Source organism: Gastrolobium bilobum, unplaced genomic scaffold (assembly GCF_033153095.1).
Source record: "Gastrolobium bilobum isolate Gb01-03AN ecotype WA unplaced genomic scaffold, APGP_CSIRO_Gbil_v1 utg7242, whole genome shotgun sequence".
NCBI lineage: Eukaryota > Viridiplantae > Streptophyta > Magnoliopsida > Fabales > Fabaceae > Gastrolobium > Gastrolobium bilobum.
Genome location: NW_026898428.1, coordinates 364,353 through 436,441, shown reverse-complemented (window position 1 = coordinate 436,441; position 72,089 = coordinate 364,353). Strand labels below are relative to the sequence as shown.

Here is a 72,089-nt window from a genome sequence, read left to right as displayed (position 1 = left end):
TAGAAGAATGAATATTTGATATTTTAATTGAGGGGAGTGGAATAAAGGGAGTAGAATAGAATCATGCTGACTTGAACCCGAACACTGGTGTTTGAATTTGGCTTGAATTTATTTTATCAACTTGAATTCGACCATGAGGTATGATATAAAAATTAAATTTTATTTTTATATTTCGAAAAAATAATTTAAGTAAAAGTACTTTAACTCTCAATTTAATATTAAATGTTTTCTATAAATATAATAAACATTTTGAATAGTTGGAAGTTCATACATATGTCTCATGGAAGGTGAAATATGTCAATTTAGAGGTGTTCCTAGCAACCATGGTATGGATCAAGGCTCTATAGAAGCTTCTCATGTATGCATTAGGGGGGAGTGTGTATGAGAGACTTAGGTGACTCTACATTGTAGCAGAGTAACAACTCCTTCGGAGAATAGAAAAGAAAATCCCTCTTCCATGTACGAGGAGGGTATTTAGAGAGAAAAAATATCTTTGAGGCGTAAAAGAGAGAGTCATCATAGCTGTCACATAGCCTTATCTTGTTAAGGAGACAAGACATATCGACAGTGGGTAGTAATGTGAGATAAGGAAAAAACCGTAGTGATAAGCTTTTATGATTATCATAACTTTATAATTTATTATGGGTGTCTTTTAGAAAGTTCTAAACATGAGTTTTAAAGGTTAAACCGAATTAATGAGCTTGTAAAGTTAGTCTGCTAGAACACATTTGTATACCGAATCAAGCTTGGGCCGACTCTCTGAAGTTCATATGCCCAGTTTTGAAGTTCAATTCAATAATGTAATCGAACTTTTCATAGATTTAATATTATTATTATATCCCAAAAAATACTATTAAATTTTAAATTAATCGAATCAAATTTTTACTTATTTTAGTAGAGTTTTTTTTATTCAGTCAACCTTTTCGAATCCATCTTTTAACTCCGTTGTCTCCCTAAGATTCACATCCAAACTGTAACTTAATTTCAAAAAAAAGGTTAAAAAGAACAAAAATAATGGAATCAAAATTAGTTCGCTCTACCAAACATGTCAATTTCACTGTCATGTACCAATTAAACATGAAAGCAAAAACAGCGAAAGACTTTTACAGAGTTGGTTGTATATCGTATCAGATTAAATTTCTTTTCCTTTAATTTTTACAGAGCCGTGTGACTGGAGAAGAGGAGACAAGAATGGCAACAAGACAGTTTTTTTTCCCCTTTATACAATTGATTTTTTGCAGATTTATCAAAGAACCTTGTCCCTCCTTGAGTGGAAAAGTCCAATGTCACAATGTTAGCATGCCTTTCCCAACATCTCAAATTTCTTTTATTTGCACAAATTTAATGAAGTATATTGATAAATGTCCCTAAATTTGGCACTCATAGCAGAGAAGAGGTCCCAAAGACATGTTTTTTAAGGACACATGGACTTGTGATCTTCTGATTAGTTCTTTTCTTCGTTCAAAATGAAACAAAAAAAGTTACACTGCTGTTACTAGTCAATTTCAAAGCCTTAAGTTAAGAGTCCCAAAAGTTGCCATTTAAAACATGGTGTTAGGTTTTAATTGCTTTTGAATTTTAACCTCAACAAAGTATGAAATTAGCATTTTTATTTATTTTCATTTTTAGGTTGTATTGCTCCAGAATACACAAAGTGATGCAAGAAAATGTTTCTTTTTCTGTTTTTACACTTCAGAAGCAGATACCACTCCTGCCTATGCATGCAATGTATTCCACCTTTGAGCCCAATATAGCTAATGTCAGTTTCAGAAGGCACCATAAACTTCCATCATTCATTCAAAAGCAAAATGGTCAGAAAGCCCCAAAACAAAGGCAAGTACTTTCTTTCACTTTAACTTGCTTTTCATCCTCTTTGTTTATTGATTATATATTATTCATCTGATTATTATCTACAATCCACAAAGGCTATTCCGGACCGGTGTTCCCCCTCATTTACCTTTTTTCCCAGGACAATATTGTCCATAACTAGGAGGGAGTTTTGTCTTTTAGTTGTCTTATTTGGGACCCACAGTAGCCCAAAGGTCCTTGGGCTAATGAATCTCTTCTGTGGGGGCCATGGAATCCACATTCTGTATAGTAGTAATATGGGCTAGCACTGCCCAGTGTACCTCCCAGACCTCAAGGTGTTGATTGCTGCTTTGTTGGCAAATTTATATACTTTTATCCTGTAGTCCTATAGCTACAGTGTGAGCTTGAGCATATGACAATGGTATTTATAAAATAAAAATTGAATAAGAATAGAAACATCTAAATGATAAAAGAGAGAACTCGGGATGATGCAAGTGTTAAATGTTAGAATGTATATTTACTATATTTTGTGAAAATTATTAGTTTGAATTTGGCAGTTTGGTTTCAACGCAAATCATGGGCACGAGGTTTCTAGCTGGATTTAAATCCTTTGATGTTAAAAAGTAATTATATTATTTAATCATAATCAATTATTTAAAAATTACACATTTTTTCTCTCTTATTTCATCATTAATAATTAATTGTGATAAAATAACATGATAACTTTAAACACGAGAACATCAAATCCGTTTCTAACTACACCTTGTAACTTCGTTTTCATTAAAGTGCACGAAACTTTTGTAAGTGTTTTAGCATCCACTTTACACTTTTATCGGATATGACAAAAGGTTGTCGGTGGTGATGGGACCAATGAGGTGCATAGTGAAAGGTGGATCTCGTATTTGTGTGTGACACAGGAGAGAAAAGAGAGTAAGATTTAAAACACAACATGATTCTTTATCAAAAAGAAAAAAAAAAAAAAGAACCAAGATGATACTTTTGCTTTACTTTGACTGCAACTGTGCATTGCATGTATAAGCCAAACATTATCCATTGAATGAAGAGATTTTAATATATTTGTGATTTCAAAGAGTTGCAAAGATGAAATTTATAATACCTTGCTTGTCATTCAGATAATTGTTGACTAGAGATAAATTTCGAAAATACACAACCTTATATCTCCCAATTAGGGTAATATTGTTAGATACAGTGGTCATTTTTTGTGTGGAGAAATATTAGATAGAACACTAAAAATGAAATGCCAATAAACACACCCGTCTAAAAATCATTTGATTAATCAGCATTTGGTACTGATTTGACTCACACACACACAAATTCAACAAACTGAGAGGGTATATGGTGCCATAAAGCTGTCAGGGCCCTTTGGTATAAAGGATTTTTTCGGATTTTTGAGAAATTGAATTTTTTTTAAATTTTAAATTTTTAGATATTATCGTAAACTGAATATAAAAATTATATTTTTGAAAATTGAAATTTCCAGATAAAATTTGATTAAGAAATTGATAAGGGCAAAAGGCAATCATGGAGTTAAGTAATAAGAATAAATTGTGGGTGGACCGTATTGGAGTGTTTGGGTTGATTCCAAATAATAATGGTGGATTGGTGGGGAACCCTATTCGCCTAGGTTCAATCAAGGTCGAATGACAAACAATGGCCCAAATCCATGTTCCTAGTAGTAATATGGGCTAACACCTTTGAGCTCAAATCAATATTTTATGTTCAGCGTGACAAAATCATCGGAGTTTCCTTCCTACTCCAGTAAAATTTAAATGTTATTGCTTCTCGACTTTTTTAAATCTCAAGTGTATCAGGCCCAGTTTGGGAAAACAGGCTATGTCTGGTACAAAGAACAATGGGCCTAGTTCGATTAACACATGCTACTACATATGCTAGACTGCTAGTATTTGAGCCTTTGTAATTACATTGCATTAAGATTACAATAGCTTCCAAAACTTCAAATCTTTATTATATGAGAGAATCTTTCATATATAGCTCAAATTTGATTCCCTGATAATATCAAAATATCTTATTTAATGTTAATTCTTACAACAGATAATGAAATCAAAATTAGGAGTTTAATTGCTTATAATTGTTGTAGCATTGTCAACTGATGATAAATTAATGATTTTTATATATTATATTTGTATAACACGCATAAGAGCCGTGATCACTTAATTATATAGGTTCTTATATAATATAAATAATTAATTCAATTCAAAAATTTAACCCGTTAAATGATGGTAAATTAATAATTTATATATATTATATTTCTCAAAAAGATTTATAATTTTGTTGAACAATTTGTTGTAAAAGCGTTAAACTTAAAACAAAATAATTTTCTATGCAATTCCGAAAGCATATTTTTCAGATTAATTTTGACAAAGACCGAGTTGTGTATGTGGGATTAGTTCTTCTTGTAAGTTGTAACAATTGATTCCCCACTCCGCTATCTTTTGTTTCACTGACATTGCTTTTCCATTATATATAAAGGTAGTGTGTCATTAAATTCATTTTCTGGCGGAATATGAATATGCTTGCCGTTACGTTGTTTTCTTGCGGTCATGCCCCATATGCTCGTCGGATAAGCATTATTAATTAAGACCCTTTGATAGATATTCAATCGGATTATGGATTTCTCATATGAGAAGAGAATAATTTCTTCTTCCATTGACACAATAAATATATGAATCACTAAAAAAAAAAAAAACTCTTTTTTAGTGGGATCCACATATTTATTATGTCAAGTTGTCAACCTTAGAAGAATTTCTTGTCATGATATGAGAAATCTCTAACCTTATTCAGTCAGCAATAATTATTTATTTTACTGTTGCTTCTTTGTTGATGGTGGTGTTACTTTCCTAACTAGTGCATGTGCAACCACTACTAGCTAAAAGAAAATAAACATATCTTTGCCGACAAACCTGAACGAAGAAAAGAGAAAATCTAAGCATAGGCTGCACATGGCCACATGCACCAATTGTGTCTCCTCTAATCGTCTTAGGAATCACTGTTGTTGTGTCGTTCGTGAATTGCCACGTGAAAGTCGTGAGGTATTTTTTTACTAGAAAAAAAGTTTAGACCAGGAGTTCTTCCAAAGTTGGGGAAAACCGTCAATCTTAATAAGAGATTATATTTGACCAGATGTGTCAACACTGATTGATAAAAGATTCGTAATTTACTGTTTTCAAAAAAAATAAAAATTCGTAATTTACTGTTTTCAAAAAAAATAAAAAATTCGTAATTTACGTAATTTACTTTTTTTTTTTGGTAAAATCGTAATTTACTCTTTAAACATTCGTAATTTGACATAAATTTTAATTATTAATTTTCATTAAGGATTCATTTTTTCTGCCTAATAATGTAGATAAATTATCTGCATTGAGTCCAAAACACCGTTATTTTAGGGCAGAAATCAAAATATTTTTGTGATTTTAATTTATTTCAGGTTATAATAGTCTTTATAATTATAATTTTTTAATATTTCAACACTAAAATGATATCATTTTGGAAGTAAATACAGATAACTTATCTGCAGTAACTGCATAAATATTTTTCTGTTTCCCTAATCTAACAGTTATAATTTATTAAAAATTAATAATTAATTAATAAATATATACCAATAAATTATAGGAAAAGACTATACTTACTATTAGGGATGATAAACGAGCCAGGGGCCTTTGGCTCGGCTCGTGAAGGCCTGAGCTTACATACCTAATATTGGTTGTTGGAACCAGGTTTGGACTTGTATAAAACTCGTTTAGTAAAAAGGCCTCATGCTCCAATTCAAAAGCTCGGCCTTGGAGCCTCTCAAGCTGACCTAGTATATTAATTTTTATTTTTATTTTTATTTTTTATACTATTTGTAATAGCCCTCTCTCTCCTCTCAATCCATTTCACTCCTATTTTATTAGTTAAACAGACTTTTTGAATGATTTTGTTCTATATTATGTTGTTTGAATATACATTGAATTTATGAATATTTATGGAATTACTAGTGTTGTTGATTGTATATTCTGTTTGGATAAATTTTTGTTGTCTTATTTTTTCTAACAGGCTAAATCAGACTTTTATTTTTTGTAAATAAGGCAAACCACAGGTCGATAATTATATTCGTAACAGGTAACAGGCTTGGTAAGACCGACACATTTAAACACATGCTTAGCCTTTTAAGACCAAAGCTCGGCTCGGCTCGGCCCGTTAGCACCCCTACTTACTATCTATTTTATTACTACCTATTACTTCTAAATCTTAATCGTTGATTTCCATCAATGTTATAATTTACTTGAAATTAATAATTAATTAATAAGTATGACCCCATAAATTACAATTGTTAGATTGGCGGAAATCAATGGTTAATATTTAGTAGTAAGAGGTAGTAAGTATAACTTCTTCTAAATTATAACCGTTAGATTCACGAAATTAACGATTAAAATTTGGTGTCAAAAAATCCTATATATAAGGGAAGGATATTATAATAACCAATTAGTGTTACTACCAATCAATTTCACTGTTAGATCGATTATGTTGAGCCAACGGTTATATTTATTTCCATCTTTGTATGGTTATGATTCCCCACCTTTGTATAGTTATGATTTTCCATATTTAATGCTTTCACATCCAATATGGGGAATCATAATCATACAAAGATGGAAATAAATATAACTGTTAGATCAGCATAATCGATCTAACAGTGAAATTGATTTGTAGTAACATTGACAGTAACACTAGTTGATTGTTATAATATCCTACCCCATAATAGTATTGTTTCTAACGGTGAAATAAATATAACAGTTGGATCAACATAATCAATTTAACGGTGAAATTGATTGGTAGTAACACTAAACAATATCTCACCCCTTTTATTAAAAATAAAAATGATCGATCTATGTTAGATATGACAATATATAGACTGAAGAATTTTTTTGTTAATGATCTCAAATTTTCCCACTAATATTTTGAATCATAATTATCATACTAATTAATATTCCTATTAATTAGTGTTTATATTACTCGAAATTTATGTCCCACGTTTTAATATTGCAGTCAAGAAGATTATAATGTCATAGGATTTTTACTTCACATTATTTTTATTTTTTTATTATGTTCCATTTTTTTTGTTTTGATAATATAACTCTATCCCGTGGGAAGAATTAATGGAACCGACTGTTTATTTATTAAAAAGGAAAAAAATGAGAATCAAATTCAAAACATAGTTAACATGGACGAAAGATTCGACTAATTATATCAGCATTTGATTATAATCAAATCAATTTTATTTTTCACACGTTTATATTTTATTATATCACATATATTTAGATATAAGATGAAATATTTTTTTATAAATATGCAAAAAAAAATTTAAAAAAAAATCCGTATAATGCATTGAGTCCAAAAGTAAATATAAATATTCTGTAAAAAACAAATCATATATAACGTGAAGTTGAAAGAAGTGACACGTAACTGTTATTAGTACGAACAAGTTAGAGAATCCTCATAGAGTGCAAAATAGATAAGAATTAAGAAGAATGAAGAACACGACTAACATTAACATTTAACCCAAAAAAACAAAGATGACTATTCAAAGTTGTGTGGAATTAGAAAGTAGGGAAGAACCATTACAAAAAAACAAAACAAAAAAAAGTGGGAAGAATGAGAAGAAGTGGAAGTGTTTGTTTCACATTCGAACACTTGAAAAATGTATGAATTGGGACGTGAGAGAGGGCAGGTTCACTTTCTTGACAAGAGGTGTAGAATGAGCAAATGAATGAGGTCACTTTTTCTACCGGTATTGTCCCTGTCCCACAAATCAATATAGATGTTGTGTGCTTTTTTGAATCTTCAATTTCAAATAACGAAGATTCATGGTAACTACAAGCGGGACACTGTCTGCGCCATGTAAAATTTTCAGTCACAATTCTCATTCAATAACTTGTATAAAATTATGAAAAATATTTTTTTCTTTTAAAAGGAGAATTTTTTTCTCTAATCAGTGATTTATAATATAAATAAGGCCTACAAAATAGTAAAAAAAAAAAATTCAAAATGAGATCAGTTATGGTACGAGTCATTAATAGAAAAAAAAAATTCTATTTCTAAAGGAGAATATATTTTCTCTAAAATTATATAAGCGACTTTTATAAACCATTATCGTTTACATAAATATTATTTGTACACCATACCAAAAAAAAAGAAATATTATTTGTACAATTATAGGTAGGCCACGGGTGAAGCTGCTTCCATTTTATTTTATTTTTTTGCTTTGTATTTTACATTGGTTTAGGTACTTTTTCCTTTCATTTGTGCCCATTAAGCAGTGAGATGGAGGCATTGCATCAACTTTATTTATTTTTTAATTGATAATTCTTTCATTTAGAATTGAAAAGAACGTCAATAACTTTTTGACATTTATTGGGTTGATACACTGCAAATGCTCAAAAGGGCGTTTATGTTGTATAATATTTGGCATGATCAAAAAGACATTGATTGCACTCTGCATTATTTGCATTTTTTCAAAATTGATGTCCTTGAAATCCAATTAGATTGACTCTCTGCTTTGTTTCTCTTTATAATTGGATTCTCATGATGATGGTTGCAAAATAATTGAATGGGGCATTTTTGTCCTTTCGCTATTTGTTTGCTGCACTCCACTTAGGAAGATCGGAGGATGGTTCCATAAAAACATTCTTGTAATAACACGGTTATTATTAAAGAAGGGTTTTATAAGAGTTATGTTGTAGGAAAAATGATTGTGTTATGTTATAGAGATTCGTTTTGCGTGTCGAAGTTTTTTTTTTTTTTTTTGCTGCGGGTCCCACAAAATATTGTGTGTGTAGGAAATTTTTTGTAGTCATGTTAAATGATAGATGATAAACCCATTAAAAAATGCTTGAAATACATAACATTCTTAACATCATAATTTATGAACTACCTACACGTTCAATTCAACTAAATCAGAAGCTAAAGATTACTTCAAACCGTTGCAAGTGTCACGCTTTTTATTGTTGTCGAATTGTTTTAAAAAGTATACTTTTAAAATCATAAAACATTTTTTCTCACGAAACGGTTAATAAAATGTAAATTAAAAATAAAAACTTCCTGTTAAAGAGATACGTAACAAGAATATTTGAAATATGTGACTTGATTTGATTGTAGAGCTAAAGATTTATTTAAATAAAGCCATGATACAAGGGAAAACCAAAACAACCTAACTAAAATTTTATCATAATATTTAAACTATCCTAAAAATTATACAAAATATTTACAGTTATCAAGAATATTAGCTAACAACTCATATCAGCTAACAAACAAAAGAATAACAAATTAATCTATACAATCTTATCCCAATACTCCTCCTCATGTTGGATAATGGAGGGAGGAGATGCCCAACTTGGACATTAAAAATTCAAATTGCTTTTTACCAAGAGCCTTAGTAAGAATGTCAGCCGGTTGTAAGGAGGTCTTGATATAAGCTGTAGAAATTGTTTTTGACATGAGATGCTCACGAACAAAATGGCAGTCTAGCTCAATGTGTTTAGTGCGCTCATGGAAAATCGGGTTTGAAGCTATGTGAAGAGCAGATTGACTATCACAAAATAATTTCATGAATTGAGTATGATGAACACCAAGAGATTGAAGAAAAGATTTAAGCCATAGAAGCTCAGCTGTAGTACTTGCCATTGATCGGTATTCAGCTTCAACAGTATGTTGTTTCTTAGTTTTCCAGAAAATCGAAGAATTGCCAAGAATAACAAAATAACCTGTGACAGACCGTCTTGTAATAGGGCAAGTTGCCCAATCTGAATCACAAAAGGCTTTAAGTTGAAGGTCGCAATCTAATTGAAGAAGAATCCATTGTCCTAGATTTCTTTTAATATAACGAAGTACTCAGATGACTGCATCATAATGAGCTTGCTTCGGATGCTGCATGAATTGAGATAAAGAATGGACTGCATAGCTGAGCTCAGGACTGGTGATAGTAAGGTATATTAACCTTCCTACAAGTCTTCTATATCGTGTAGGGTCTGAAAAAGCAGGACCATCATCTAGTGCTAACTTGACATTCCGCTCCATAGGAATATCAACTGGTTTGCAACCAAGTAAACCACATTCTTTAAGAATATCCACCGCAAATTTTTGCTGGCATAAAAATAAACCAGTAGAGCTTCTTGCAAGTTCAATATCGAGGAAATATTTCAACTTACCAAGATCCTTGATTTTAACCCAAAGTGTGGAGATGTGATTTTACTTGAAGACAAATAGCAGAATTATTACTTGCTAAAATAATATCATCCACATAAACCAAAACTGCAACAAATTTATCACCGGTAGAATATGTAAAAAGTGTATAATCAGCTTTGGATTGTTGAAAACCAAAGGAAATAAGTGAGAGGCGAAGCTTGGCAAACCAGTTTCTATGTGATTGCTTTAAACCGTAGAGGGATTTTTGAAGTTTACAAGCCTGACCTGGAGAGCTATTAGTGAATCCTGGAGGGAATCTCATGTAGACTTCTTCATTGAGATCACCATGAAGAAAAGCATTTTGAACGTCAAGTTGATGTAACTCCCAACCCTTTGCAACAGCCACGGATAAAAAAGTATGCACACTAACCATTTTTGCTATAGGTGCTAATGTTTCTGTATAGTCTTCTCCTTCAATCTGATTATTGCCAGCAATGACTAAACGTGCTTTATAACGTTCAATGGAGCCATCAGATTTGTATTTTATGCGAAACACCCATTTGCAAGGAATAGCTTTCTTTCCAGGAGGCAAGTTAGTAATAACCCAATTTTTATTTGCTTCCAATGCATCAATTTCGAGTTGCATAGCTACTTGCCACATTTTATTTTGCATGGCCTCCTTGAACGTGGTAGGTTCAATATGTGCACTAACAGCTGCAATAAATCTCTGATGCTGCGTAGAAAATTTATTGTTAGACAAAAATTGATCTATAGGATACGATTTACCTGAGGCGACTGAAGGAGTGATGTTGGTAGAAGAGGGTGTAGTCGTGGAATTGCATTGATAGTCACTAAGATAGGCATGAGCTTTATGCTGTCTTCGCGCACGTTGATTCGGTGAAACCACTGGCAACATGGCAGATGGAGAGCTCCCCCTATCGTGAGAGGTAATCTATGAAGCACCGATACTTCAAAAACCCTGACGTGTCGTGTCCGACACTTTCCGACACTCTCCGACACTCCAACACTCCCCGACACGCCAACACACATTATAGAAATTCAAAAAAAGGTTCAAAGGTTGCGTTACGTTGAGTTTTTAGTTTTAACTATTAGATTTGTTGGATTATGATTACCATTTTATTGAGTTTAATATAAATATTTGAAATATCTTATGTTTCTTTGCAAAATTGATGAATATTATAAGTTTAGTTTCATTTTTTTGTTAAATTAATGAATATTAAATATTATATACACTACATAAATTAAAAATATTATTTAATATCAAAACGTGTCCTAACGTGTCAAAATCTAACATTTTTTAGAATTTACGTGTCGGAGTGTCGTGTCGTATCGTGTCACGTGTCCCGTGTCAGTATCGATGCTACATAGGAGGTAATAATAGGAGACAAATGAGAAGAATTAGCATCAATATTCTCGGAAGAGGAAGGCACATTCATTGCTTCGAAAACTGCTGGGGATACCACTACCGCGTCGGAAGCTGAAGTCACCGCGTTAGAAGCTGCTGAAGATGCAACCATCGCGTCGGAAGCTGCTGAAGTCGAACTCACCACGTCAGAAACTGGTTCGGGTAAATTGGCACATGGTGGTTCATAAATTTTTGAATTTGCATGCGGTATACCAATTTGAGAAGAAGAAAAACAACGTAGAGCAAAAGGAAATTTATCCTCATGAAAATTAACATCGCGGGAAATAAATACCTCATTTGATTCCAAGTCAAAAAGCTTCCAACCCTTCTTATTGAACGGATAACCAAGGAGAATGTAGCGTTTCGATCTAGCAGCAAATTTGTCTGATGGTTTAGGTACTACAATAGCATAACATAGACATCCAATAACTCGCAAGTGATCATATGATGGAGCTTTTCCATGAAGAACTTCAAAAGGAGTTTTGCCATCAAGGAGTTCGATATATGAGATGAGCAGCGTTGAGAATGCAATCACTCAAAAAATGAAGAGGCAGATTACCATCAAATCGCAGTGCACGAGCTACATTAAGAATGTGACGATGCTTTCTTTCCACATGTCCATTTTGTTGGGGTGTGTAGATACATGATTGCTTATGAAGAATACCAAAATCTGCCAATAAAGTTTGCATCATAGATGACATTAATTCACTTCCATTATCTGTTTGAATGCTTTTTACTGATGTTTGAAACTGAGTGGAAACCATGTTAACAAAAAATCGAAAAATGTGAATATGTTTCTCCTTTATTTTGCATTAAAAATACCCACACATTTTGACTGTAATCGTCCACAATAGTCAAAAAATATTTAGCACTAGTGAAGGAGACAGTAGCATAAGGACCCCAGAGATCACAGTGAATTAAATCAAAAGCATGCAAGCTGTGTTTTTTATTTATTGGAAATGGACCACGAGTCTGTTTAGCTCTAGAACATACATCACAAAAACCAGCATGCTTGAAATAAAAGGAAGCAGTGAAAGATAATGTCGAGAGGGATGACCAAGTCTTCTATGCCACAAAGAGGAAGAATCCGAAATTTGTTTTGCATTAGTGAAAATTGACGAATTCCTTAAGACATACACCCCTTCCTGTGCATCACCCCATCCAATCGTTGTCCTCAAGTGTTGGTCCTGTAAGATGCAATTTTGTAAAAATTACGTAGCATGTATTTGACTTTATTAACTGAGAGACTGAAATCAGGTTGCAGGTGAGAGATGGAACATATAGCACATTAGTTAGAACTAATGAAGAAGTTAATGAAACAGTGCCACTTTTTACTGCAGTTAGAGGTGGCAAAGTGGGCGACCCGTCCCGCCCCATCCCGCCAAAAAATGAGTCAGCCCGCCCTGCCCTTCTTTTGAAAGTAGGCTAAAAATCCTAGCCCGCCCCGCCCCGTTTGGCGGGTTGGGCGGGTTGGCCCACCAGCCTGAGCATATTTTACACTGACCCGCCTATGCCCGCCATCAATCCGCCAAAAAATGAGCCCGCCCCGCTTTTGAGATGAGTTGAAAAACTCGGCCCGCCCCACCCCGTTTGGCGGGTTGGCCCGCCGAGTCGAGCCCGTTTTGCCAACTCTAACTGTCATTGTTCGATTTCCATTAGGCAAACCCACGGTACAAGGGGATATGGATCGAATATCAGATAAAAAAGAAACTTTACCAGTCATGTGTTGGGATGCACCACTATCAATAAGCCATGAAATAGAAGTATGTGTGTTACCAGAAAGCTTGTCAGATGTCTGTTTAGAAGAATCAACCAGAGTCAGCAATTCTTGAAGCACTTCTGGTGTAAGGCACGGCAAAGAGGCAGTACTGGTTGTGGAATTTTCTGGTTGGGTAGTGATGGTGTGCGCGGCTTGGGCAGAAGAGGCAGCATGACCGCGTCCTCCGGTGTGACGTCCGCGACCACGACCGCGCGGTGCTGAACGGAAGTTGTTGCTGCCGTCGAGGTTTGGGTAACCGTGAAGCTGGTAACATTTTGAAACGTCATGATAAGGCTTTCCGCAATGAGTTCAGATCACCCTTGGCTTAGAAGAATCAGTGCCATCTTTGGACGAAATCTGAGTTTGCACCGCATACCCAAGAGCTTCTGATGGTTCAGCATGAGAAGAGACGATTAAGTTGTGAGTTTCTTCTTGTGAAAGCATTGCAAAAACTCGATTCATTGAAGGAATGGGATTGGTGTTGAGAATTTGAGTTCTGACATGAACATAAGAGGCATGATCAAGACCCATAAGAAATTGATAAACATGATCTCGTTCCGTTTCGTCAGCTACGAATTTTGCGAATTCACAAGCGTCTCTTGTGGAACATGGACGGAGAGTTCGACTAGTTTCTAGCTCATCCCAAATGGCGCACAATTTTGTGTAATAATCGCCCATGGAGGAGCTGTTTTTGCGAAGAGCAGAGAGGTTGCTCTTGAGTTTATAGGTGCGAGAACCATTGGAAATGGAGAACCGTTCCTTCAACTCATCCCATAAACCCTTAGCAGTATCAAAACATTTGATGAAAGGTTGCAGTTGAGGGTCAATGGTGTTATGAATCCAGCTATTTAGCATTGAATTGCATGTATTCCATCCAAAAAAATTCATCAGAAAGCTCACCTTTGGAGCGACTACGTCACTAGTGAGAAAGCCAACTTTGTTTTTGGCTTTGAGAGCAGAGGTGATTAATTTGGCCCAATTATCATAGTTGGACTGACCATGGAGGGGAACTGTAGTAAGAAGAATTCTGGGATTATCGGAAGGATGTGTGTAAAAGGGAGAACGGGGATCAGTAATTTTGAAATTTTTGCTTGAAGCAGCCATGGTTCTAGCTAGCAAAGCAAGGAAGAAGAAAGGCTTAGATCTTTTGGCTCATGATACCATAACAAGAATATTTGAAATGTGTAACTTGATTGATTGAACAGCTAAAGGCTTGTTTAAATAAAGCCATGATACAAAGGAAAACCAAAACAACCTAACTAAAATCTTGTCAGAATATTTAAACTATCCTAAAAATAACACAAAAGATTTACACTTATTAAGAATATTAGCTAACAACTTATATCAGCTGACAAACAAAAGAATAACAAATTATTCTAACAAATTAATCTATACAATCTTATCCCAATAATATGAAAGATGCAAAATAATTAATTAAATCTCACCTAACATCTTAAGATTTACATACTATCAAAGCAGGGAGATACCACCAACCATGAGCCAAATGAGCAGCAACATTAAGTGGCCTCGGAACACCATAATCAATCCCAAAACCTTAAGGCATTAGGTGCATGGGTCTTTTCACTTATATGATGCTTACTTAGTCCATTCTTAACCAATGTGGGATTTTTTTCACTCAATCGTTCACACTTGGATTCCTCAACATCTCTCCATCAAGTATGAGTCCAAGGCCCACATTCTTTCCCCCTCAAGGAGACGTTTCTTCGAGTATTCATGGGGTTCATCAATGCTTGGCTTCTCATCAAACTTTGGCTCTTTCGTCAAGGCTTGCATGGCTGCACTCATCAAGCCTTGGCTTCCCATAGCAAGACATACTCGGATCACCACAGGACAATCCACTATTAGCTCTGATATCAATTGTTGGGCCGTGCACGAGAAGCTCATGGCTGGGAGAGACCGCCAACCATGGGCCAAGTGAGCAGAAAATATTAAGTGGGCTCGGAACACCATAATCAAACCCAAAATCTTAAGGCATTAGGTGCATGGATCCTTCCACTTATATGGTGTTTACTTAGTCCATTATTAACCAATGTGAGACTTTTTTCACTCAATCATTCACACTTGAATTCCTCAACACTTGAATTCCTCAACACTTGAATTCCTCAACACTTTTATGAGAAATTAAGAAAAGTATAAAATAAACCAAAAAATGAATATGTGCAGCACAAAGTAGATTAAAAAATGGGCATGTGTTATATTCACGCTTCAAGTCCAGAGAATTTTTGTGCAAGAGAATATATTAAACAAATACAAAAGATATAAAAATGTATTATATTCACGCTTCAAGTCCAAAAAAAAATTGCGTAAGAAAATATATTAAACAAATACAAAAAATATAAAATAATTAATTAAGTCCCACCATCTAACGTCTTTTAACTTTTTAATTCTTGTCATTTCTTCACTCAAATGACTTTGCAGGTATGAAGTTATCAAATTTATTATTTTTTTTATTGAATTTCTAAATTAACTAGTTACGCGTGCATTGCGCAAAAGTAATCAAAAAGATCAATTCCAGCAGCAATTCCTTGATGAACTAAAAAATTAAGAAAAAACATAAAATAAATTAAAAAATAAACATGTGCAGCACAAAATAGACAAAAATAATAAGCATGTGTCACATTTACACTTCAAGCCAAAAAACTTTTGCACAAGAGAATATATAAACAAATACAAAAGATATAAAATAATTAATTAAATTTCACCTAACAAATTAAGGTGTTTTATTCTTGTCACTTCAAAGACTCAAATCACTCTGCAGGTATGAAGTTATCAAATTTATGACTTTCTTTTTATTGAATTTCTAAATGGGTTATAGAAGTATTATGTCACATGACCCTAGCTAATTTTCCTACATAAACAAAAATGAAGAGAGAGAAAATGATAGAAAAAAAGAGAAAAGAAAAATGGTGGACCCCACTTTTGCATTGTTTGTGTAGGAAAATAGTTTTGGGTTCCTGTTACATGATATTTATATTACCCTTTCTAAATTAACTAGTTAGGCGTGCATTGCGCAAACCTTTTAAATTGAATATGTATAATGATAGGTTTTTTTATTTAATAAGCAAATATGTAGATACTTTAATAGAAAGTTTAAGAAATTTTTATAATCTTTATCAAGAAAAAAAAAGGAATTTTTATACTCAAAATGTTGGCTTTTTAACCCCAGTAGTGTCATTTTTATAAGGTTTGACTGGAATAATTTTGTGATCAAACTTATTACCTATATAATGCATAACGTCGCGGTACTGAGAAGACCGCTTTAAGACGTGATACTTAAAGAGCCACGTCCTTTGTATCAGTTACTGACCAATCATGTGGGGTAATAATTACACTGAAACACGACATGCTCTCAGCCGCGTCCTTGCAAAAATTTTTGCACAGGACGCGGTACAATAACAACCACGTCCTATCTGACATAATGGTTTTGTAAAATTATGATCTGACACAATTTTAAACCATTTGCACCGAAAATTGGACCAGAGGCTAATGCCTGAACCTCACCGGGTACCATCTGAAGCTATGTTGATATCAAATTTAATTTGCACCCCATCAAATCTTGGATTTACAATTAATTTTTAAATTAGATATTTGTGAAAACATTAAAATCAACAAATAGAATAATAAAAATTAGCCTTTACAAAAGGTTATTTATTGAAGAAAATATGTATAAACATGTAATTGTACAGCTTTTATGTTATAAATAAAAGGATAGAATGTTTAAATATAGAAAATAAAACCCTTAAAATAAAGTCCCAACGAAAAAGCAAGATTTGTACCTATGATATGTTTACCCAAATAAAAAAATAAAAAATACAACTATTGAATTTTCTCTTTCCTTAAAAAGATTTACTATCATATTAAAATGGTGTTTTAAAACTCCACCCCGCCCCCCGGGTTAACCCGGGTCAACCCTGACCCTTCTCCTGTGAGGGTTGGGGTCACAAGTTGCACCTTATATGTATATCGACCCCTCCAACCCTCAAAACACGGCCGAGTTTCAGTGACTTCCGGGTTAGAGGGGTCAAAGGGGGTCACTGCATGTTTTTTTTTTAAAAAATTCCATGAAACAACATCGTTTTATTTTAAAAAATAAAAATGCTTGCAAACCTAAATCTAATCGTTCTCTTCTTTCCCAGCGACCTAGACGTCTTCAATCCTCACCTCGTGTCGTGAATCTTCTAGAAAGGGTAAGAATTTTACCCATTCAAATGAAATCCTTACGGTCATCGATGGAAAACAAAAACTCATTCTTACTTCCTTTAAATTTTCCTTTGCCAGAGACCTTCTCAAAAGAGGCAGAATCGGGTCAGCATAATGACCCCATTAGAATATGAGTTGTGTACTTTGGTATCTTGATACTTTAATTAGGTTGTGTAATATTGACTTGTGGTTGTAATTGGTGAATTATGTTAAGTATATTTTGAATCTTTGATGATGGGTGGTTTGTTTTTTAATATTTTTATATATGATATATATATATATATATTTATATTTATATTTTTTAATACATAAAACTGAGTCAGCGTAGTGATTCCGTGATCCCTCGGTTGAACCCGTGATTCCGTGACCCCCGATCTCGACCGGGTCGATGGCTGGGCCGAGTTTTTAAACACTTTAAAACATTCTATATTTTCTATTATCCATAAAAGATTATTGTATCTATAATACAGATTTTTATTTTATTTTAAGGGTTTTATTTTCTATATTTAAACAATCTATCCTTTTATTTATAACATAAAAGCTGTATAATTACACGTTTATACATACTTTCTTCAATAAATAACCTTTTGTAAAGGCTAATTTTTATTATTCTATTTGTTGATTTGAATGTTTTCACAAATATATAATTTAAAAATTATGTCAGACCATAATTTTACAGGTAGGACGTGGTTGTTATTCTACCGCGTCCTGTGCAAACTTTTTTGCAAAGGACGCGGCTGAGAGCATGTCGTGTTTCAATGTGATTATTATCCCTCATGATTGGTCAGTAACTGATACTAAGAACGCGGCTCTTTAAGTGTCACGTCTTGAAGCGATCTTCACAGTACCGCGTCGTTATGCATTATATAAGTAATAAGTTTAACCAAGAAATTATTCGGGTCAAAGCTTATAAAAATGACCCTACTGGGGTAAAAAAAACCCAAAATGTTAAAAAAAATCCTTGGTTGAAAAAAATCAATCCTAATAAGAAAAGATAAAGGAAAGGAAAGGAGATATTGAGGTAATGACACAAGTCAGCAATGCACACAAAGGTAGTAATTAATTATAATTAATTAGTAATGATAAATAAAATAAAACAAAAGCGGCCACATGAGGGAATAAAAAAAGTGTCCAGGTTCATCCTCCCGAACCAGTCCTTGTCAAATGGAGTCTTGTATAAATACTCAAACTCATCTCATTCTGAGCAACCCACTCATGTTGTCCCTTTAGGATCTCTTTCTATTCAATTTCATATTTTTTTGCATACTGGAATTACCCTTTTGTCCCTGCACCTCCACTAACTCCTCCTTTATAGTTTATATAGCAACATTACCGAGAGGGTCCCAAAAGCCATAAAAACACCAAGAAGCCTTCAATGGCGTCAATGGCTTCTCTTTTCACCAAAATCTCATTCCCTTCTCATTCTCTGTCCAAAACCTTCGATACCCATTTTTCCCCATCCTTCAAAGTCAACATATCTCTTGGCGCCAAGGCGAGGACCCACCTGGGTCTTCGAGTTTCGAGCGGTTTGATCGAACCGGATGGTGGGAAGCTTGTGGAGCTTGTGGTGGAGGATTCGCGGAGAGATTTGAAGAAGGGTGAAGCTTTTTCGCTTCCAAGGATCAAACTCTCTCGGATTGACGTGGAGTGGGTTCATGTGCTCAGCGAAGGCTGGGCTACCCCACTCCGTGGGTTCATGAGAGAAACTGAGTTCCTCCAAACGCTTCATTTCAACTCGCTCCGACTCGATGATGGGTCGGTGGTGAACATGTCCGTTCCAATCGTTCTGGCCATTGATGATGACCAGAAGCATCGGATCGGGGATTCCAAAAAGGTTGCTCTTTTCGATTCTCAGGGAAACCCTGTCGCTATTCTGAACGAGTAAGGATTTGCTTTGAAGTTCAATTAGCATGGTTTTATGTCTTTGTGCTTTGTGATTTTCTTCTTACTATTTCATTGCACCTCTGATTGAAAAGGAGGTTTTACTATTTTCTCTGAACTTGTGTTTTTGTTCATTAGAAAGGTATGCTTTTATGATCTTTCACATATGCTGGTGTGATTGGTTTCTTTAGTTATGTGTGAATTTTATACAGTCAATTATTGAGAGCTGAAATTTTTTTTTTTATGGGAAATTTTGTTGTATACTGGGAAAGGGGGAGGAGGAGGGTTGGAGGGTAGAGATGCGGAGATTTTGATCGAATATACTGGGTAATAGGTAATTTTTATACGTATTTTGGTGTGCTTGTTCAAGTCTTTTTCATATTTTATTGTAGTGCCTATAGTTGGTTGGACAGTCAACCACTCAAATAATGTTGTAATGGAAATTGAGATAGTTTCCACTACTGTCGTTGTTTTCTCCCTTTTTTTTTTTTTACTATTCATATTAATCCAATCTTATTGAGGCATACTAGGTTCTGTTTTCTTTTTTCCTTTCTATGGTCCTAGAATACACGACAACGATTGTATTTTGAAATTCTCGTTGCAAATATATCACCAGATTAACAACTTTGATCATGCTTCTTAGGCTGAAATATATGTTGGTATAGCTGCTTGGAAAATGAAGTTTCCATATCCATATTGACGTGTATAAACACACTCATGACCAGACATGCTAATAATTCAGATAGTGTAAACATTGATATGAAAAGTTGACTTTAGGTAATGTGGTTTGACGAGGATCTTAATCTATATTGTTTTGGTGTTTTCTATTTCAGTTTCTACTTGATTTTGTTGAACGCCTTTATATGTGCGCGTTATATGTATAATTGTTTATATAGTTGATTTTATTGAGCACCTTTATATGTGTGCATGTTAGCTATGTGATGGGATGTATGTGTGATTCCTGATTTATGTTGTAGTCATTCTTTTTTCATTGTTTTCTTCCCTTTTTTTGCTATGGCTTATAATTTTATTTTGGTTATTTCAGTATTGAAATTTATAAGCACCCTAAAGAAGAAAGGATAGCCCGAACTTGGGGAACCACTGCTTCTGGTCTACCTTATGTTGAAGAAACTATAACTAATGCTGGAAATTGGCTGATTGGGGGTGATCTGGAAGTTATAGAACCCGTCAAGTATCATGATGGGCTTGATCATTTTCGGCTGTCCCCCTCAGAACTCCGTGAGGAGTTCACAAGGCGCAATGCAGATGCTGTGTTTGCATTCCAGCTCCGGAATCCTGTCCACAATGGCCATGCTTTGCTAATGACTGATACCCGTAAGCGGCTTCTTGATATGGGTTATAAGAATCCTGTCCTACTGCTTCATCCACTGGGAGGTTATACCAAAGCTGATGATGTCCCACTTGCTTGGCGAATGAAACAACATGAGAAGGTATGTGTACTAGGCTTAGGCAGATGTGACAACTGAATCTCATTGTTGAAGCTATGTCATTTCTTTCTTCTCTTTTCTTTTCCTGTTTGATTGGTTTCCTACTTTTCTCGCACTTCTCCATGTCTCATCAGCATGTGATGTAATATTGATTCCAAAGATGTCTGTATCCCTTCTAACTTCTGTATAGTCGTATTGCCTCCCAACTGTAGTTAACTAAGTAAAAGTAATTTGTTGGCCTACTAAGAAAATCAGTTATACCTGCCTAAATGGCTCAAATTGATTTTATGAACTGAAAAATTCACTTAAACCCTTTGGTCTTTCTTTAGGTACTAGAGGATGGTGTTCTTGATCCAGAGACAACTGTGGTATCCATATTCCCTTCTCCCATGCACTATGCTGGACCGACTGAGGTGCAGTGGCATGCAAAGGCTAGGATTAATGCCGGGGCTAACTTCTACATCGTTGGTCGTGACCCTGCAGGCATGAGCCATCCAGTTGAGAAAAGAGATCTATATGATGCTGACCATGGGAAGAAAGTATTGAGCATGGCACCTGGACTAGAGCGTCTAAACATTCTTCCTTTCAGGGTAATTGAAGAATTTGCCTTCTCACTAATACATTTAGTTTCACTTAGGCCCTCTTAGATATATGTGGTGATTAGTTCCATTCATTTGCAGGTTGCTGCGTATGACAAGACTCAGGGTAAAATGGCATTCTTTGACCCTTCAAGGCCTCAGGACTTCCTCTTCATATCAGGCACAAAGGTATAGTCAGATTGAATTCATTAGGATTGTGACTATATTCTTACATATTTATTTGTAGTATCTTAACAAAGGTTTCTTGCATTTACAGATGCGTACACTTGCAAGGAACAAGGAAAGTCCTCCTGATGGATTTATGTGCCCAGGTGGGTGGAAGGTGCTGGTTGACTATTATGATAGCTTGGTACCCTCAAGCAACGGTAAAGTGCCGGAAGCTGTTGCGGCTTAGTGTTATATTTTAATGTATATTTGATTGGGAGAAACCTTAAGCTGATGTATTCTCCTGCTAAGACCCAGATTGCACAAAGATCCAATCACTGATAATAATGAAAACTTAGGGAGGTACTGGCACTGAAACACTTGGCCTCTCTCTGTAAGTATGGCATTTGGTGTTGCCTCTTGCACTCACAGTGCAATTGTGCATCCCACCTCTTTGTAATATATTGTGGTTGTGCTAAAGATTTGGTTTGAGAGCTTACATTCACTGCTCTTTATATGATTATTGCTCCTTGCATGAAGTCCTATTAATTCAATCTAGAACATACTTTAGCGATACGATTGAAAACATTACTGATAAGATTCTCTTAACCGTTGGTCTATGCCATTATCATCAAGTGAAGTAGGGTTCTTGGTACTCGGTTCGATTGCAGATTCTGCAATGCTAGGGTGGCTGCTATTTTCCTATTAAGGCCTAAAAGAGAAATATCGCTTGATCATCATTTATAATTACATTATCCCAAATTATCCATTTCAGATATTATATGATTTTGAGTTATCTAAATCTCGCGTCATGGCATAGTGTTCTTGAGAACAAAATGTGTGTGCAGGAGTCAATTAGTTTCTCCTATTGAGTTTCTCTTGCAATAGGAGAAACTAATTGCCCTTTATATATACAATGTTCTCGATTATTAGTCTGTCTCATCACCATCGACACCGGGCACTACGACGTACTTTATATGAAGCTAATCAAGCCCACAATACTAAACAAATTTAGAATTGCTTCCAAGGAAAAATTCCTGAAAACCTCTGACAAATGAAATGCAAGGGTGTACATAAGAAGGCAGTGGAAACATTCATTCAATAATTACGGCTCAAAACATGGGGTATAGTAAAAAGCTAATATGAGGGATTAAGAAAAAGGTTATAAAAATGAATTTTTTATGTGTTATTTAACATCATCTCCATTCTGTCAAGGCATAGATAGATAGATAATTTGCAATGTTCATTAGACCAACCCGCTTCTGGAGGTTTCCAGATGTTAGTGACGCAGGGGATGCTTTGAGGGGATTCAATTATAGATGGCCTTGGCATGGCTTGTTGAATGTCAATGACATAGGCTTTTATTACCTCATGGGGAGCTGTGGGTCTTGTAAAAGGACTCTTCATGGATTGCTTTGTTTCTCCAGTCCCATAAAAACCAGCAACTTGTTATAAATATGTCTCGCCATTCTGCAAATTCTTTGGTCATCCACTTGCTTTCTATGTTCTTCGTAAACCAAGTGTCGGCATCAATTGCATAAAAGTCTCTGTGTCTGCGTGTCTCAACCCACTGCTCCCAAATATTTCGGGCTTGTTTACAGTCCCGTAGTACATGGATGCAAGTTTCTTTCTGAAATGGGCAACTTTGACAGCCCAAGGTTCCACTTGCTGGTGGGAGTTGGCTTTTTTATCTGACAAATGCGTTATTTTAAATATTCCATTGGTTTAATTCTTTGGTCAAATTTATTATCATACTAATGCAGGTTTAAATGCGTATTTGGGACCAAATGTGCACTTAGTACTGACATGACTGGACAAACATGCCTATGGTACTGACGCCATCATATGCAAACTGTACATTTTCAGATTGTCTTGACGTGACTAAACACGTTAGTCACAAGTTACGTATCTTGTTGCATCATTATGGTAATATATTTGATCATAAAATTAAGGGTTTTATATCTCTCATTTTGCTTAAGAAATTTTTTTTCTCTCACTCTCACTTCAATTTCTTTGTTTTGTTTTTTCTTTTTTAAGTAAAGTGGGTCTAGCAATTTGTTCTATATATAAGAAACAAGTTTTCCCTCCTATAAAATGAAAGAAATAAAACCCATGAATTAAATTGGCAGAATAGTTCCTAAAATGCATTGGTACGGTCAAAGCGCCGTCGGGAGTTTGTTCAACATTGCCTTCCACAGACATGTCTTGAATCTCTTAGATCCCTTCCAGCTCTACAGACATTTCCACCTCTGCAGTGGTCGCTCATTTGCAAATCCCATAATTTTGTAGTACGCAACTTTCACCAGAGACTTTGAAATATGATTATTAATCCAAACCATTCTATCCTCTCCTTTGACAGGTTGTGGAGTTGGTCTGGCTAAGATACGAGATGTGATTTCCTCATCTAGGTAAGTAAGAAATGACTTGTGTACAGAGGCGTAGCCACGTCCAAGTCAAGCAGGTGCCTATTATTATAATTAATTAAGGTAAAAATTATAATTTGACATCACCTAAATAGAAAATTAAATACTCAATACAAAGTAACAACAAATCATCTAAATGCAAACAAATAATAAAGAACACGTATAGTATGGTTATTTGTGTGTTTTACCTTTTTTTATTTTTTATCCTGTATATTTTTTTCTGCTTTATTCTAATAAGTTATGTTATTTATTCTTACTCATATTATTCAAAAAAAGAAAAACTTTTAAACTTAATCACAAAAATGATTAATTGACCTATTTCAAAATATGGGCCCAATTAAACCAAATAAACACATTTAAAAGTAGAAAAAAAAGGTTTGTTCTCTTAAAGGACACAAGGTTGTATCCTTTTAGTTTTCGACACTATATCTTACCTGTAAAACAAATTATAATATGAAAAAAAAAATATTATATTTCCTCAGTCACTTCAGCTGACGTGGAGAAAGAAAAAAAAACTATTTTTTATGTTATAACTATGTCTTACCGGTCAGACATAGTGTTAAAAATTAAAAGGACACAATTTGTGTCCTTTAAAAGAACAAACACTTAACCCTTGAAAGTAACAATCATGAAATCAAACGAATAACAAGACTATAATTATGAAATATGAAGGTCCATTGAATTATTGTGTTTTGGGTTACTGCACACAAAGAATAGTCAAAAACCTAATTCCCAAATGTGAGAACTTTCTTTCGTGTATATAATTATATAAGTAATTGTAATTGGACCCTAGCTAAAATTGTAAGTTGACCATAGCTAAAATTGTAACAGTGGTAACAAATGAAGATATGGAGCTGCTTCCTGACTAGATAACATATTTCTTTCTTCTTAATTTCTTCTTCTTCTTTCATCTTTTTCCAATTGAGGTTTTATTCTAATCTTTTTTTCTTATTCGCACTCACCACCCGGAACCCAGCCATTCTGCGACAAGGCACAATGTTTCGTTCCTTTCTTCAAAATTTTACGAATACCTATTCTAGGAATATGCATTGGTAATTATATTGTACGTTGGCGAAAAAATTGATTTATATTTTTGAACCTTATAAAAGTGAAATTCTTTGTCTTTGCTGACCATAAATGTTTATTGGGTGTTTCTAACATGAGTGAAATTCACGCCCCCTTTATTTTATTAACAACTTTTTTTGTGTGGTTGTAGTTATTGATTTTATTTCTTTTGAAAAAATGGAGTGTTGTTTTACGTTTACCTTTTTAAAAAAAATTATTTTAATGTAAAGCTAAAATTGCTATTGGTAATGGAATTGAATTGTTTATTGTTGTTATTTGTATTTTATTTTAGAGTAAACACCCTTTTTAGTCCCTGTCAATATTTACGAAGTCCTTTTTAGTCTCTGGCAATAAAAAAGGACCAAATTGGTCCCTGAAATTACAAAAAAAGGGTCATGTTAGTCCTTATGTCAACTCTCAAATATGTAGAGTGGCCCTTTTCTTGTACTTTCAGGGACCAATTTGGTCCTTTTTTATTGCCAGGGACTGAAAAGGACTTCGTAGATATTGTCAGGGACTAAAAAGGGTGTTTACTCTTTATTTTACAACAAGAATGTGAAATTTGGTTATTAATTAGTGGAAACTGTTAAAGAGAAAAAAATCAATGAAGATATATGTATGTATATGGAGTATGAAAATTTCTTATACATATCCATTAACAACTTCTTCTTTTTTTGTATTTTTAAAATATCTAAACACTAATTAAATGGTTTATGTGGATCCAATGTCATTTAAATGATTTTAGACATTTGTCGCTGATTATTCCATGTTTCTTTTTAATTGTGAAATTTGTTGTCCCTCTATGTTAATGTTCTTCACAGATCACAGTTAGGGGTATAAATGGGCCAAGTTAAGCCAAACATTGGCTTTGATAGCCTAAGCCTATGTAAAATATTTGGAACCTATACTGACTTATCAGCCTGTTAAATACTTGATTTATGGCCTGCCATATTATAAAAAACTAAAAAAAAACCAAATACGACTTGTAAGGCCAAGTTGCAAACTAAAGTTTGTAGGCCCAAATCAAATTAAAAAAAAAAAAAAAAAAATTTATTTACAAAGACCACATGAAATCAATTTTCATTAACACCATATGGGATAAGCTTTCATTAACATCACATGAAATAATGTTACCAAAGATCACATGAAAATGTGCATAAAAATCACATGAAAATTTCATATATGTATATAATATTTGCACTTTCTTTACTAATTTTATTTTATATTATATTCTAAATTTTAAATAAATAACTATTATTTGTTAAAATAACATCGATCCTATTACTTTGAAAATTTTAAGTAAATTTTTTTCCTAATAGATTTGTGTAATTATGAATTTTTTTTTATAATTTGATATGTCAACTTTTTTGGCCCCGGCTAAAATTAAATACCGACTCCGTCACTGCTTGTGTACTGTGTCATCGTTTATATATATAAAAATTGGCGAAAATGTTTGTCCCCCTTAAAGGATGGTCATTTTAGTTAAAACTAGTATTTTTATTTAAAAATTAAATTAAAAAAAACACCAATTTTCTCCCCCATAATTTTCATTATGTATCTTTTTCTCTCACTTAAAAAAAACATTAATTATATGTCCTTTAAAAGGACAAACAACAAACTCATAAAAATTACTTAAGCCGATCAACTCCTCTCATGAGTTTTTTTCTTGTTTCTCGCAACTTTAGTCAGCTATAAATGGACAAGACACACCGTATACCCCAACTTATATTAGATGTCTTCAGTTTCGAAGAGGTTGTAAAGATTACCACCATACCATGGTAACTCCATTTTCAGTTTGTACGAAAATAACGATTACTGCATCCGTTTAAAATAACCAATAGATAAAGCCACTAGGGTGAGTGATATGAATAGTTGTGTTAAGTGATGTGTGTTCTAGTCCTTCCTCATATATCCAAATAAATAAAAATAAAATAACCAATAGGTAGACATCATAAATATATGAAATCAACAAGAGGATTAGCAAAAACTCCTTTCTCTCTGATTATCCGGAACTTTCTCCTAAGGCCCTGTTTGGTTCAAGAGATCCTACAATTTAGCTAGGCAAATGAACTCGGTAATCCTCAAAGACTTCGTTTGGTAGACAGATTTCGCAAGGATGCCCGTCTATCCCATTTGCATGGGATTTCTCCATTTGGTCCAGAAAGCAGGGCATTCGCTCTGTTGAGGAAGCAATCTTGGATGTGGGTTTTGGTCGATAACCATCTAAATTGAAAAGTGAAAAATTCAAGCTACCGAAATTACCCTCGTGATATCCTCTTCTATTCTTTTTGCTGCAACTGCATCTTAATTTGATTGCTCTCATAAAAATGTAACTAGCACAACCATTTCATTGCATCTTAATTTGCTCGCTCTCATAAACTCAAGAGGGAGAACAATCAAGAAAAGAAGAAAAGAAAAAGAGAACTTGATCGTACCCTCGCTACCACCATTCTGTTTCACGCACAAGAGAGATCGACTTCTTCCAAAACGACACGGACGAGAAGGAGATTGTGTCGTTGGTGCGCGCTGCCAAGGCGAGGAGAGGGCGGCGGCCGCCGATAAAAAGTTGAAGGAAGCGGAGATGGCGGCGACTGCGGCAAAGAAAGAGAAGGAATTGGAAGCAAAGGAGCAGAGGAGAAGAAGGACGAGGAGTCTGGTTTAAATGGCTCAATAGCTAAGAGAATTAAAAAAAATAAAAAATTTACTTCAATTTTGGATTGATACTGTGATTGATACTATAAGAATAATTAATTACCATTCTGTTTCACGGGTTTTAGCTTTTTTATTTGTGTCCGCATTATAATTTACAATTAGTTACATTGGAGATAGGATCGAAGCTGAGAGAAGGGCAAACGCTTGAAAATGCTGTGAAGATTGATGCAGAGGGCAAGGAGAGGGTGAGAAGGAGGGAACAAAAGTGAGTGTTTGAGAATGAGAGAGAAGCAGATGTTATTTTCGTAATTGTCACTTATTTCCTATCTATATTTTACCTCAAACCAAACATAAACTTTATAAATCTTACTTAATTTACTCGGTAAAATTTTTTCCAACCAAACAACTTTTTTTATATTTTCCTACCAAACTCATTTTCCTATCAATTACATTTCCCTAGTATTCCAAAAATTTCTTCTCAACCAAACGCCCCCTAAGGGTTGGCTATGAACTGGTTATTCAAAATCTTCAACTAGAGGAGGAGTCATTCAGAAACTGGAGGAAGATGCAAAAAAAGTAGTTCCAAGAACCACATTACAAAGGTCCATACAAGTAGAATTAAGTTGGATCACCTTTACGGGATACTGTGAGCCAAAACTTTTCGATTTGTATACAGCCATCGTCTTTCTCTTCCTTTTATCACTTCTAACTTCAAACAAAAGCAGTTTCGGGCAGAGAAAACCGTCAAAAAATGAGTTGTCAATTGTAAAATCATTTTATAGTACATTTCTACAAACAATACGAAATTTGACTAACTGCATATGGACTTCCAATCAGAACTTTGTGTTAGCCCAACTGAAAATTAATCAACAAAAAGAACAATAACAGTAATAAAAATAACTCCATTTTTTATAATCACCACTTCAATTTCCCAACTGAGAAGGAAGAAATAAATTGATCACCGCATTCAACTACATCGCATCATTTTTTATAATCAATTTACATGTCATAAAACCCTCACTTTCTCTTCCTTCTATCAACTGTAGGATTCCTCATGTCATTTTTTGCAAGGGCAGAGCCAGAGCCAGGGGGTATACCATATGTCATTGGAGAAGGAGCTTGAGTAGATGATGCTGTCACAGCAACATTTGTGGCAGGTACTGGTGGCAGTGCAGGCACTGGTGGCTGAGCTGGAGTTGAAGCAGTAGCAGGTGGTACAGGAGTGGCACTTGGTTCAGGAAGTGATCTTGGTAAAATGTGTTTTAACCGATTGTTCCTATAGTTCTTCCAGAAGTAGAATTGTTGTCTATGTGCCAGTTCCTGAAATACATATTTGGACAATCCATGAGACACAAGTAAGGCAAAGCAATTTCAAAGTTATTTAATTCTAAGACATGGAATACAAGTCATTTGGCTTGATTCATGAAAAGTTCATAATTGACCAAAATAGTGACATAAGATAGGTACAACAGGGTGAGAATTAAACCCAAAACTATCACCTTCACAAATATAACAAAAGACTGTACTATAAAGAGATTGTTCAAATTAAGTACAACGACTCGAAGGATCAAAGTCCACCTTTGTCTCAACTCATACAATTACAAGAAAAATTTGCTACCAAAGGGAATCTATTCAAAAAGGAACAGAGAATGGTGTAAATTCTGACGAGCAATCTCACATGAAATCCAGGAGAAAGTGTGATTTTAATTTATAGCAGGGCAAAAAAATACAGCTATTTACCTTGTTGCTAGGGTGTGCCATTGCATTACGAAAATTTGCATTCTGAAGAAGCTCAAGAAAATAGAGGCAATGAGGATACCTAGCGTAGCATTCATAGAAAATGAGTTAACTACGTCAGCAAAGCAACCCAGATAGATTTCAACAAACGTCACTAAAATAAGGGGGCAGGCACAAAACAAATACAAAGATGCCAAAACCGGTTCAAATTCTTCATCACATGGATTGTTGAATTTCATGTATCCCTAGACTAAAATTTGTAATCCTTTTTTCCCAAATTGACACTAGTCAGTGCCCCATAGTAGAATTGTATTATAGAATCCCTCTCCCTGGTTTTAGTGGGACAATTTGAAGATGATGCTTACATGATAAATTTAATATATTCAGGGCGTTGCCAATATTGAAGATACTTCAAGTACCCAATGAATGCTTCATCCTCAAAATATCGATTCTGAGCCAAATCTGTTCAAAAGAGTAACAAAGAGGAAGAGTATTACAAATACACACACTACATGACAAAGCATACCACATTTTTATATACATAAAAAGGAAATTTCATTAAGAGGAAGAGTATTACAAAGAGTTTGGAAGATAAAGAATCGTCCTCAAGCAAAGCAAAACACAAAACAACAAAGATAAAAGAAAAAAAGAAAACACCGATGAAGCAAGTTGACGAATCCCTCAACATATCTGCTAAGGAAATCCCTTTTACGCTAACTAGAAGCAAAATGCCTAATCTTGCCCTAAATTAGCTGCTATGTCAAAGAATACCAATTAATTACAACAGCCTTTTTTTCACAACTAATTTCTAGTTTCCAACTAAACAAAATTCTTAACCTTTCAAATACATAATAATGAAGCAGTAAACAGATGCATCTATTAGTCAACGAAGCTCAAACTCTAAAAGTGAAAATCATACAGTGGATGTAGGTAGGATTAGCAAGGCATTGAACGAATTCCAATTCAAGCAAAAATCGTTGGCGCCCATCATCTGGATCCTTGTATACATTCTTTGGCCTGAAGAAAATGAAACAACCATTATCCCTTATGCACAGCTCAACACCCCACTGAACCCAAAATCACAAAGCCTCTTGGTGGGGCTACGATAATGTGATATGAACGAGGCACAGAGATTAAAAACAAAAATGGAAACTTTTGCTTACGATGATGGAGAAGTATCGGTTGAATTCTCGGTTTCGCTTTTAGAGGCCATGGAATAGAACCCTCAACTACAAGAACAACTAAAAAAAAATCACAAAGGGAATGCACAAATATTCAGATTAGAGCACAAAACCTTGGAATTAGATGTAAGAACGATACTGCTCTCCATTTTGGACAATTAATGGGTTCGTTTTAGTTCATAATATTTGGGCTGCACAAAAGCCCAATTCAAATGGTGAGTGGTAAGGGTTTGATGGTTGGGTCATGGAATGCTTGCATAATGCCAAGTTGCCAACATATCTATCTCAAAAGAAGGAAAATTTTCTTTCATTTTGATTTATCTTTTTTAAGTTATTTTTATTTAAAGAAAAAATATTTGTCCTTTTGAATGATACAACTTGTAATATTTTATTTTCACAAAAAAGTGAGACTCACACCTTTATTTTTTTTTGTCCACTCTCTCCCCATGATTTATCTATTTCTCTCATTTAAAATGACACAACTTTACATCCTTTAAAATGACACACATTTTTTTCTTTATTTAAATCTCTCTTTTTTGACTCCTTCTGAACATATGTATGGTGCTACCGCTTCTAAGAAGTTAGTGGTGTGGGTGTGTGTGTTAGGAGTGTGTGTAGTGTAGGGTGTTGTGTTCAATTCCTTGTAACCTCCAAAAAAAAAAAAAAAAAAAAAAGTGCTCATCAATCCAATACTCAATGGAATTACACCATTCTAATCTTTTTAAGGTCACTGCCACCAGACCAATACTATTTTGGAAAAACAAAAGTGTTTACTCGTTTAACAAATAAGTTAAATCAAGGTTTTTATAATGCCAATTTAATTGAACAAGTCAGTCTTCATGCCTTTCAAAAATATTTTTAGACCTATTGGGCTGGTACATATAATAATAATAATAATAATAATAATAATTTAATATTCATACCATATATTTATTTGGCTTATTTAAAAAAAGGCCTAGTTTGTTGACTGATTAATCTATTGATCTATTTAAAAGTGTGCCTATTAACTTATTTAATGGTTTTGATGCGAAATAATATGTATCTCAAAACATATTATCCCTGTACAAAATTATTATTATATTATTCAAATCTTATAATTTATCATTAATTTTGAAAACATCCAAAGCATATGTACATGTGAGAAAAACAATACCACATTTAAGGGAGTAAAAGTAAAAATATGGAGGACAATGAATAATATAGGAGTTGGCTGTCACACCGATAAGTATTATAAAAAAGGTCTCATGTTTCTATGGATTCCAAAGTTTGCATATCAATATTCCAAGTCTACATAGTGGGGATGGAGGGCAGGTATGCCTAATCTCTAGGAGAACACAATGGTACAGTTAACAAAAGTTGGTACTAAACCACTACTATTCACTGAGACAACTATAATAAGATGGACTAATGCAAACGCACCATAGCAATGAAAAATGGATGAAATAGGGAGGAAGAAGCATGTTAGGGAACCACCTTCAGTTCCTTTTCTTTGGGAAGTGAAGCCAGGCATTCCTAAGAAAGATTGGAAGCCAGAGGTCTCTTCTTTTGTCCATTTGCCTAAAACACCACTCAAACTAATTGCCTCAGTTCCCTTTGTTTGGGAAGAAAAGCCTGGAACACCTCTTCCTAACTTCTCACATGTTTTGGTGGATTCTGTGTCTCCAAAACCAGAGGCAATGCTTATTCATGTAGCATCAGCTTCAGGATATTCTGTTGCCTGCAACTATGGTTATGATGGCAGATACAAAGAAAGAAGCTGTGATATTGAAAGTATAACTAGCTTGGAGCTTGAAGCATTTAACTTTGATACAGATGAATCATTCAGCTCAGTTCCATCTTTGCTTGGAAATTGTCTTGTTTCATCAGCAAAAAATTCTACTGCCATTCCACCGCAGAAAAATTCGTTGTCTAAACATAACTGTGACCAGCTGGAAAACCCATCCTCCCCAGCATCTTCAGAGACAGAAAGTAGCATAAGCAGCTATGCAACAGGCATGTCAAGCCCAACTGGTGCTACTTTCCTGGAATGCCTCTTTCCTTTGTATCCTCCTACTAAGTCTGGCTTCCTTGAAAGGGATGAACACTCAGAAAAGGTATCTTCAAATCCATTAGAACTAAAAGCCAAAGATTTGGATCTTGAAGATTATACCAGTGACATGGCAAGGAGGCCACCAACACTTGGAGAGCTAATTATGATGAGCAGAAGAAGAAGCTACAGAAGGAAAGCAGTTCAAATGAAAAAATGGGATCCACCAAAGGTAATAACTAATAACCAACACCCCACTTTACTTTTTTTCTTTTTTTGAAAATGTTCGATACAGCATTTCTTTCCTGTCCTACATGAAGATGCATGGCTATAAGATTTTACAACTCCAACTAGAATAAGGAACCTGGTAATCCATATGGCATTGCACACAAGTACATTTCAAACCAACTTTTACTCTCTTGTCTCAATGAATCAATCATGCAGAAAACCACAAGAAAGAAAGCTTTTGGATGCTTCTCCATTGTAACAAACAGCAATATGATTAAGGGACTGCTGAACAAAAAGTACTCCCAAACATTGAAACTGCTCTAGGCAGGATGATATAGAAGGAAAGATCAAGGAGTCAAGAACCAAAACTGCTCGTGACCAAAAATTCCCATCTGCCTACTGATTTTAAATCAACCTCTTTTAATTTACTCAGTCCAGTCTCTTACAATTTATGGGTTTTCTTTGTTGTGATAGTGAAACTTGGATTGTATAAGAATTTACTTTGGCAATGTAAGATATCCTCTTTTCTAAAAGATAGCAGCACCACGACTCCACTACTCCGCATGTATACGTTCCTTCCTAAAATTTCCAAAACTGCTACCTCTGACTGCAACACTATGTAATAACCATCAAGTATTGGTGAACCAATGGATTTTCAATATTCCTTCGGCAATTAGAGAAATATTATATAGCAGTAAAGCAACTAGGAGACTAGAGAACCATCCTTGTTCTAGAAAGTGGAATTCTGGCAGTGATGATCGAGGAGGCACAAACCGAACATTTAGGTTACTAATCCAAATGTTAGCTCACTTAGCTGTAAATAGGAAAACGTACGCTTTACTTTAGCAATTAGTTTTAAGCTTACACCGAACATTTGTTTATTCATTCGTACACAGCTTTCTCACATGGAGGGCATAAAGTACGAGCATATCACTAATGGCGTAATCAGAGTCGAACCTTAAAGTAAAACGAGCAATATTTATACCCAAACCATTCGAGAGATTCTAGTACCTAGGAGCAAATGTTTGTACAATATGCAATAGAACTTCCTTGAGCTCTAATATATTAAAAACGTTTTAGGCAATCCATATGGCCCATCCTATATAGTCTAAACAAATGAGATATGTAATCTCACAAAAAAAAAAGCTAGTTTTTTCTTTCACCCCCTCTCAACTTGTCTCTAACATGAATCATATAGATACATGAGTACGAATACTCAGAAGGTGTTCTTGGATATAACATCCCCAAAGTGAACAAACCACTGAGCATTGGATGAATTATTGTCCTGCTGAGGTGGTAGCCCTTCCATTTTGGATTGTTGCTGTCCCTTCTCAATCACAAAATGCCCATAATCAAACGTCTTCGCAGGAGCAGCAAGGATTTTTTTACTGGGTGGTGCAGGAAGGAGTGATATCAGTACCCTGGCAACTTCATGCATGGTAGGCCTCTCAGAAGGGTTCCTTTTTGTGCATAGCAGAGCAAGCTGAAAGGTCTTCTTAACATGGGTCATATCAATGCAGGTAATGGAGACCTCTGGATCCACAGCCTCCATTACAGTGTTGTTATCTGCCTTGGACAATATCTGAAAATACATTTTAAACAGGGTCAAAAAATTAAACAGCAAGGGACCTATGACATCAAAAACTCACAAGAATGGCACTGTTCATACTATAAATTCAAGCATACCAATGATGCCATAATGAACCCAGACAATGGACTAAACATGAATAAACCATATAAATTTAACACGACAGGTTGATGTATAGGATTAACCAAAAACTTGTGAATCCATACAATACACATACCAATTGATGCAAGTTAGATTCATTGTCCACTGCCTTCTTCCCAGTAAGTAGCTCTAGCAGAACAATGCCAAAGCTATATATATCTGATTTTTCATTCAGCCTAGATGTTCGGGCATACTCAGGGTCAATGTAACCTATAGTTCCAAGAACATAGGTTGATGTGTGAGTTCTTGTGGTTGAGATGCATTTTGCCGTGCCAAAATCAGAGAGGTGAGCCTCAAAGTTCTCATCCAGCAGAATATTTGAAGACTTTATGTCCCTGTGAACTATTCGAGGGTTGCAATCATGATGGAGATAAGCAAGTCCTTCAGCAGCACCAACAGCAATCCTCAAGCGTGTTTCCCAATCAAGTTTTACCTTCAAGGGACCTGTGTCACGCAGGATAGTCAAGGCACAAAAACTGAAACCGCATTGCTACATTGCAAAAGATTAAAAAAACATGCATCTTATCCTTTTGAAGATAATTAAAATCCACAGATCCACAAATAAATGAACACATTTGTTACAAATAATTTGAAAATCTGGCATAAAAATTAGCAGAAATTTCTACAGTAAAGCAAATTTACCATGAAGAAGATCCCACAGAGAGCCATTTGCCATGTAGTCATAGAAAAGGAGATTCCCATGGGGAGTAAGGGCATAACCATGCAAGGTGACAAGGTTTCTATGTCTAATACTCCCAATAGTTTCAAGTTCCGTCTCAAACTCCCCTAAATTGTGTGGATGCTGGTTGTACAATCGCTTAATTGCAATTGGTCGGGAATTCTTCAAAACACACTTGTATACAGTACTAGAGGCACCATACCCTATGATATATTTCTCATTGAGATTCTCAGTATTTCTCATGATATCATCCAAGGTGTGGATAGCCAAATCCATATGAAGAATTACAAGTTTAGGGGGACCTGAAAAGAAAAAACCACAACATAACAAAAATGAAATAAGAACTCAAGCAAACTTTAAATTATCATCACGAGTAGATCTACCATTCAACATGCCTTGCCCATTTATGCTGGATCCTTTCATTAATTGCTTCGATTGGCTGGATCTATATATAGCAACAATTACCACGGCCAATAACATGATGCTACCAAGTGTGAGACATACAACAGCAAGTCTTGAAAAAATTTCTGAAGAAAAAAAGATATCCATAATATGCCTCACTATAATTAAAAAAACTCAGGTGTATAAAGGCATTTAAAAAGGTTGCCACACACCTCTAGTTTTGGGTACGTAAGGACGACATATTGATCCTAACCAATTTCCACATAAAAAAGGATTTCCAATGAAGCTGCAATATGTAATATCACAAATCATCAATACATTAAAATTAAAAAACAAAAAATTACTAGGTTTCTCAGCAATACCTGTCAGCGGAAAAGCGAGAGAAGTTCTTCACAGAAGGAATGACTCCAGAAAAGTTATTATATGAAAAATTCCTAAAATATGAAACCAAAATAGCACACTCATATATGGGAAACTTCAGAAACAGTTCTGAAAAATATATATATATAAAAGATGGAAAACCAACAGGCTGTCAGCTATACTCACAGAGAGGAAAGACTGAAACAATTAGTCAGTTGATCAGGAATCTTCCCACGCAGGTTGTTGTTGTTCAAAATCCTATGATACAGTTCCGATCAAGACAATTAATGAACAAGTTATACAGCAACAGATCAAATGCAGAACAAGAAGCAGAAAGTACTTCAGAATTAAACATACAGGGAAACAAGGTTCTGCAGCTGACCAGTTTCCGAAGGAATGCTACCGGACAGATTGTTGAACGACATATCACTAGAGGCAGAATAAATCATTATCCACCAATAAAACCACATGGATAGGCAGATTTAGAGGACATTGAATTTAAACACTCATAAAAGGCCTAGAAAGCTTACATAGTCTGTATGCTTCGGAGATTCCCAAATTCAGCAGGCATGGGACCACCAAGGTAGTTATGACTCAAGTTCCTGCATTAATGACGTATAAATATTAATCAGAACTACAGCAATCGCCCAGGAAAATTAAGATTAAATGAATTAGAAAATTTCCATCTTACAGGGTCAAAAGATGCTCTAGATAACCAACAGAAGCTGGGATATGCCCAGAAAAACTATTGCTAGATAAATCCCTGTAAAAATTTATAAAATAAAAAAATTATTCAGCATACAGCGAAATTAATTAAGTTAGATATATGTTTGCATGAAACTCACAGCGTATCAAGATTTATGCTATGGCCCAACTCAACCGGTATATTGCCCTTGAAGTTGTTTGCAGAGAGATTTCTGGAGTCCAAAATATTTTATTCTTATATCACTAAAAAGGGAATAATTCTACTACAAATGTAATGAAACAAGTCTAAATACAGTTTCCCATAACATACAAGTATGTCAAACTCTGAAGGTTGCGGAAGCTCAATGGAATGGATCCGTTTAACTGATTTCCATACACATTACTGCAACAAATAAATAAATGAACGAACACTTTTCCATGATAAGTTATTGAAAACAGCAAAATATTTTAAACAGATTACATAACAGCCGACCAGTGTTCAGAAATCTTACAGCTGATTTAAGGCAGTGCAGGAGCTTATGTTATGTGGAATAGATCCTTCAAGATGATTATTCGCAAGATTCCTAAACAGTAGAAAAATAAGAAACTTAACACCACAAATAGTCTAAAACTGACATCTGTCATCAACAGTTTGATTGAATAATTAAAACTCACAATTCAAACAGATGTTCAAGCTTCCCAATTTCATTAGGAATTTCACCCACTAGTTGATTGTCATTCAATTGCCTGGAAGCAAAATATACTATAAATAAATACATAAAACAGAAGAATATCCTGATACAATATTAGAGATCAACTCACAGGTAGCTCAATTTTGACATATTGCCAAGTTCTGGAGGTATTGGACCAGTAAGCTTGTTTCCATGAAGGTATCTAAACAATTGAAGAGATCAGAGAAAAAAAGAAAAAAAAAGACTAATAGGATTTTTTAATCAATGTGAAACCACTCACAGCTTGCCAGTAAAAGACAGATTGCCCAAAATAGGAGGGATTGGCCCCACTAACTCGTTCTCACTCAAATCCCTGCAACAATGCGAAGATACAATTACTCACATCTTGGTAACCAACATATGTATATTACAAAGCATTCTCAACCCAAAAATGTGGAAGTATAATTTTTACATCAACTACATTATCAATACACTTACAAAATTGCAAGGGCTTGCATTAAACCAATCACTTCTGGAATCTTCCCAGTTAGCCTATTTCCTTGAAGTGACCTGCGCAGAAAATACCATGATAATTACCGTTATAATTCGACATTCAATATAACAGGATTGATTATCATTCATCAAATATAAGAAACCTCTTTGTCAAGAAGAGGTAAAAGGTACAAAGGAAATGATTTTCAGCCAAAGTACTCACAAAGTAGCCACTTGAAGAAATCCAATATTATAGGGAATCTCCCCAGTAATTTGATTATATGATATGTCCCTGAAACTCAAAGAAAAGATAGAGTGACAATAATGACAAAAATATTGAAAAGTACGTATTGATCATACCAAATATTAAACATACAAGATTTGAAAACTTGTACAGTTCCCAATGCTGTCAGGTATAGTACCAGTCAAATTATTGCCTCTCACATCACTGAGAATTCATGTAAAAACAAAATAACAAAGGTCAAAACATAACGAAGACAATCCGTACCAACATTATAATTTATAGAAACCACGCTGTGCCTGTGTCGGAATACTTACAAATACCACAAACCAGTTAATTGACATAAATCAGGAGACAAAGTTCCAGTCAACATGTTCCCTCGCAACCCTCTGCATGTTTGTGCAATCAAAATAAAACCTTTAAGAGAGTAACAAAAATATTAAATATACAGGTGTAACTGCAAATTATACAAAGAAAATATAAAACCAACAGGTACTGCAAGACTTCATTCCAATAGAGGAGTCTTGGTATCTCTCCAATGAGCCTATTTCGAGCAAGATCACTGTAAACATGACAGTATAATAATTAAAATCATTACCGAGCATCCCAAGCAACTGAGTATCACACACAAGGTTAAAAGCCCTGCGAAACTCAAATTATGACCACATGTAAACTTACAGAGTCTTCAGGTTTGGAATTTGTGTTAAAGTTGAAGGGATAGGACCAGTCAACTGATTACTCTTCAAATTCCTGCATTCACCAATTCATCTCAGGACTCACATTTCAGGCAAACAGCACTACATATTGAATGGCATATCCTGGTTTTTAAACTTACAAAAACTCAAGTTGCTTTAGCTTTGAGATGGAGAAAGGTATATCACCATAGAGCTGATTATCAGACAAATCCCTTCAATTCCATGAAAAAGTAATATGATAAGCATTTGAGTTATCTCAAAGGGAAAACTCCAGCAAAGTAAAACAAGAGCAACATGTAAAATACAGAATAAATGAAACAAGACCAGAGTCCTACAGATGAATAAGTGCAGCACAGTTCCCAATTTCATCTGGGATTTGACCGGTTAGTTTATTCCCTTGCAGGTCTCTGTCATTGCCAAAAATGCAGAGTTCAGATACAATTCAAAGCAAAGTTTACATAGAAAGCAACGAGTGCAATTGAGATTGGAAAAACAAGAGTAAAAAGGTTGAACCACATCAACCAAAATATACATACATGGATTGCAAGTTTCCTAAATCACCAATGGCTGGTGATATCTCCCCACCCAGGTTCAAACTCGACAGATTCCTTCATAAACATGACAGAGAAAATGAACTTAAGCAGTTGACAGAAAAATGTAGCTAATTAGAGAGATTAAGAGAACTAAAGAAAATAGTCCCCAGAGATAGAAAACGCACAAAGATACCACAGTAAGGCTAACATTATCACAGAAAACTCCACGCCAAGAGCAGAAATCATCATTGTGCACGTCATCCCAATCAAGCAGAACGTCTGCTATATTGCTGAAGGAAGCCTTGATTGTCATCAATGTTTGTCCTACGCATTTTCAACGTAATTTCAAAAGTCAAGCACTTCGAAACATCAATGGCGTATGAATCTATCTATAGCCTATGATGTTCAACCATCACTACTAGTATTTCATTTGTGCACGCCACATCAAGCTACAATACAAAAAAATCATACAAGCAGTGTAGTTTTAAACAAGTAGTTAAGGTTAAAAATAAAAAAAAATGCAAAGAGGTTAAAAATTATAATAAGTAATATAATAAGTAATAAAACACATACAAATGCAGAAAAACTAACCGATATAAAATATAAATATAAATAATCGCAGTACACAGAACCTGAATAACAACAATCAAATCCTACACACTCAAATCGATATATACTGTTCATAAACCCTAGAATATTGTCTAAATCACACACTACTTAAAATAATTGTATAAATAATATCCTACTCTCATTTAAAAATAACCATGCTCGCCGGTAAATTTGTCGACTAAAGATGAGCATCGTATCGCGGTTCCGAGTCTTTGCTTAGGCCTTATATGAGCATGGAGTAGGAGCCGGCAAATCATCAAAGAGAGAGAGAGAAAAAAAATATGTTTTTCGTTACACAATAGGTTCAATAATAAAATCTCAAAGCACATGTTACCTTTCTACGAATAGAAAAGGCACTATTGATACCACACCCCAAAAAATTATCCAGAAATGTTTCACCAAAACCAACAACAAAGGGATCTTGGAAAACCAACGAAAGACATCTAACTTTGTCGATGGAAGACAATAATAAATAAATAAAAAGTAACACATTTTCACTGTAATACGAGTTTAAAAACATACCGAACCTCAAGAGTTCACCATTATTCTAACGGTCTTGGAAAACCAACGAAAACAAGTTTACATTTTGAGTACTTCTACAAAACAAAAACAAGAGTAAAAACTAGAACCACGAACAAGAGAGAAGAATGGTACTAAGAAGCAAACAACCCCACCCCACATCAAAACAAGGCAAGACAAAATTTTGATGAGCGGAGAGAAAGAAGAAAAACGTAAAGAACTAAAGGGGTGAGTCAAAAATGGCAATGCGTGAACACACACAAACCTTCTTCACTGAGTGACAAGGAAAATGGTGAGAGAAGGAACATCACGAGAAGCACCATTGCCACAGGAGACAGCAGAAACCTCCTCCACCTGCGGTTGCCGGCATAGAATAGCAGCACAAACCTATCATCAACCATTGCTAGCCTCCACCCAGTAACGGAAGAAGAACCAACAACACCAGGTACGAGAAATGCAGTGACTACAGAGGTTGTTGCTTGGTAGAGAGAGAGGGAGTAAGAGAGAGAAAGTGCAGGCGTTTGGCGTGAACTGTAAGGTAAGCACAGAAGGCAGTAAGTTATGAAGAGAGAGTGAGTGAGGGAGCGAGAGAGTAAGAAAGAGAATGGGAAACGGCGGTGAAGCGACGTTAGCTGACTGTCACTGTTTATAACAGTGGTACCCGCCGTCATTCGTACTCGCCGTCTGCTTCTTATATTTGACAGCTATAGCTTTGGTAGCTTTCCACGCTCCTCCCCTCGCGTGCGCAACAATCCCTTTGTCTCCTTTGTCTCCGTCATTAAGAACGGCAATCCCCGGTTTTGAACCAACACGGTCTGATTACGCGCTTGACTAACGGTGGAGATCTCCGCTCGTACAATCATGTAGCATGGAGCGCGTGAACGTGGTGCATAGTGGATAAGGCAATACCAAGAACGTAGAAGGAGAGAAAAAATATGACCAACAATAAATAACAAAATTTAAGTTCGTTTAGACTTTAGAGTAAGTTAATAAAAATATATTTATGTTTAGATTCAGTTTTTCTATTGAATCTTTGTAAGGTACAAAGGAAGACGTACGAAGAAAGGTTTTACTAATAAAGCGGTAGTTAAAGAATTCTTTCTTTTGTAAGAAAACATTAAGTATGTACCAAAATTTTGATCGAGCAAAATCTGTTAACCGATCATGTATAAATTATTGAATAAATTTAAATTATGATATATATTTATTTTTTATTTTAAAGATACGTGTACATTAAGAACCTTTTTCAAAATTAATATCGCTTTATTTGAGTAAATAAATATATTTAAGATAAGTACCTCTGAAATTGTAGCCACATGTTCTCACTTATAAAAAACAAAAACAAAAACCACTCCAGTTAAAGAATGAAGCGGAAATGTTGTGTGATTATTGTGGTCATGCTACAATTGTGTTAAAATGTGGTTACTTACTCCTTCCATGTAACAAGGTCAGAGGGGTGTGGTAAGAACTTCCTGTCCATCATAGCTAACATGGCAACTAGGGCCCACTTTTCTATACAAAACTTTGCCAATTCCAAAATATTTAAATAAAGTGAAATGAAGAACATAAATTTATTCTTGTTAAACTTTTTTCTCAGAGAATAAAGAGGTGCGAATAGGACAGAAAAATATGATAAAATAATTTAAAAGATCTTAAGTAAGTTTATTATTAAAGCAAATAAGAAATGATATATTTTGATTTTGATTTTCTTTTTGTTATTATATTGTAAAGAACCTTTGAGTTCACCACCCCAAAAGCTAGCTCAAGGGGTGGGAGTGCCTAAGGCCTTATAAAGACCATATTAGTTGCCCATCCAATCAATGTGGGACTATATATCTCAACACGCCCCCTCACGCAAGAGCCCTTTAGGCTAGAAGCGTGGAAATTGCACAGGCCCATTTTTGGTTTACCTTTTTGTGCTTTTTTTTTTAATTTTAATTCCACTTTTTAAAGTGGGGGACGGTGAGGCTCTGATACCATGTTATGAACCTTGAGGTCACCACCCCAAAAGCTAGCTCGAGGGGTGAGAGTGTCCAAGGCCTTATAAAGGTTATATTAGTTGCTCATCCAATCAATGTGGGACTTATATATCTCAACACGCCCCCTCACGCAAAAGTCCTTTAGGCTAGAAGTGTGGAAATTGCACAGGCCCATTTTTGGTTTACCTTTTTGTGCTCACCCCTTGAGCTAACTTTTGGGGTGGTGTATCCCAAGGTTCTTTACATGGTATCAGAGCCTCGGTGTACCGGGTTCGATCCTCACCACCCCCCATTTTCTTTCTAGTGCAATTTCTTTCTTCGCACAGATAAGTGGGCATGTGCATCGCCCACTCTTCAAGCTCAGTGGGCTCTTATGTGAGGAGGCGTGTTGAGATATATAAAACCATTAATGTAACCTCACCCAGCAGCTTAACCTCACTCTTCACGAAATGTTACCTTTTATGAAATGGAATTTCCCTTCAAGGAGCAGCCAACTGCATCTCCCAATACTACACCTACTGATAACAACATGACTACTGTTACTTATCCCTCCAATGACCTTTTTGACCTGTTGATTCCATCTTATCCATCAGCAAACACTCAACCACCTGCATTACCCATCAGTAACTCTCCCCAACCAGATAACCAAATCACGCGACGTTCAACCAGGCCACGCCAACAACCTCATTACCTTCAAGACTTCTACTGCAACTACTTAAACACTCAACAACCTTCACTTTCCTCATCCACTCCCCACTCCCTTTCCTCTGTATTATCATTTACCAAATGTTCTAACCCTTACACCTCGTACTGTCTCAATATCAGTACTGATGTGGAACCTTCATCATATGCAGAAGCTGCAAAGCATTCTTGTTGGCAAAAAGCTATGTCAGCAGAGCTTGAGGCACTTGCTAATAACAATACCTGGTCAGTAGTCGATCTTCCTTCACATAAACGACCCATTGGCTGTAAATGGGTTTTCAAGATCAAGCGTAAAGCAGATGGTTCCATAGAACGCCATAAAGCACGATTGGTTGCTAAAGGGTTCACACAGCTAGAGGGAGTCGATTTCTTTGACACATTTTCCCCTGTAGCTAAGATGACCACCATTCGCGTTCTTCTTTCAGTCGCTGTTGCTAAGGGCTGGTTTCTAGAACAGCTCGACGTCAATAACGCGTTTTTACATGGAGAATTGAACGAGGAGGTTTATATGTCTCTCCCTCTTGGACTCCTAGATTCTGCTCGTCCCTCACAAGTTTGCAAGTTACACAAATCGCTGTATGGTTTACGTCAAGCAAGCCGCCAATGGTATGCTAAGTTAACCTCAGCTTTATTGTCTTTTGGCTACACTCAAGCCTCTTCTGATCACTCTCTGTTTGTTAAGTCTAACGGTACTCAGTTTACTGCGTTGCTTGTTTATGTTGATGACATTGTCCTTGCTGGCAATGATTTTCCTGAAATCCAACTTGTGAAAACTCACTTAGATGATCAGTTCAAAATAAAAGACCTAGGAACTTTACGGTTTTTTCTTGGTTTCGAAATCTGTCGATCTTCCAAAGGGCTTATCATGAATCAGCGCAAGTATGCTGTTGAGATTATTGATGATGCTGGCCTACTTGGTGCTAAGCCTGTCTCCACGCCCATGGATTCTTCTTGCAAACTTCATAAAGAACAAGGCTCTCCTCTCTCTGATCCTTTGAGCTATAGACGATTGGTTGGTCGTCTCCTTTATCTCACTAATACTCGCCCTGATATAGGATATGCAGTTCAGCAATTGAGCCAGTTCCTTTCCAAACCTTTGGATGCTCATATGCAAGCTGCTCTTCGGGTGGTTCGTTACTTGAAGAATTCCCCAAGAACGGGCTTGTTCTTTGCTGCTGATAATGATTTGGTGCCCACTGGCTTCTCTGATGCAGACTGGGCAGCATGTGTTGACACAAGACGTTCAATCACAGGATACTGTGTTTTCTTGGGTTCCTCTCTAGTCTCCTGGAAATCCAAGAAACAAACTACCATCTATAGGTCCTCTTGTGAAGCGGAGTATCGGGCCTTAGCTGCAGTTACTTGTGAAATGCAGTGGCTTCATTATTTGCTGCGTGATTTATGTTTGTCCCCATCAGTTGCTTCATGTATCTATTGTGATAACCAGTCTGCCATCCACATTGCCCACAATCCCACATTTCATGAACGTACAAAGCATATAGAGATTGATTGTCACTTGGTACGCGAAAAGGTTCAAAGTGGTTTGATCCGTTTACTTCATATTTCTTCTGCTGCACAGCTTGCCGATCCTCTCACCAAACCTTTGAAGCCTGCCATTTTTCGGTCCCTTGTTGGCAAGTTGGGCCTCGTTGACATCCACCTCCCAACTTGAGGTGTTACCGTTAATTATTTTAATTTACTTATTTACTCACAATGTAATCTATTAACTGACTCCTATTAGTTACGATTCTGTTTTCAGTTAGTTAGCTTAGAGTTAGTTTAGATTCTCTTCTATTAGTGGAGTTGTTAGATAACTTTAGATAGCTTTGCTTACGTCATCTTGTATTCATGCTTATATAAATATTAGCAAGCTTCAATATCAATACAGTTTTTCATATTCTATTCACTTTATGGATTCAAGTTGTATATCTTGTTGGTAAGGAAGGACTCAAAAAAGGCTCCACTTTTAAATTAATATTTAAGGATGTTTTATTAGGGAGTTCAAAAAAATGTTTTATGAAAATATTAAATTCCTTATTAACTATGTAAAGGTAAATGTTTTAATTGAGTTAAATTAAAATCAGCATACATTTGGAAATAATTATATATTTATTTCTTGATTTATAGATAGGTATATTTCTAAAGTAAAAATTTCGAAAATAATATCATTTTATTCAAATAAAAATATATTTAAAACCACTTTTGAATGGTTCCGTCCATATTTGCTGGCTTTTATTTGGCCTTTGACATTATTTGAGGACTTTATTTTAGTATAAAAAATAAATAAGAAAAAGAAGAGGAACAGTTTTTGAAAAGTTTGTCGTTATATCAATAACCGATGCATTGGGAGTCGTTATGCATGTGTCTTTAAATTTTATCCACAAGTTTCCATCCATTATTTAATATTAATATATTATAACTTTATTATAAAAGAAATTTACAAAAAGTTGATATTAGAAATGACATGTGATTCTCGTGTTGATGCTTCATGCTAAAATTGCGATAAACTATGGTTACTTACTACTTCCATTAAACCTGCCGAGACGATGGTGAGAACTTCATGTGCATCAAAACCAACTTGGCAACTAGGACCCACTTATCCATCTAAATATTTGTCAATCCCGAAATATTTAATAAAATGAGGAGTATAAGTTGATTGTGTTAAATAAACTATAGTAACTTCATTCATCAGATGTTCAATAAAAATTTCTAAGATCAAGGTTTATTCTGAAAAAGAAAAAAAAAAAAAAAAAACTAGAGTCACTCAATGGCGACGGGAAAATAAATTGAATTGAAAACATTAATATAAATTAAATCACGTTGTTACACATTTCCAATTTTAATTAATCAATCTATCCGGTGTTTCCCTGTAACTGTTTTGTTTTTCTCAAAAACACTTAAGATTCTATAAATTGCTTTCAAGGAGTGCATGCATATATATTCTCATTGCTTTTATCAGTAAAATAAGCAATACTATGATCAGCTAATTTTAGATAATAATTCTTCTTAAGGTTTTACCTAAACTTTAATTTTATTTTATAATTTTATTTCGTTTTAACTGACTAATTGGTAGAATTGAAAACGAGTAATTTATATAATAAAACAAATATAACATAAAGGTAAATTTCTAAAATTGTTTACAATTCGTGTGGGCTATAATCAATATTTTTTTAATAAAAAATAAGTCATAATTCATATGAAGTATATTATATACGCTCACTTTAATTAAGTGATTCTTTATAGTTTAAAAAATTATATTGATTATTGGAGTAAACAGCGTAGACTTAACTCGTAGACCCATAAGTAGAAAGGGTTAAAGTTATTAATTTTGGATAGATTCCCCCTCCACATTCACCTTGCATATAAAATCAACCGCACCGCAACTAATTATTACATTAATAATTGTAATGTGAAATAATATGAACTACTTGTAAAGATTTAATTTGCATGATACAAAACGAGACAGAATAAGTTGCAATATATGTTGTTTTTCCATATTTACCATTTATCAATCACTTCAAACTGAAGCTTGTGATGTAAAGTACAGATCTAAATTGTAAGATAAGGAAGTTATTTGTTAATAAGTGAGAATATTACACAATTGACAATATATTTTAAGAAAGAGTGATATCGATACTGGAAAGAATGTCAGATTCTTTATCTTTGATTAGAGTTGTTTTATTTTATCAATTAGGGCTATGTTATCACATACGAAATTGAAACACCTGATAAAAATAAAAAAAATATTTGAGTATCAGTTAATTAAAACCTCGTGTGAGCTGGCTATAAAAATAAAAAAATAAATAAACTCATGTGAGCTTTTCATTACTATTATACCTCATTATTTAAATGTAATTAGTTTTTAAATTAGACTCTCATGTAATTAGACTTAGGTTAGTCATTCTAATAGTTGTCATGACTTAGACAGTTAGTTACTATAGTTAGACGGTTAGTTACTATAGTTAGACAGTTAGTTACTATAGTTAGTTCTTAGAGTTACTTGTTTTACCTTGGTTAGTCTTTGAGTTACTTGCTTTGTTCACAGCTTGTATATAAGCTGATGTTTTACCTTCTATTCATAACCTTTGTATTCACTTCATTACTCAAATAATGAAATCCTATTCAGTATTCTCTCATTCTGTTATGGTATCAGAGCTCTGATATTCGCCATTTTTTTTGTTATCTCTTTCTTCTTCGTGTTCCATTAATTCTATATAAAGATTCCTGATCTTTTTCTGATAATCACAGAGAAGTAACAATGGCGAATCAGAGCTCTCATCAAGAAGAGAATAGTTCAAACACCACGTATGTGACAGAGAATGCTGGTGCTGGTGCTGTGCATGCATCATCCGAGAATCTTTCAGATCCAAATAGTGCTTACTACCTCCACCCGAACGAGAATCCGTCTCATGTGTTAGTATCTACACTCATGAATGGAAGAAACTACCATGGATGGGCCAGAGCAATGAGCATGGCGTTGATTTCCAAAAATAAGCTCCAATTTGTCAATGGATCTATTTCAATGCCAGATCAGACAGATCGAAGGTATGCTGCTTGGGAGAGATGCAACACCATGGTTCTTTCATGGTTGCATCGATCCATTACTGATTCTATTTCACAATCGATCCTATGGATGGATCGAGCCGTAGATGTTTGGAAGGACCTCAAGGAGAGGTTTTCTCAATCTGACATTTTTAGGATTTCTGATCTGCATGATGAAATTTTTCGTTTGCATCAAGGAGGAAATTCAGTTTCGGACTTCTATACTCAACTCAAGATTTTATGGGATGAGTTAGAATCCTTGCAACCAACACCTACTTGTAAGTGTGTTAAGCCTTGTTGCACAATTTCCTCTCAAGTAAGGAACATCAAGGATAGAGATTATTCCATCCGATTTCTCAAGGGACTTAATGAGCAGTTTACTCATGTAAAATCCCAAATTATGCTAATGGATCCTTTACCTTCAATAAATCGAGTCTTTTCCCTGATTACTTAACAAGAGAGGCAGATGCATTTGGAGAATGTGGTTCCTGGTTCTGTAGTTGATGGAAGTTCAAAAGTATTTTTTAGTCCAGTGGAACATCAATCAGGAAGGGGACGTTTCATTGCTAGAAGTAGAGGACGTGGTCACAATGGTTACAATAATGGTCGTGGAAGATCCTACTCACCTCGTTTGTGCACTCACTGTGGTAGAACAAATCATACTGTGGATACATGCTTTGAAAAGCATGGATATCCACCTGGTTTCAGGGTTAAAGGCACAACAACACCTAATACTCATAGGGCAAACTCAGTCAACACTACTGGTCCTCTTGAAGAAGTTTATTCGGATGGTGATTTTGGTAATGCTTCTCTTCTTCAAGGAAACAAAGAAAATTTCACTCAGGATCAGTATAATGCAATCCTTGAGATGATACAGCAGTCTATGCCACCTAGACAGCAAGAGCAAATAACACATCCTCATGCCAGCAACCTTGTGCAGACCAAAGCACTTAATGCAGAATCCAACATCCAATCACCCATTCCTGATAACCTGATGTCATCTTCAGGTAATAGCATGGTCCAGTGGATCCTGGACACAGGAGCTACTGACCATATCACTAATTCCTTCGAAAATTTGACCATTGTCAAAAAGATTGATCCCATAGCTATTTCATTACCAAATGGGAACCAGGTTTACTCATATTTTTCAGGAACTGTTTTGCTTTCTCAAACATTAACCTTGTCAAATGTTCTGTTTGTTGAGAATTTCAATGTCAACTTGATATCAGTAACCAATCTAGCCAAAAATACTAATAGCTACCTTACTTTTCAGCCACTTACTTGCATAATACAACAACACCCTTCAATGGAGATGATTGGTTCAGCTGAGCTAGTTGGAGGGTTGTACATCCTTGCTCAAGTTCTTGATTCGAAGAAGGCATCACTACAACATAGAAACATAGTCAATACAGTATCTGGTCAAACTTTTCCTGATTTGTGGCATTTAAGACTAGGCCATTGTTCATCTTCTGTAATAAAGTCCATGATGACTCAATTTCCTTTCATATCTTGTAAGAATCTTGATACTCCTTGTGAAATATGCCATTATGCTAAGCAAAAGAAATTACCTTTTCCTTCAAGTTCTACTGTTACTGATAGAGCTTTTGATTTAGTCCACATTGACATTTGGGTTCCATATTCTATTCCCTCAATTCATGGTCATAAATACCTTCTAACCATTGTTGATGATCACACACGATACACATGGGGTGTCATGATGAAACTGAAATCTGAAACTAGAAACCATATTCATGCTTTTGTAACACTGATAGAGAATCAATTTGGTATAACCATTAAGGCCTTTCGTAGTGACAATGGCCCTGAGTTTTCCATGTCAGCATTTTTTGCCCAAAAAGGAATCTTGCATCAAACATCCTGTGTTGAATCTCCACAACAAAATGGTGTTGTGGAGAGAAAACATCAGCATATCCTCAACACAGCCAGGGCCTTATTGTTTCAAGGAAATGTTCCTAAAAACCTATGGTGTTTTTGTATTCAACATGTTATTCATGTTATTAACAGGCTTAACTCTCCCATTTTGCATAACAAGTCACCATATGAGTTATTATACAATAAGCCACCAGTCTTAATTCATCTTAAAACATTTGGTTGTCTATCTTTTGCTTCTACACTTCGAATCCATCGCACAAAGTTTGATGCAAGATCCCGAAAATGTGTGTACTTAGGGCACCAGCATGGGACCAAAGGTTATATCATGTATGACTTAAAGTCCAAAGAGGTTTTTATTTCAAGACATGTTGTCTTTTATGAAAACAACTTTCCTCTCTTCGAAAATCAAGAATGTGACCACACAAGCTCTGAGCCTGCCCCTTTAATCCTACCCACACCTACACCTACCATATATGACTTACCACCAAAAGTGCCTTTTCCACCTGCTCTTCCTGACCGTTCCCCTTTAATCACAGTTGACCCTATTCCTGCACAGTCTACTTCATCTGTCATTCTGCCATCCTTTCCACAACCATTAGCCCCACCCCACATTAATACTGATGCTGATCTTTCCCCAAATCTTCGAAGATCTACAAGAGCAAGGATGCAGCCACGACATTTAAGTGATTTTCACTGTAATTTCTCCAAAGTTTTAGCTGACAACCACTCATCTTCAGGTACACATTTACCTTTACTTAAAAATCCATCATCTTTTGTTTCATATACACACTGTTCTTCTTCTTATACTGCCTTGTGTCATAATCTGAGTTCATTTGTTGAGCCACGTACATATAACCAAGCTGTCCAATCCAAGGAATGGATTCTGGAAATGAATGAAGAAATTGAAGCTCTCAACCGTAATCAGACTTGGTCCATTGTTCCTCTTCCCAAAGGCAAACATCCAATTGGATGCAAGTGGGTTTATAAGGCGAAACACAATCCAGATGGCACTGTTGCTAGGCACAAAGCCAGATTAGTAGCCAAGGGCTACAACCAAATGGAGGGGGTGGATTATTTTGAGACTTTTTCTCCAGTAGCCAAGCTCACCACAGTCAGATTATTACTCTCCATTGTTGTTGCTAAGGACTGGTTCCTTGAGCAAATTGATATTAACAATGCATTTCTTCATGGAGATTTATCAGAGGAGGTGTATATGAAGATTCCTGAAGGCATTGAGTCAACCAAAGGGAACCAAGTTTGCAAGTTACATAAGTCCCTGTATGGATTAAAACAGTCCAGCCGCCAATGGAATGCCAAGCTGACTTTAGAGCTGTGTAACCTTGGTTTTACTCAATCAAGTGCTGATTACTCTCTCTTCACTAAGGCAGATGGTGATGTTTTTACATGTCTATTAGTTTATGTAGATGACATGATTCTGGCTGGCAATAATATGGATCAGATCAATTCAATCAAACAGCACTTGGACACCCTATTTCGTATTAAAGACCTTGGTCCTTTACATTTTTTCCTTGGTATGGAAATTGCTAGATCCAAGAATGGTTTGATTTTGAATCAAAGGAAATATGTCCTCGAGCTACTATCTGAAGCTGGAATGCTTCATGCCAAACCAGCTTCTTCTTCCATGGAGCCTTCTTTACACTTGCAACAAAATCAAGGAGATTTATTTCCTGACCCTGCTGTTTATAGAAGATTGGTGGGACGTTTATTGTATCTCACAAATACCAGACCTGATATATCTTTTGCTGTGCAACAGTTAAGTCAGTTTGTAGCTAAGCCAATGAATGATCATTATGTTGCTGCTACTCGAGTTTTAAGATATTTAAAAGCTTCTCCAGCCAAAGGCTTACTGTTTTCTTCTCAGAATCCACTGGCTCTGGCTGCCTTTGCCGATGCTGATTGGGCAACTTGCCCTGATACAAGGAATTCTATCACTGGTTTTTGTGTTTTCCTTGGTACATCTCTCATCTCTTGGAAATCCAAGAAGCAAAGCACTGTCTCACGTTCATCTGCAGAGGCTGAGTATCGTGCTTTGGCAACTGTAACCTGTGAAATTCAATGGCTCACCTATCTTCTCAATGATCTGCAAGTCTCTACTTCTCAATCAGTCAACCTCTATTGTGATAATCAGAGTGCAATCTATTTGGCTCATAATCCCTCCTTCCATGACCGAAGTAAACACATAGAGTTGGATTGCCATGTTACTAGGGAAAAGGTGGTGGCTGGTCTGATTCGATTGTTGCCTATTCATACCTCTCAGCAACTTGCTGATATATTCACAAAGGCCCTCAATCCAGCTTCTTTCCATGATTTTCTTTTCAAGTTGGGGTTGTATGATCTCCACCCACCAACTTGAGGGGGGGTATTATACCTCATTATTTAAATGTAATTAGTTTTTAAATTAGACTCTCATGTAATTAGACTTAGGTTAGTCATTCTAATAGCTGTCATGACTTAGACAGTTAGTTACTATAGTTAGACGGTTAGTTACTATAGTTAGACAGTTAGTTACTATAGTTAGTTCTTAGAGTTACTTGTTTTACTTTGGTTAGTCTTTGAGTTACTTGCTTTGTTCACAGCTTGTATATAAGCTGATGTTTTACCTTCTATTCATAACCTTTGTATTCACTTCATTACTCAAATAATGAAATCCTATTCAGTATTCTCTCATTCTGTTAATTACATGACCAAATATTGAAAGAGCCTTTTATGAAAACAACTCATGAATTATGCTCAAATAAAACATTAAAGCATGCGTCAATGATTAAAGTTTAAAATGATATTATTTATCTTCTTATCACGTACGTGACATGTACGTTTAAAAGGAAAAAATAATAAACATTTTTTCAGTTGATGAGCACTAAAACTTTATTCACATGTCCATAAAAACCATTTCACATAAAAAATAGTTAAATGTAAGCATGAGTCGCAGCGAACGAGTAAATGATGATCTTTTATGATCATCGAGTAATGTCATATTATTTCTATGTATAGCTATATCATTTTACTAAATGATGATCTGTTACAAGGGTCTGTTTGGTGTAACGTATAAGATCTGATAGTATAAGTTTATACTATACGTTATGATATTTTCAGTTGTTTGGTGTGACCATCGTATAGTATAAGTTTATACAGCAGGACCCCTTAATACATCAAAACGATGTATAACTTAATCCGACCTAAGGGTGAGGGATTAGGCCTGATAAGAGGTTGATGTATTAATATCGCTTATAAGTACAATTTTCAAGAACTAATATATCATTTCAATATTAATATATTAATTTTTTTTTAATATATTAATTTTTAATATATTGGAAGATATTATCTTATACAATACCATACCAAACGCTGGATAGCATTAAAATTTAATCAGATCTCATACAATCAGGTCTTATACTATCAGGTCTCATGCTATCAGGCCTTATCCAATACTATGCACCAAACATGGCCTAAAGACTGCTTGTTATATACAAAAATCGAAAATTCGCATCTTTCTCGTTTTCGTTAGAGGAGTGTTTGGTTGGGGGAAAATATTGAGATAGATGGGTAAGTGAGAAGTGGGAAAATGGCAAAACCATGTTTGGTTGACAATGCTTCCATACTTACCTAGCCATATGACTATCTTACCAATCCTACTTGCATGTGTTTTTTCATGGATTTTGCCGGCTAAACAATTCCCTTGATGACATGGTATTTCTGAAAAGCAGCCTTGTTTCCCACGTTACAATTAAACCAAAAGACCATTGACTTTACAAAAATAACGTGATACGTGATACATGATATATGGGTAGCAAGGCTGAATACCCTTTTTTAAAAAATAAGGGTGTTTTTGTCATAATACATTTTTTCTCCATCTATATTTTACCAAAACTCAAACATAGACTTTACAAAAGTTACTTAATTTACCCAGTAAATTTTTTCCCTATCAAACAACTTTTTTTATATTTTCCTACCAAATCCACTTTCCAACCATTTCCCCACTAATCTTATTTCCCTATAATTCATAAAAAATTTCCCTCAACCAAACACCCCATAACAGAATATTCTTAGAGAATAAATCATTTTCAATATGAATAAAAAAGTCAGCGATTTTATAACACCAATTTTCACTGATTAAACTTAATGAACTAGTTTCGCTTAATTTTTTAGTATCAATGGACTATTTGAAAAAAATTCACAAAAACATATTAATTATAAATTAATTTAAATGTAAAATAAAGTAATTCAAAATAAGTGCTATTCTATATTAAGTTATTAACATGACCGAATATTAGATTTTAAGCTTTAGAGTCGTTATTTTTAAAAAGAACTTTTACTTAGTTATTATTTCTGATTCTAAGAAATTAATTTCATTTGTTGTGGCGGGGGGGGGGGGGGTACACTTCTTATAGAGATATAGTATGCGTGCATATTTTCTTATGTTGTAGGATAGTAGGAGAGAAAAAAAGTAGAGATAAGTTAAATATGGGTCCCACATTTTAAATTAAAAAAGAAAAAAAAAATTAATTGGCACGAAAAACGAATTTGTGTAGGAAAAATTTTTTATCTCATGTAGATGGAGATAATAATTTTCCATATAGTATTGATTAGTGTTTTAGGCTTTTGGCATACATTCTCTCGAATAAAATTTTTAACGTTGCTATCCATCAATGTGGTAATTGTAAACAGTACCTTTAAACAAATAGTCATAAACAAATAGTCAAACGAATTTACTTTTTTTTTTTTTTATATTGTAGAAAATAATTTTATCTTTCACGTATAAAAAGTACATAAAATTTATATTTTATTTTATTTTTCTTCTCTTCACGTGAGTTTATATGAAATTAACACATTTATATATATATATATATGTAGAATATAAAACTATAACATAAAAAATATTAATTTCATAATTTAAAAAAACGATCATAATTACAGGTTAATACATTATATATAAATTAATTAATTTAAATAAAAAAGGAAAATAATATAATAGTTTTGTTGGTGAATGGCGAACAACACTGAATTATGTCTTTGAAACAGTAGTACCTGTTTTGGGTATAATGAATGTGCAGCATATGGCAATAGCTGTTGAAGCTGCAGCTTTCCGCAGTTGAGCAATAAAACAGATTTTCATTTTGCAACGTATAAAGCTGACTATGCTGCGTCCCTTTCCTCTTACATTGGAACTGTCTTATCTTGATTTGGTAATTATCCTTTTGCCTCCTTTTACATATTTCCCTATTTTAAAATCATTTTTATTTTTATTTTTCTTATTGCTTTTATTGCGCTGAAAAGGTTTTATCTTTTCTTCCTTTCTAATTAGTAATTACGTAATGGCACTATCCAGCTCCACTTCATGGTGCCTTGTGAATATTGTGAACCATTTATATGCATTAATGATTGACCCAAGAAACGAGGTCTACCCAAACCGTACGATCGAAAAGAATCTGAATGGCAAAGGCAAAGAGGGTTGTCTCAAACAAAGCTGATTTCCACTAATTTCTTGTTCCATAAGCCATTGCTGAAGCTGCTTTAATTTGGTTCGCTTTCCACCTCTATAACAAGAAAAGGTATCATTGTTCCTAAATTTTCCAGCAAATTATTAAGGCATAGTTCAATAATTTTTTAACCAGTTATCCAAAAAAAAAATTAACCTTTTCACTGCAAATTTTTTTCAAAAAAAAATTAATGTTTGTATGTATTAATAAAGAGATATAATATAAAAATTATTGATATCAGTGCTTACGTGATCACGATTCACGAGTTTGATCTTTATTATGAGTTTGATCTTTATTATCTTTTATTTTTTAGTGGAATTAAGTCAGTATAAGATAAAGAAAAGATAAATATATATAACATACATGTTTCAAGCTCAAACTACTTTTATTTGAAAAGATGTATTAGAGACGTATAATATAAAAACTATCAAAAGCACATCAGTTACTCAGTTTTTTGTTAAATTGATTCTTTGTTTTTTTTTTTTTTTTTACATAATTGATTCTTTACTTATATAAACCTTAAATTGTCAAGTGTTATGTGAATGAGTTCTTCCTGTATTGTAATCGCAAATAGAAATACTTTCTTGTGTTATATAAAAAAATATTATCTTCTATAGAAAAATAAATAAGAGAGAGAAAAAAGTTAGAGATGAGAAAATTTTTTTTTATAGAATTCATTTAGGAGATAATATTTTTCTTAAATAACATAACAAAAGTATTACCCTACTTAAAAATATAGGCAAAATCATTTAATTCGAATGCAACCCATAACCACTTTTTTAGCTAAATAAAATTCACATTAAACCAAATTAATGAAAAGTATACCTAAATTATATGGGTGTACTTAGTCCGAACTCCGAACTAACATCTTAATTCTCAAGATACGAATTGATAATTTTGCGAAAAATAGTTAACATTATTATCATTCATTGCATGATAAAATTTAACATGACAAATATATTGAGTAAAATTACGTGAATATTCAAGTGAAATACCGAAACTTATTCCCAGTAGCATCTAAGGAGCGTCTGGTAGAGGGTATATATTTTTTTACCGGTCAAAAAAAATTGCCGAAAACATGGTGAGAAAAATTTATTGCCGGGTAAAATAAAAAAATATGTTTGGTAGGCTAAAATTTATTGTTGGGTAAGATAAGAAAAGATGTATTGGTTGTGGACAAATTATTTTACCATAACTTTGATGGTAATATTTTCTATTGATATCATGTATAAAATTATTTCCAAGCAAAAAAAATTTGCAATCCACTCTTTTCGTATCAAATATAACTGAATTATTTTCCTCGCCCATTCTCGTGGTCAATTTTTTCCCCCTCCTGCCAGCTAAATTATATTGTCATTCCTTTCTGTGTGTTTAAACTAAGCCTGCTAACTTCGCGTAGTTGTTTTTCTATGATTAGAACAAAGGTGGTGTTTGGTTCAAGAATTCTCACGAGATACCTATGCAATTGTAAGTAGTATTTTGTCTTCTTCATGTTTGGTTGAAGTTTTTTAAAAATTTAGCAAGCAAACTTGAATGCCCATCATTTATCAGTTGTGAGCAAAAATTTGTGACAAACATAAAAGAGAAATGCCACTTCTAATGTGGTATTTTTTTTTTTTTTTTTTTGGTAATCAAAAGGACATAGCCCAAACAAAGCAAAAAAGAAAACAAGCCTATCCAGGAAGGGAAACTATACGTTCCCTTCCTACAGACGCAAGGTCTGCTACATAAATCAAGCTAATCCCATCGGGAGGGGCTTCAAACAAGACATGATCTCTAGCATCAGCTGAGTTGAGCAAGAAATTAGCCATCCAATCCGCGTACATATTTCCTTCCCTATAAGTATGTTGTAGATGTATCTCCCAATCTTTATTTAACCATGTCCGTATGCGAGATATCAGGTGGATCTCACGGACTGTTGCACCATTCTTGGTGAGCCCAGTAATAGCTGATAGCGAATCACTTTTCAAAATTATTTTCCTAAACCCAGCACGCCACGCCTCCTCTAAACCATGCAAAATGCCCCAAAGTTTTGCTCTAAAGGCTGAACAAATTCTCAGCTTGAACTCAAACCCTCTCAACCAGCCACCTTGAGAGTTTCTGATCACACCTCCACAAAGGATTTCCACGAGCTGCTCCCTCCGTCAGTATTGATTTTCACAAAATTCTCCTAGGGAAACTCCAAGCTATATTTATGTTATTAAATCTCTTAGAAGGATGCTTCCGGTTTCGAGCATATTCTTGATTTACCTCCATAACAAGCTTATTAATGAGAATTATCTTGACTTCTAAGGGAGGGGCCACTCCATCATGATTTATTGTGTTCCTCCATACCAAATCTTCCAGCACGCTGATAGAAAAACAGTTAACCAATCAGTCGAATTACCTTGCGTATGATCTACTCCAAAATTGGAAATAAACCACGCTATTGGATCCTGAGTGAAAAAATTTCCACTACTATTCATAGGCAAAAGACTCTCTCATAATCTCCTAACACTTGTACAGTCTCTTAAAGCATGACTCAAGGATTCTAGATCAAACTGAATGTGGTATTCTTAAATGAATGGAGAAATGGATAAAAAATAACATAAATTTACAAAATTTTAATAATTTACCTGGTAATATTTTATCCAACCAAACAATTTCTTTTCAACTTTACCAGCAAACTCACTTTCTTATAATTTCTTCAGTAATTCTATTTACTCTGCGCAACGTTCCAAAAGAATTTTAGCAGCTATGTATTGGAAAGTTAATCACAAACTATCATAATTTGGGCATGCCAAATGAAATGGAGTAAATGTGTGTTTAATTTGCTTAAAGAACAAAAGACAATACAATATAAAAAAAAAAATTGTATTTCATTTGATTGTTTGAATAGTATAAAAAATAAATAAAAAGTTAGTGAAAAAATATTATAAAATCCTGCATATTTATTACAAATGCATACGTGAGTTGCTTGTAGGGGTGTTCGTGGTCTGGATTGGATCGATTTTGAAAGCAAAAATCATCTGATCCAATCTCTTTGGTTTGATTATGTCATCATCCGTTCGGTTTGGATTTTTTTTCAAATCCGATCTGATCTAATCCAATTTTTTTGGTTTGGATTGGATCGGTTTTCGATTTTTTAAAAATCTTAAAATTTGTTTGATGGTTATTGTGCAAATAACATATTTTGTATAATAGGTTTTGTAAAAAAAAAATTAAACAAAAAAGTAAATAATAATATAGTTTTTTTTTTCGCAATGAGATATGAAGCTTTACACAAATAAATTTTTGTTGACGAGATGTGACTAGATTTTTTCTTGGGTTTAAAAAATTTTGGGCTACGATGGAGGAAAGACCCAAGTAGGTAGAGGAGAATTAATATATTGGATCAGTTTTCATCAATCTATCCGAAAACCGATCCAATACAATTAAAATTTGCAGTTTTTATTCGGTTCTTGGTTTTTTGGTTTTCGGTTTATTCAATTATCGGTTATCGATTTTTCGGTTCGGTTACCATGGTTTGAATCGATTTGGATCAGTTAATGAAAACTCCTAATTGCTTGTATTGGTAAGAAATTTGAAATTGATTCCCCGTTTGTGAGTTGCAATTATCAAATTAAAAATTCAACTTACAAAAGAAGAGAAATATAAGAGCTCAAATCACAAAACGAGCTTGCCGGCGGACCACTGCCGTCCCATTCTTGAGTGAGCTGGAGCGCAGCCATCTTATCCACTGAACTAGCTAGAAGCTATCGCTTCGGGTCGAAGCACTAAAAGAAAAGGACCAGGAAACGCGGCGGCATAGGAACCACGGGACCCCCTACTTGTCAAGGGAAAAGATTGCCCTCCCGGTAAGGAAGAGAGGAAAAGGGTGTTGTCATCTATCTCGACCAGTTTCCCGAGGCCTTAGTGATCCGACGGTACTGAGTATACACGTGGCAAAATCGCAATGTGAGTGCAACAGGTCTATCATCATCTGGAATGGATTCTCTCTCGTAATAGTTAACATGAGAAGATCTTAATTATACAATGTGAAATATCGATGATAATTTTATAATTATTTATTATAATATTTATTATAATATATTTTTTATCTATTTTCTTAGGATTTATTTATCTCATTTTACATGAGGTAAATAATATTTCTACACACACAAAAGAGAGATGGATCCCACTTTTTTTTTATCTCCTCTGATATGTGAATCCTACTTGTAATTTTATTTTTATAACATGATATAACTGTTTTCCTACAACATAAACAAAGTATTTTTCATTTTCTTATCACCATTAATTATTTTTATACAGTTATAATTTCACATCATGTTAACTAAGAAAAGAGAGAATCTACACTCTCATCATCATCTATCAATAGCATTAGAGCTATACAGTCAGCGTTAGGCACAGAGGCAGAGGCAGACGATTCTGCCGGCACAATATCCGCCCGTACTCCGCTGTCAGCAGCTACCACTAGCCGGCGTGACTCCGTAACGGGGGTCCCACTGACACTCAAGACATAGCCACATAAAGAAAAAAGGAATAGCTTGATAATGATCATGCAGAGTTAATTTAATTATCCTTCTTTCTCCCTCTTAGTTTAACCACGTATCATTAATTCTTTATATTTAATAATAAAAATTTTTATTCAGAAAAAGTAAAAACTGGCCTCTGTGGTCTGTAGTTAATGATTCAGTGAGATTTATTAAAGCCGTCGACTTTTTCCAACACGTTGCTGCGACATGGTTTAAAAGGGGTTCAAGTTCCTATACAAGTTCGTTAGTCATAGACTCATAGACATGGTTATCATTTTCATTTTACTTAATAAAAATATTATGAGGTAATGATAAAATTAAAAAATTAATTAATATTTTCTTAATTTAAAATAACAAAAATAAAAATATTTCAATTTGTGAAAGTATTAACTTTTTTTTTTTTGGTATCCTAAAGTATTAATTATTTTAAAACAAACGTAATGTACTACTAATGCATGACACTAATGTTACCGTAATTATCCTATTATGAGTAAACATTAACATCAATAACATTAACATTTAAACATTATCCTATACTAAATATTTTTACGGATAAAATGTTTATATTACATATGTAATATATAATTATATTAATAAACTTTCATTTAATAACTTAAATTTTTGGATTGAATTAAATCAAATTTTTTATAAATAAGTTACTATGAATTAAATCCCATCATCTCGTTTTCTAATTAACGATGGATAAAATAATTAATGTAAATTTTATTTAATCATTTAAGTTTTTAGGTTAAATTAATTTTATAGTTTGACTTTTTTCCCTAACCAGTTTATAGGGGCAGTTTTTTTTTAAATTAAATTAATAAAATTCTTATTACTTGAACTAATAATTATTATCAATAATATTTTATTTTGAATAATGCTTTCATTGTCTTGATTTCAAAATATTATAAGCAATTAGTTTCCTTTACGGCGTTAGCAAACAAGTTCAGCTTTAAGTGGGCATGAAGAATATACACTTCGAGAAAAGGAATTGGAGTCATTCTTATTAGATCCGGCTCCATCCAGTTGGGTAGATAAATCGATTATTGAATTGGTTCAAGACAAGTATTAAATCGCTTATATATCGAACCCAATCAATACTTATGACCGAGTTGGGTCATGAAAACATGCGGATCATGCAAATTTTATTTTATTTTTTTAAAAAGTTGTCTCATCTTGTTTGAAAAAAAGTGTGAAATTCCTTTTAAAAAAATTATAATTTTATTTGCTAGTAGTATAGTTACTCTCTTATAATAACCTCAAATTTCAATTTTCATGACTAAATTTCACAGTAAAATAAGAGAATGTGACATATTAATTCTTTACAAATCTATTTTTATAGGAAGAGTTGTTGATAAATATCTTGTAATTGTTGGAAATCGACAATCACACAGAATCGAGAAAACAGAAAAAGAGATAAGAGTAGAGAGATTGACACGATGATTTACCCTGGTTCACCCAATATAGGCTACGTCCAGCTTGTCTGTACTATATTCACCTCACCGCCACTAGTTACAAGTCTCTCGGTTTACAAGGCAAATATAAATAGGATTACAAGAAACCCTAACAGCAGCTATTCATGGGCCCAAGCCCAAACTGCTAAGAAAATTACAATAGAAACAGAGGCCTAAACATTACCTAGCCTCTACGGGCCTGGGAGCGCTGCCCCCCGGACCCCCGCCCGCTCACCTGGGAGCGGGACCCCAGTTGCCTTTCTGCTGACCCCGACAATTAGGGCCAACATCATCATGTGAAGTATGAGCCATACCCAACATTCTCCCACTTGGTGAATGCTTCACATGTTTCTTCAATCCCAAAGCATCTGTACACCATTCAAACTTCTCCGAAGTCACTGCCTTGGTCAGAAAATCAGCATTGTTGACCTTTGTGTCAACCTTCTCCAGCAATATAACCTTGTCTTCAATCTTCTCTCTGATGAAGTGGTACTGTATGCCGATATGCTTGGTCCTCGCATGGAAACCTGGGTTCTTAGCCAAGAAAATGGCGCTCTAACTGTCACACCCAACGATTATCTCTCCTTGTGCAAAGCCAAGCTCTTTGCACAACCTCCGTAACCAAATAGCTTCCTTGACAGCATGTGTCAAGGCCATGTACTCAGCCTCTGTAGAAGATAAAGCAACAGTGCTCTGCCTCTTACTCATCCAACTGATAGCTCCGCCAAATGAAGAAACAACATATCCACTTGTAGATCTTCTACTATCAATGTCACCTCCCCAATCAGCATCCACAAAGCATCTCAGCTCTAACAATGTCTGTCCCCTTAAGCCCTTCACGCCTTCATAGCATAACCCAAGGTCAGACGTACCACGAAGATAGCGGAACACACGCTTCACAGCCGTCCAATGCTCATTTCCTGACTTGGACATATACCTGCTCAATACTCCCACTGCTTGAGCAATATCAGGTCGAGTACAAATTATGGCATACATCAGACTCCCTACTGCACTAGCATAAGGAACTGACGCCATCTCTTCTTTTTCTTCTTCAGTCTTGGGACACTGGTCAGCCGATAACTTAGAACCAGTGGACATGGGAGTCAACACAGGCTTGCAGTCAGTCATCTTGAATTTCTTCAGAACATCTTCTATGTACTTCTGCTGACTTAACCATAATCTTCGTTTGTCACGCTCCCTCTTAATCTGCATACCCAAGATCACATTTGCAGCGCCTAGATCTTTCATTTCAAACTGCTTTGCTAGCAGTCCTTTAACAGTGCTGATCATTTTCAAACTGTTTCCAACGAGTAACATGTCGTCAACATACAAAGTTAGAATAACAAAGTCACCTTCTAACCTTTTCACATAAACACAGTGATCAGCATCACGACGGTCAAAGCCAAGCTTCAGCACATAAGTGTCGAACTTCATGTACCACATCCTTGGGGACTGCTTCAGGCCATACAGAGATTTATTCAGCTTGCAGACTAGCTCCTCTTTGCCTCTTGCAATGAACCCCTCTGGTTGCTTCATGAAAATAACCTCCTCCAAATCACCATGAAGAAAAGCTGTCTTCACATCCAGCTGCTCCACCTCTAGGTCATATGCAGCTGCTACAGACAAAACCAGTCTTATGGAATTTAACTTTGCAACGGGTGAAAATACCTCACCATAATCAACCCCTTCTGTCTGTGAATATCCCTTTGCAACCAATCGAGCCTTGTAGCGTTCAATCTCCCCATTAGCATCAACCTTCTTCTTGAACACCCACTTGCAACCAATTGCTTTTCGGTCTGCAGGTAGATTCACCAAACTCCAAGTTTGGTTTTTCATCAGAGACTTCATCTCTTCTTTCATAGCTTCCTCCCACTGTTTGGCATCCTCCGAGCTCCTCGCATGTTTTACAGTGCTCGGATCATCACCTGTAATACTAAATGCACAAACATCATCACTAGCACACAGGATATAATTTTCAGGTGTATACCTCTCAAATGGTCTTCTTTCCCTTGTGGATCTCCTCAGCACTGGTGCTTCAACCTCAGCCTCAGTTTCAGAAAATTCATCCTCTACCTCATTATATTCAGCAGCTTCAGAATTCAAATTTTCCAATTCAATCTGTGAGTTTATTGTATCCTCTTTCAAACCCACATCCAACTCCACCGTCTGTGACTTTTCAGGAGCTTCAGGAAAAATCTGATTCAACTTAGATTCTCTGAATACAACGTCTCTGCTGTAAGTTACACTTCTAGTATCCGGATTCCACAACTTATAACCTTTGACGCCATCCTTGTACCCAATAAAGATACACTTTTCAGATTTACTGTCAAGCTTGTTTCTTTTCTCCTTGGGTACGTGCATATAAGCTTCACAGCCAAAGACTCTGATATGAGATACGTCTGGCCTTTTTTTAAACAGTGCTTCATACGGAGTCTTCTCCTTCAAAGCTGATGTAGGAGATCTGTTCTTCAGATAACAAGCAGTAGCCACTGCCTCTGCCCAAAACTCAGTTGCCAAGCCTGCACCGCTCAGCATACTCCGTGCTTTCTCCATGAGAGAGCGATTCAACCTCACTGCCACCCCATTCTGTTGAGGTGAGTAGGGCGTAGTCTTCTGTCTTACAATCCCATTGCTCGCACAAAACTGGTCAAATTTTGTTGAACAGAACCCATTGTCAGTTCTCAGCACCTTGATTTTTTGATCAAATTGATTTTCCACCAAAGCCTTGAACTCGCAGAATTTATCGAACACTTCATCCTTGCTGCGCAAGAAATATAACCACACATATCTTGAAAAATCATCAGTAAAAGAAACATAATACCTTGATTTTCCATGTGATGCTACAGGTGTGGGGCCAAACACGTCGCTGTGTATCAAGTCCAGAACCCCCTCAGCTCTTCCTCCTATGGAATCAAAAGATACCCGATTTTGCTTCCCTTGCAGGCAATGCTCGCAAAATCCAAACCCCATAGAGCAGCTCGGAATTCCATCCACCAACTTCTTTGATGTTAGAGTCTCCAGACCTTTTCCTCCAATATGCCCCAGCCTCCTATGCCATAACATAGCAGTGTCCTCCTCCGCCTGTTCTGAAACATAGCTTTCACCACTGAATACTGTGCTACCCAGCAGTTTCCACAATTTACCATGACACTCTCCTCTTGCAATAACCAAAGCTCCTCGAGTCAGCTTGCAAGAATACTTGTCACTGCTAAAATTAATACCAGCATCTGCCATACTACCAACGGAGATCAGATTTCTGGTAAGCCCCGGAATATGCATCACACCCGGCAGATTCTTGACTGTCCCGTCACTCATCTTCAGCTTTACCTTCCCACGCCCCACAATTGCATGAGTCGTGTCATCTCCCATTCTAACTGTACCGCCAGAATACGATTCATAGGAGCAGAACCACTCCCTATGAGGTGTCATATGAAACGATGCTCCAGTGTCAATAATCCAATCATTACAGTCATTATGACTGTCAAACGCCATGTACAGGTCCCCTGTACTATCATCATCATCCTTCTTTGTACCCGAAGCAGACGGTTGTGAATCATCCCGCTTCTCAGGACCTACACTTTTACTTCTGCAATTCCTTCTCAGATGTCCAACCTTTTTGCACCTGCAGCACCTCATTTCAGATTTATCAGATTTATCACGGGACTTTGATCGTCCCCTCGATCTTCCTCTGTGACCAGACTTTGATTTGTCATCACTCCTCCCTCTAGCAACCAGAGCCTCATTGTTGGTACCTTCAGAACCTACCCTTCTCATCTCCTCAGACAATAAGGCAGCAACAACCGTCTCAAACGACAGTTTATTAACACTAGTACCAATTGACACAATGAGTACTCCCAAGAGTTGGGCAGTGAACACAACAAGGTGCAAGCTTTGTCTTCCTCGTCCAGGTTAATGTCTATAGACGAAAGTTGTGCACAAATAGTATTAAATTCATTTAAATGAGTAGAGAAAGAATCACCTTCGCTCATCCGCAGATTATACAGCCTCCTTCGCAGGAACAACTTGTTCACGAGTGACTTGCTCTGATAGAGACTTCCCAGCTTCGTCCAGAGATCCTTCGCGGTCTTCTCAGAAGTTACGTTCACCAGAACGTTATCAGCCAGGCATAACCAGATCAGTCTTCGCGCCTTTCGATCGTCTCTGGTCCACGACTTCAACTCCTTCGACTCGCCATCACCTGACGTTTCTTCACCGACAGGTTTTGTTGGTACGGACGGCTTATCATCTTCGATCACGTACCACACGTCCCTGTCAACGAGCAGAGCCTCCGTCTTCAGCTTCCATAACTCGAACCCTTTTCCTCCGAACTTTTCAACCTCGACCCGTGATTGGCCAGTCGACATCCTCTCCAGATCAATTTCGCAGTTTTATCTATGCCAAGAAAAAACCCTAAATCGCGAAACCCCAATCTGTCACAGGAACCCTGGTCGCAGAACCAAAGCTCTTGATACCAATTGTTGGAAATCGACAATCACACAGAATCGAGAAAATAGAAAAAGAGATAAGAGTAGAGAGATTGACACGATGATTTACCCTGGTTCACCCAATATAGGCTACGTCCAGCTTGTCTGTACTATATTCACCTCACCGCCACTCGTTACAAGTCTCTCGGTTTACAAGGCAAATATAAATAGGATTACAAGAAACCCTAACAGCAGCTATTCATGGGCCCAAGCCCAAACTGCTAAGAAAATTACAATAGAAACAGAGGCCTAAACATTACCTAGCCTCTACGGGCCTGGGGGCGCTGCCCCCGGACCCCCGCCCGCTCACCTGGGAGCGGGACCCCAGTTGCCTTTCTGCTGACCCCGACAATTAGGGCCAACATCATCATGTGAAGTATGAGCCATACCCAACAGTAATTACTAAACGTGAATAGTTGAGGATACATATATATAGTTACGTGAGACTTGAATTTTCTTTTTTCTTTATTTATTACTTTTACAATATATTGCATGTGGTTATCATATATAACTTTTTTTATCTCTACAAAAATTATATATGCTTGCAGCAAAGGATAACAATTTTTTACATGTATTTGAAAATTTTGTGGAATTTTATGTATAAAATATAGGTTTTTAAGTATTAACCCGGGTCATGCGATTCAACCGGTTGAATCAATGATCCAATGATCCAATATCTCGACTTGGTCAATGATCGAGTCAATTTTGATAACATTGCTTGTAGTGGTGTAAATGAATCAGGTCAAGGTCAAGTGAGACTTTAACCTAAATTGGCTAGGCTTGAGTAAATTATTTCACTTTGACTTGGCTTATTAGCCTTATACAAGCCAAGTTATAAGCTTGATTTAACTTATTTTTTAAAAGTACAAGGCTTAACCTGGTTTGTCAAACTTACTAAGCCTTCAAAGATAACAAATTGCACTCCATAAAATATAGGCCATGATTGTTTAGTTTCTTTGTATGTTTAACTTGATGAAATATATTTATTTTCTATGCACACAACAACCTAAAATATTAACAATTTAACTATGTTGCTAAAAATCAAAAAAAAAAAAAAGACAAGGAAGTAGAATGCTTAATTATGTTTATATGTATAAATGTTTAATTGTATGGAATATATTTATTTTCTATGCACACAACAACCTAAAATATTAACAATTTAACTATGTTGCTAAAAAAAAAAAAAAAAAGAAAGACAAGGAAGTAGAATGCTTAATTATGTTTATATGTATAAATGTTTAATTGTATGGAATATATTTATTTTCTATGCACACAACAATCCAACATATTAACAATTTAACTATGTTGCTAGAAATCAAAAACACAAAAAAAGTCAAGGAAGTAGAATGCTTAATTATGTTTATATATTTATATATATATATGGGTCAGGATCATTTTACACTCTTAATCTTGTCTGTTGATCTCACTTATATCTAAGGGTTCTAATTTTTTTAATGATGTGAGCCATTGGATACAAGTGGATCAATGGTCAAGATTGAGTGTAAGACTTCTAACTTTTACATCGGTGTAAGAATATCCTGCCCATATACATATATATATATACAGAAAAATATTTCTACAGTTACTGTAAATAAATTATCTGCATTTACTCTCAAAACGACGTCGTTTTGAGATTGAAATATTAAAAAATTATAATTATAAAGACTATAATAAACCTGAAATAAATTAATACTATATAAAAAACCATGATTTCGATCCCAAAACGACGTCGTATTGGGCTTATAGCAAATAACTTATCTGCAGTAACTGCAGAAAAATGAACCCATATATATATATATATATATATATAGGATTTTATAAGAGTTATGTTGTAGGAAAAACGATTGTGTAATGTTATAGATATTCGTTTTGCATGTCGTAGTTTTTTTTTCCTTCAGAAAGTGTGTGCCCCACAAAATCTTGTGTGTGTTATAAACTTTTTTGTGTTATATTAAATGATGAATGCAAACCCCATATATATATATATTTATATATATGCACTAACTAATGTGTTAAAAAACTTCACTCAGCAGGAATGATAAATGATTCCAAAAGCCAAAAGTTAAAGACAATAAATTGTTCAATAACACCATCAAAACTTTATTAAAAAATTCAGATTTTGTTAATATTTTTGCTTCATCCACACCACCAAAAGGATTAGAATTGCAATTTGTATATGACTTGATCGATTAAGACACCTTCATACGAGCAAATTGATAGCATGTGATGTTGAGTCATCCCGTGTAGGAAATAAATTACATTATATTCATTTTAATATCTAATTAAGAAATCGTCAAATTGTAAAACAATTTAAATTATACTTATTGTGTAATCAATCTCTACCACAAATTAATGCTTGAATGGTCTTCTCAGCTAAGCTAGCACGATAAGCATCAATAACTCTTCCTCCAGTATTAAATGGTGACTCTAATGCTACTAAAGAGATTGGAAAAACTAATATGTCTCTTGCCATGTTTGATAAAATTCTATAATTTAAGTTATTGTTCTTCCACCATTCAAGGAGGACAAAGGAATTTAGAGTTAATAAAACTTGTGTTTGTTAAGTGAAAAGATTGCGAAAAATTAAAAAATCATAAGATATTATTTTATTAAAAAAAATTCTTCGCTATAGAAAACGATTTCAAACATTTTTTGTGTCAATAGATAACTAAAGACTTTTTTCAAAGGCCCCAAAGCAACTTAAGTTTTCAATGTATCGATTGAAAATAATTTGAATTTTTTTCTAAACTTTCATGTAAGAAAATTCAGAAATTCAAAATTCAAATTTTTCTTAGAATACTAAATATAAACATGCATATGATATATGGTTATAAAACTCTCATCACGTAGAACAAAAATTCCAGAGTTTTCAAGATCAATCAGAAAATTTTTCAAATGAAATTCTATATCATAAACTTTAGGTTATATGCAAATTTAAAATTATTTTAATAAATTTTTTTGGGTCTTTTAATTATATATGCATAGCTCTGATATCAAATGAAGAAGATAATTTTCAGATACCAAAAAAGAAGAAGATAATTTTCAACTCACTGGTCAAACCCAAGAGCATGAATGAAAAAATGTTAATGCATGAAGGACTAGTATAACTTTAGATATTTAGAGTTGTTGCTTAGTAATTTTGAATGTTTATTAAAAATTATATTATATTTTACTGATTGAGAATATTATATTAGATTTTACTTTTTTCTATTAATATCATTTTATTTTTTTATTTTTTATTGACTCTTGTAATTTTGAATGTTTCTTAAAAATTCATATATTTTTTAAAATTTTATAAATTTATATTGAACTTTCAAATCCTATAAATTATATTAAAATCCTTTAAAATCCAATCTTATGAAATCTTGATTGTAAAAAATATACTTTAAAAAATATTTAAAATCTCTCAAATTTTAAATAGTCTTTCAAAATCTATTATATTTTTATCAGATATTTTTTTTAAAAAAATCCTAATCTAATACACTCACCTGTACTTTCATTATCGCAACGCAATAAATGTTTCCGTTGTACTTTTCAATTAAGCTTATGAAAATGACCTGATTACGTTACCTAAGTCATGTGGCGGTGCTTAAAGGTTTGGTGGAGTTGGATTTAACTTACCACGGGCATTGAATAATAATGTAATTGGATTTTTTCAAGTCAGAGCAAATTTAATTTGATAAATCAGATTAATTTATTATTTACATAAAATAAATGATTTTACTTATTATGTATACGTAAGTCTTGTATTTTTAAAAGTTAAAAATAATCAAGAGATATTTTTTAAATATGTTAAAACAAATTATATTAATAAATCATAATTATGTTTTTTAATTAATATTAATTCAAGTCAATAAATTGTAGAATTTATCACAAATTTTAAAAACTTTTTTTTTTTTGGTATCCTAAATTTTAAAAACTTTAATTAAGTTAAACACGCGTAAGGATAATAAGTTTTATATCAAATATTTATTGTTAATTTTCACGTATCTATCAATTATAATTTATTAAAAATTAATATATAGTTTTTAATAAAAATTAAAAATTAAAAATTAATTAATGATTGTAAGTGTGTGACCCAATAAATCACAATTATTAGATTTATGAAAATCAACAATTAAATTTTGATTTAAAATTTATTATTTTTACACTGATATAAGTTGTATAAGTTGATCGTGTCCCAATAAATAAATATTAGATCCACTAATAGTCTAAATTTACTCTAATTATTTGGCTCAAGTCGAGTCGAATCCTACACATCAGTTGTAAAAATAATTACAATGAGTATAGTTTTATATATCACTGTTTAAAATTATTTAATATTTTGTAAACTTAAAATGTATTTTAAAATGGAAAAAACTACTCTTATGTAACATAAACGTAGTTTATCTCCTATAGACCATTGAAAATCGTGACATTCTTTTTTTTTTTTTTTAGATAGTGGATCCCACCATGTGTGTGTCTATAACATAAAATATCATCTCTTAGGTAACATGAGATTAGATGAATCCTTTAAAAATTGACATCTATTCCATTTTTTTTTTAAATACCGAACTTCTCGTTTCCGTCCCATGATGACATTAATTAGTTAAACCAGCCTCCCAAGCAACCATGAAAATAGATACTAAACAGGAATGACGGACGATGTGATGGTTGCAACCACAAAAGGCACGTATAACATTATAACCACATTTCAAAAATAAAATAAAATACAAACGTTTAAATAGCATAACTCGACGCGTGAATTTACGATTATAACTTACGCAAACAATTTTAAGTTATTTAACTATTAAAGAGTTGAACTTGAAGCTATTGAGAAGAATAATTGCTATTTTAAGTTCATATGAAAAAAAATTAAAAAAAAGGAAGAAACTATAGCATAAATCCAAGTCGTTTTGCATCAACAAGCAACGCCATACTTCATGAAATCAAATATTTGTCCGTCGTATTAGGTGCACTTGGAGTTGGTATATTGAGTCTCGACCATAACCAGTGGCGGAGCGAAGATTGAACGGGAGGGGAGCCGAAAATTAATTTTTTGTTTTGCATAATATCAGTATTTTCTTTACCTTTTGACCTTATACCTTTATGGAACTCATTTAGATAACTTCTTACCAAAATATTAACATTTAACAACGTTTCAAAAACTAAAAAGTGTACTGTTGGCCGGGTCCAACAAACATAAAGAATAGTATAAAGCAATAATTTTTTTAAAAAAAAGAGTGCCTTAACTAAAAAAATACTTTTAACTACAATTTTTTTTTTTAAAAAAATAGAATACTGTAACCAAATTGTCCAAAAAAGTGAATCTTTTAAGTTAAAACAAACTCATTTTTTCTTATCAAACCACTACACAAAGAGAAACACAACCATACAAATGAAAAGAGAGCAAAAAGGTGACAAAAAGGTCAAAGCTTTCATTAACCAAAACATAACATATAAAAATAAAAAAGAAAATGCAGAAAAGGTTATACATAACACACACATTAGGTGAAGTAGAGATAGATTTCAACTTGGATCTCAAATCAGAATAACCAGAAGAAGAACATTTAACAGTAACAATAATACAACGTTTAACCTTTAATTGCATTAAAAAAAATTCAATTTTTTTTGGGGGGAGCGGGGCGACCGCCCACCCTAGCTTCCTCCTGTCTCCGCCCCTGACCATAACGGTTGAACACGGTCTATCTGCTTAATGGAAAAAAACAAACAAACAACTCCAAGTTTTCATTTTGTTGTTACGAATAAAACAAAGGATCGATTTGAATTGTGTTTTTAAAAATAATTTCTTGATTTTCAGAACAAAAATCTGAAAAAACAAGGTTAGTTTTGCAAAAATAGTTCTAAAATTTATAAGTACTTTTTAATTTTTAGAATCAAATTTATAGAATTATATCTCAATTATTTTTATTTTGTGTTTTGACTTCTAATTTTTAAAACAAAAAATAACTATTCTACAAAACAATTTACAAGAAAAATATTTATGCAGTTACTGCAGATAAGTTTTATATATTTACTTCCAAAACGACGTCGTTTTGAGATTGAAAGATAAAAAAGTTATCATTATAAAGACTATAATAACCCTGAAATAAATTAAAATTATAAAACACCACGATTTCCGCCCTAATACAACGTCGTATTGTGCTTACTGTATATAACTTATTTGTAGTGACTGCAGAAAAAATGAATCCAATAATTAAAAAAGAAGAAGAACATAATAAACATTACATAGTGTTGCTTTCCACGTAAATGTATAGGAAATTTGATGGAGGAGAGCATTCTCATTTCTTTTTGTTACCCACAAAAATAGTTGATGGATACTAAGATTAGTATGGTAGGGAGAAATAGAATGTCATGTTTGGCACCAATAAATGCATAACTTTCCTGGATAAAAAGTTTGCTTGGTTTTTGTTGTTAGGGAAATGCAACTATTATGTTGCATGAAAGATAAAAGTCAATCCTACTGACTCATTGAAAGACATGTCACATTTTTTGTCTTTTTTTCTTCGTAAAATAGTGGGCCTCATGTAAAAGTTGTATCTGCAGGAAACCCAAAATAAATCCTATAACAGGACGGACATAAACCCTTGTTGTTATGTGTAAACTCTTTGTAC

At 34.5% G+C, this 72,089-nt stretch overlaps 4 protein-coding genes across 4 annotated transcripts; 2 read left to right on the top strand and 2 right to left on the bottom strand.

Annotated features, from left to right (window-relative positions):
* Positions 1-18,634: 18,634 nt before the first annotated feature.
* LOC133316234 (ATP sulfurylase 1, chloroplastic) lies at positions 18,635-22,035 on the top strand. Its single transcript, XM_061517960.1, has 5 exons — positions 18,635-19,295; positions 20,341-20,746; positions 21,073-21,333; positions 21,424-21,510; positions 21,599-22,035. Exons 1-5 carry the CDS (start codon positions 18,790-18,792, stop codon positions 21,734-21,736), a joined length of 1,398 nt encoding a protein of 465 aa, XP_061373944.1. The 5' UTR covers positions 18,635-18,789; the 3' UTR covers positions 21,737-22,035.
* Positions 22,036-28,532: 6,497 nt separating this feature from the next.
* Positions 28,533-30,657, bottom strand: LOC133316249 (mediator of RNA polymerase II transcription subunit 31). Its single transcript, XM_061517976.1, has 5 exons — positions 30,527-30,657; positions 30,283-30,380; positions 29,729-29,825; positions 29,367-29,445; positions 28,533-28,946 (listed from the first exon to the last, which is right to left on the bottom strand). Exons 1-5 carry the CDS (start codon positions 30,574-30,576, stop codon positions 28,644-28,646), a joined length of 627 nt encoding a protein of 208 aa, XP_061373960.1. The 5' UTR covers positions 30,577-30,657; the 3' UTR covers positions 28,533-28,643.
* Positions 30,658-31,977: 1,320 nt separating this feature from the next.
* LOC133316262 (uncharacterized) lies at positions 31,978-33,201 on the top strand. The gene is made up of 2 exons (XM_061517992.1): positions 31,978-32,802; positions 33,127-33,201. The coding sequence occupies exons 1-2, from the start codon at positions 31,978-31,980 to the stop codon at positions 33,199-33,201; spliced, it is 900 nt and encodes a 299-aa protein (XP_061373976.1).
* Positions 33,202-34,014: 813 nt separating this feature from the next.
* LOC133316261 (LRR receptor-like serine/threonine-protein kinase ERL1) lies at positions 34,015-41,083 on the bottom strand. Its single transcript, XM_061517991.1, has 27 exons — positions 40,678-41,083; positions 39,470-39,608; positions 39,288-39,359; positions 39,087-39,158; positions 38,892-38,963; positions 38,735-38,806; positions 38,547-38,618; positions 38,374-38,445; positions 38,192-38,263; positions 38,039-38,107; positions 37,822-37,893; positions 37,625-37,696; positions 37,475-37,546; positions 37,328-37,399; positions 37,165-37,236; positions 36,984-37,055; positions 36,814-36,885; positions 36,660-36,731; positions 36,499-36,570; positions 36,326-36,397; positions 36,155-36,226; positions 35,971-36,042; positions 35,821-35,894; positions 35,596-35,733; positions 35,170-35,508; positions 34,604-34,971; positions 34,015-34,380 (listed from the first exon to the last, which is right to left on the bottom strand). Exons 1-27 carry the CDS (start codon positions 41,081-41,083, stop codon positions 34,015-34,017), a joined length of 3,267 nt encoding a protein of 1,088 aa, XP_061373975.1.
* Between the last annotated feature and the right edge of the window lie 31,006 nt (positions 41,084-72,089).

What these genes read in the sequence shown, in the direction of transcription:
- LOC133316234 (XM_061517960.1), top strand. Translation starts at nt 18,790, where the DNA reads ATGGCGTCAATGGCTTCTCTTTTCACCAAAATCTCATTCCCTTCTCAT. An exon ending in CCTGTCGCTATTCTGAACGA is followed by an intron (nt 19,296 to 20,340) that starts GTAAGGATTTGC and finishes TGGTTATTTCAG; the next exon opens with TATTGAAATTTATAAGCACC. An exon ending in TAAACATTCTTCCTTTCAGG is followed by an intron (nt 21,334 to 21,423) that starts GTAATTGAAGAA and finishes ATTCATTTGCAG; the next exon opens with GTTGCTGCGTATGACAAGAC.
- LOC133316249 (XM_061517976.1), bottom strand. Translation starts at nt 30,576, where the DNA reads ATGGCCTCTAAAAGCGAAACCGAGAATTCAACCGATACTTCTCCATCA. An exon ending in ACCGATACTTCTCCATCATC is followed by an intron (nt 30,381 to 30,526) that starts GTAAGCAAAAGT and finishes CATTTTCTTCAG; the next exon opens with GCCAAAGAATGTATACAAGG. An exon ending in TGGCACACCCTAGCAACAAG is followed by an intron (nt 28,947 to 29,366) that starts GTAAATAGCTGT and finishes TATGTATTTCAG; the next exon opens with GAACTGGCACATAGACAACA.
- LOC133316262 (XM_061517992.1), top strand. Translation starts at nt 31,978, where the DNA reads ATGGATGAAATAGGGAGGAAGAAGCATGTTAGGGAACCACCTTCAGTT. An exon ending in AAAAATGGGATCCACCAAAG is followed by an intron (nt 32,803 to 33,126) that starts GTAATAACTAAT and finishes TGCTCTAGGCAG; the next exon opens with GATGATATAGAAGGAAAGAT.
- LOC133316261 (XM_061517991.1), bottom strand. Translation starts at nt 41,083, where the DNA reads ATGACGGCGGGTACCACTGTTATAAACAGTGACAGTCAGCTAACGTCG. An exon ending in TCTCGCTTTTCCGCTGACAG is followed by an intron (nt 35,895 to 35,970) that starts GTATTGCTGAGA and finishes TACATATTGCAG; the next exon opens with CTTCATTGGAAATCCTTTTT. An exon ending in TCTGTGGGATCTTCTTCATG is followed by an intron (nt 34,972 to 35,169) that starts GTAAATTTGCTT and finishes TGCGTGACACAG; the next exon opens with GTCCCTTGAAGGTAAAACTT.